At 47.3% G+C, this 53,382-nt stretch overlaps 1 protein-coding gene across 3 annotated transcripts; it reads left to right on the forward strand.

Moving 5' to 3' along the window:
* The first annotated feature begins 20,932 nt into the window (after positions 1 to 20,932).
* On the forward strand, positions 20,933 to 42,188 carry AK2 (adenylate kinase 2). Of its 3 annotated transcripts, XM_030870431.3 has the most exons (7): positions 20,933 to 21,086; positions 30,361 to 30,486; positions 32,281 to 32,391; positions 32,520 to 32,614; positions 37,737 to 37,809; positions 38,995 to 39,190; positions 41,275 to 42,188. In XM_030870431.3, the coding sequence occupies exons 1-7, from the start codon at positions 20,988 to 20,990 to the stop codon at positions 41,277 to 41,279; spliced, it is 705 nt and encodes a 234-aa protein (XP_030726291.1). In that variant the 5' UTR covers positions 20,933 to 20,987; the 3' UTR covers positions 41,280 to 42,188. The 3 variants fall into 3 exon arrangements, with proteins under 3 accessions (XP_030726291.1, XP_030726284.1, XP_030726301.1); XM_030870424.3 differs by lacking the exon at positions 41,275 to 42,188 and having other exon boundaries at positions 38,995 to 39,362; XM_030870441.2 differs by lacking the exons at positions 32,520 to 32,614; positions 41,275 to 42,188 and having other exon boundaries at positions 38,995 to 39,134.
* The last annotated feature ends 11,194 nt before the right edge of the window (positions 42,189 to 53,382 follow it).

Genomic DNA, 53,382 nt, shown 5'->3' on the forward strand with positions numbered 1-53,382 from the left:
GCAGAGTCCTCTATAGCATGGACACCAGACCTCCTGCCTTTGAAAGGCACAGTGTCACTTCCTCTGCATTCTACTGGTCAAAGTGGGTCACAGAGCTGTCCCAGATTCAATGTGGGATGAGACTACACAAGGCATGACTATTGGGAGGCACGGTTCATTGGGGGCATCTTTGGGGCCTAGCACCACAAAATCCAACCAATCTCTGTATAGCCATAGCCCCACTCTAAATTGTCATCATCTCTAGCCTGGAGGTCTGCAATAATTTTCTAAGGGATCCCCCTTCATTACTTTTACCTCCTGCCAATCTAGTCCCACACTGCCACCAGTGTTCTTATTAAAATGCAAACAATGTCAAACGCAAGTTAAGTCAATCCCCATTTTAAACTCTGCAATGGCTTCCCATGGCTCTTGGGAGAACATCCCAGATCCTTAACAAAACCTGTGAGACCCTCCATCAGGGACCAAGTTCCAGGTTCCTCACTCTACCTGCCACCACCATCTGGACCTTTCTGCAGCTCCTCAAACCTTCACTGCCCTTTCCTTTCCTGGGGTCTTTGCATTTGCCGGTCCCTCTTCCTGGAATGCTTTCCCTGCCTCTTCATCCGACCAACGGCTGCTCATCCTTCAGGTCTCTGCCTAAATGTCCATTCCTCAGAGAGGCTGACCCTAACACTTGGGATCAGTCAACACGTTTTTTGTTGCGAGTAAGAGAAAATCCAACTCAAACTGGCTCAAGCAAAAAGGGAATTTGTTGCCTCATGTAACTAAGCCACCAAGGGATAAAAGTTCAGACTCTGACTTTGCTTCAGGTCTCAGCTGGGCCTTCCATGGAGTTGGCTTCCTCCTCAGGCGGGCTCTCACCACATCCGCCAGCCCTGGACCCCGGGACTCTGTCTCCTTGGCCCTGTTGCTTGATGTGCACTTCTCTGATCGGCCGGACCTGCATCTCCAGCCAAGCTGGGAGATGGGATGAGTACGGAAGGAGAGTGGGGAAGGGGAAGTTCCTCAAAGGAAAAGTGGGTGTTGTTACCTGAAGAATGAGGAGGCATTCTAGGCAAGTAATAAACACCGATGCATTCCCTTTACAGCTCTTCCTCAACTTAGGATGTGTTACATTCCAATAAACCCATCATAAGTTGAAAATATCATAAGCTGAAAATGCATTTAATACACCCAACCCACCAAACATCATAGTTTAGCCCAGCCTACTTTAACATGCTCAGAACACTGACATTAGCCCACAGTTGGGCAAAACCATCTAACACAAGTGTTGAATACCTCATGCAATTTATTGAACACTGTACTGACAGTGAAAAACAGAATGATTGTGTGGGTACAGAATGGCTGTAAGTGTATGTATGGTTTACCCTGGGGACCACGTGGCTGACCTGGAGCTGCAGCTGCCACTGCCCAGCATCACAAGAGAGTATTGTACCGCACATTGAGAGCCTGGGAAAAGATCAAAATTCAAAGTACCGTTGCTACTGAATGTGTATCGCTTTCACACCACCGTAAAGTTGAAAAACTGTAAGTCGAACCATCATAAGCTGGGTTCCATCTGTATCTCCTTTGCCAGTGCCCTGAGTGTCTCCTTCACAAACCGGGCACCCTCTCATCTAAGGGTCTTGTTTGTTTGTTTGTTTGTTTGTTTGTTTGTTTTCTTGCTGTACACGGGCCTCTCACTGTTGTGGCCTCTCCCGTTGCGCAGCACAGGCTCCGGACGCGCAGGCTCAGCAGCCATGGCCCACGGGCCCAGCCGCTCCGCGGCATGTGGGATCTTCCTGGACCGGGGCACGAACCCACGTCCCCTGCATCAGCAGGCGGACTCTCAACCACTGCGCCACCAGGGAAGCCCTCATCTAAGGATCTTTGCACAAGCTGCTCCCTCTGCCTGGAATGCTTTTTTTTTCCTCTTTAAATAATATAAATCTTTTTAAAAAAATATTTTATTTTGGAATTTCATACAGAAAATTTCTAAAAATTGTATATCCTCTTCACCCAGATTCCCCAAATGTTAACATTTTAACACTGCTTTATCATTCTTTTTCTCTAAATACAACTATATTTACATATGTAAATACACACATACATATTATATATCTATTTCTATCTATCCATATAATTTATTTTCTTGGAACTGTCTTAAGTTGCAGACATGATTCCCCTTCACTCCAAATACATCAGGGTGTATTCCGCCTGGAACGCGTTTCCTCCCGATATCCAGATGGTCCACTCTGGGTGTGGCACACCCTCACCCCCTTCACGTTTTTGAAAGTTCAGATGAAGCCTTCTCAAGGAGGCCTCCCTGATCACCCTTTTAAAGATTTCACCCCACCCCCTCCACACACACTGTTGTCACTCTTGGTCCTCTTACCCCTCCTTACTTTTTCTTCTTTTACACACCTTTCACTTTCTAGAATATACTTTAGAATTTATATATTAAATCTGTGTACTTCAAGCTTCATAATGGCAAGGATCTCGTGTTCACTGAAATATCCCAAGCTCCTAAAACAGAACTTAGCCCAAAGCAGATAGTCGATAAATATTTATTGAATGAGTGAATGAGGCGACTCAGGGTCACAGCAAATGATGGCGCAGTGCTTTTCATCAGGTGCTGCCACGGGCCAGGCCCTGTTCTTGGAGCTTTTCTGTGATGTCCTCAGGGGCTGCCTAGGCTTTCAATGAGTCCATCTGTGATGCTGGTTAATGTAGACCCTAGCCACGGTGGGGATGACCCAAGACAAAATTATGACATCTCCATTTTGTTGTTGTTACCTTGGCTTCTCTTTTTCTCTCCTTCCCCCACCCCAAAGCTACCCTTTACCCCAATGTGCTTCCCCCATGTGGCAACCATTCCCCTCCTGTGTGGCAGGGACAGGGCAGTTTGGTGCAAAGAGCACTGGGCAGCGGGTTTCCCTGGTGGTGCAGTGGTTAAGAATCTGCCTGCCAATGCAGGGGACACGGGTTCAAGCCCTGGTCCGGGAAGATCCCACATGCCGCAGAGCGACTAAGCCTGTGCACCACAACTACTGAGCCTGTGCTCTAGGGCCTGTGTGCCACAACTACTGAGCCCACGTGCTACAACTACTGAAGCCCACGCGCCTAGAGCCCATGCTCCACAACAAGAGAAGCCACCTCAGTGAGAAGCCCGGGCACCGCAACGAAGACTAGCTCCCGCTCGCCACAACTAGAGAAAGCCTGAGGGCAGCAACAAAGACCCATCGCAGCCAAAATAAATAAATAAAATAAATTTATTTTTTTTAAAAAAAGAGCACTGGGCAGGAGCCCTTGGAAAAGTCACTTTCCTCTCTGGGTCTCCATTCCCTCCTCTGTGACTCCCATGACCTCTGAGACTCTTGGTGACTCAGATATCCTCCGCAGTCTCTTGACATCATTGCCCTGGGGAATCTGGGTTGAGATTGTGCCCTTTTGTCTGATGGAAGAATGTGCGGCTTGTTCTTACAGGCAATAGATGAGAAAAGTATTTTCAGGTCGGGGGCTGCTGCTTTCCCGCCTCCCAGTTTGGGAACTAGACAGATCTGGAGTTAAATCTAAAGCTGCCACACCCTAGTAGCTCTATGACCCTGACAATATGACGTTTTCTCCACTGTAAATAGGTTTAGTAATATCTTCTTCAGATGGTTGTTGGGAAGAGTAAGTTAAAAGATGCACACAAAATGCTTTGCACATCACCTGACACATAGGAAGTGTTCTAAAAATTGTAGCTGTTATTAGCTTCTGAGCCCCGAGTGGATTCCTGCAGGTAGGTGCACATCGGCGGGGTGGGGGGAGCATTTCTGGAGTCCTCTCTGCTCTGCATGTGTGGGCCTGGGCGCTGTGTGCAGCTGGCTCCTGCTGTGGGCATGGGTGGAGGCTGTGGCTATTTCGGAGACGCCAGTTCCTGACGTCTAGACAGAGCTCAGCCCTCTCATTTCCCCATCGTGGAGATGGAGCCCAGAAGTCTGAGTCACAGCAAGCACTTGAAGGTCTCTGGGAAAGCCATCTGGGTCAGGCGCCCTTAGAAGATGTTTTCCCCACGCTTAGTGTATCAAAATATCGTATTTGTCATTTACAGCTGCAAAACAAAAAACTCCCAAAACATAATGGTTTCAAACAACAAGCATTTATTATTTCACACAGCTTCTGAGGGTCAGGAATCAGGAGGCAGCCTAGCTAGGTGGCCTGGCTCAGGGTCTTTCATGAGTTTGTGGTCAGCCAAGGCTGCGGATATCTGAAGGCTTTAACCAAGGCTGAAAGATCCACTCACAGAGCCAGGAAGCTCTGGTTCCTTGCCTTGTGCATTTCTCCACAGGGAAGCTCAACACTTGGCAGATGAAGTGATTATAGGGACAGAGCCCCAAACAGAATCTTAGCATACTTTGTAATCTAATCTCAAAAGTGGCACGCCATCATTTCTGCCATATTCTATTCGCCACACAGACCAACCTGCTACAATGTGGCAGGTTGTGTGCATACCCAAGGTGGGGGTCACTGGGAGCTATTTTGAAGGCTGCTCCTCACAGGTATAATTTCCATATAATGAAACTCACAGGTCTTAGGTTTGATCAGTTTTAGCAATCGAATATTCTCATGAAACTCACACTCCTATCAAGGTGTAAAACATTTCCATCACCGCACACTGCCCCTCACCCTCATTCCTCGTCCTCAGAACATTCCTCAGAACAGCCATCGCCCCATGCCTCTTCCCAGTCGATCCCCCCTCCTCGCAAGCAACTGCTGATCTTATTTCTATCAACACATAATCCACAGTTGTGTCTGGTCTAGAACTTCATGACATGGAATCGGGCAGTCTGTACTCTGTGTCTGGCTTCTTGTGTTCCACATGATTGTGCGACGCATCCCTGTTGTGTGTATCAATATTTCGTTCCTTTTTATTGCTGAGTGAAGCACTCTCACCTCGGTATGAGTCTTACCCTTTTTCAGTGTGCCCTGCAAACTGTGTGGACAAAGAATGTCACCTGCCATTCCAATAAACAAAGGATGTTGTGGCCATCAAGCCATCGGCCACTACAACTGCCCCAACCACGTACCCTGAGGGGATTCAGGATGGAGAAAAGCAGGATCCTGGCCCTAGATAGCTAAGAGGCATATCACGAGGATGATGCCAATAAGCCCAGACTCTTGCCTCTTCCCATGCAGAGAAAAGTGTTAAATTCATTAACTTGAGATGTCTGGTTTTTCTTTAATTAACAGTAATCTTGGGACTTCCCTGGTGGTCCAGGGGCTAAGACTCCATGCTCCCAATGCAGCGTGCCGGGGTTCGATCCCCGGTCAGGTAACTAGATCCCGCATGCTGCAACTAAGACCCGGCACGGCCAAATAAATAAATAGATATTAAAAAAAAAAAAAAAAAGAATAGTAATCTTTTGACATTCTGACTACCTGGGTTTTTTTTTTTTCAAAACTCCTATATATCTTGTCTCCTCCCTTACCTCTTCAAAACAGTCCCTCAGGGCTGTCTGAGAGGCTGTCTCCTGTGCTTTAATCCTCAGTATGTCCACTGAATAAAACATAATTCTCAATTTTTAGGGTGTGCTTTGTTTTTCAGTTGACACCTGACATCTGCCAGTTAACTCTGCATGTTTCTCCTTCTACTGGACTCTGACCTGCCCAAGGACAGAAGCTGTATCTCATTTATCTTTGGGTCCCCAACATGAGCTCAGTGCCTGGCAGGCAGTAAGTGCGGGGAACTGTCACATCCGGGGACTTGGAAGTGGGGCATAATGGGAAGTAGGGGTCGGCAGGGAGCAAAGTGGCGGGGTAGGGCAGGCTGGACACTGGCGGGAGACCTGTTCACCGAGGCCAGAAATCACTCCAAGACCCAGAATCCACAGGCCCCATGAGCTCAGAAGGATCTCCACCCAGAGGTTCCAGGACAGAGAGGGGCTTCTTGTCCAACAAACACAGAGGGGTCTTAGGCCAGGGCTGTCACCTCTGGCCACTAAAAAGCTCACTGGCTGAGGACAGGCCCAAGAAGAAAGTAAAAGCCGATTCTCCTTCTCTCTTTTCCTCCCTTTTCATCCAAACAGTGCACCTGACAACTAGCCCCCACCCTCAGGCAGGGGTTTGAAGCCAAGTCTCTCTGAACACCTCCCGGCAACCCTTCCGTCTCACACTGCGCACACCTGCCTCATCCTTGGCAGGGCCCTGAGGAGACCAGGGCTAAGGCTCCAACACCCAGTAAGCTTTTTGGAATCCCAGGGTCCCTAGAGCAGGGACTTAGGGGTCAGGGTACTGAGTCCCTGCTCTACCACCCTCCAGCTACATGACCTTGGCCAGATGAATCCCTCCTCTGTAAAATGCGGTCATAGCTAGTAGGATGAGTGTGGGGTAGACTGAGGCAAAATGCTAAGTGCAGGGACTTCCCTGGTGGTCCAGGGGCTAAGACTCCATGCTCCCAATGCAGCAGGCCGGGGTTCGATCCCTGGTCAAGGAACTAGATCCCACATGACTCAAGTAAAAAAAAAAGATCCTGCATGCCGCAACTAAGACCCTGTGCAGCCAAATAAACAAATAAATGAATATTTTTTTAAAAAATGCTAATTGCAGTGGCTGGCAAAGAAAGGGTAGTGCAACTTGGTGGGACAAGGTGCCAGGTGGGACCTTCTCTGTTTATCCAGAAAGATAGAATTAACACCAGAATCCAGAGATGAGAACAAAAGGCTGGAAGTACTCCACCTTCCAAGCTCAGAGGATTGCTGGCTCCCCTCAGGGCTCGGTAGGAAGCGCCTTTTAAGCAGAGCCAGCACTATTCACAGGACACAGGCTGTGTCTCTCTCTCCCTGAGGGGCAGAGCAGGGATCGATGGATTGTTTCCTCTCCGGCTGCTATGTCCAACTATGGCCACCATAGTATCCGTTGTCCCACTTGGTCTTCTGCAGTGTAATCTGATCACTCCTCCATCAGGAGGGCCAGCCACATCCCCTCCCCTTGAATGTGGGCTGGTCTTGGTGACTCACTTGTAACAACAGAATGCAGCAGAAGGTGACCCATGTGACTTCTGAGACGAGGCCAAAAAGAACCTTGCAACTTCTTCCATAGTCTCTTGGAAAGCTCACTCTGTAGACTCTCCCTCCTGAGACATTCCCTCTCGGAGCCCAGCTACTTTGTTGTGAGAAGCCAAGCCATTTGGACAGACCACAGGTCGGCCCTCCAGGTGACAATGCCAGCTGAGCCTTCAAGTCATCCCAGCTCAGGCACCAGCCCGTGAATGAAGCAGCCTTCACGTGATTCCAGCCCACAGCTATTTGAGTCTTCCCAGCTAAGGGCCCAGACATCATGGAGCAATGTATTAGTTATCTATCACTGTATAACAAATTACCCCCAAAGTGTAACAGCTTAAAACAACAAACATTTATCATCTCACACAGTTTCTGACAGTTAGGAATCCGAGAGCAGCCCCTCTGGGCGGCTCTGACTCAGGGTCTCTCATGAAGTTGCAGTCAAGCGGTCTGCCTAGGACTGCAGTCATCTAAGTCTTTCTCTGGGGCTAGCCGGAGGCCTCAGTTCCTCTCCAGATGGGCCTCTCCATATATGAGTGTCGTCATAACGTGGCAGCTGGCTTCCCCCAGAGTGAGTGATCCAAAAGAGAGGCCGAGCCTCAGAGTGTTTTCAACACTATTACCAGGTTTCCCCAGGGAGAAAAGTGTGCCAAGTTCAAAGTAATTTCTGTTGGCCTTATTGGGATGTGCTGGGAAATGCTCTGTATTATAATTCATTGGGGGAAATAGTATGATTTTTACTTGAGATTTTTAAATCTGGGAAAAGGTCAATCAAAATTTTTTAAAAAGAGAGAGAAAGGGAGGGAGGGAGGGGAGGAGGGAGGGGAGGAGGGAGGGAGAGAGAGGGGGGAGGGAGAGAGGGAGAGAGGGAGAGAGGGAGAGAGGGAGAGAGGGAGAGACTTCCCTGGCGGTGACGCAGTGGTTAAGAATCTGCCTGCCAATGCGGGGGACACGGGTTCGAGCCCTGGTCCGGGAAGATTCCACATGCCGCGGAGCAACTAAGCCCATGTGGCACAACTATTGATCCTGAGCTCTAGAGCCGGCAAGCCACAGCTACTGAAGCCTGTGCACCTGGAGCCTGTGCTCCGCAACAAGAGAAGCCACCGCAATGAGAAGTCCGCGCACCGCAACGAAGAGTAGCCCCCGCTCGACGCAACTAGAGAAAGCCGGCGCACAGCAACGAAGACCCAACGCGGCTAAAAATAAAAAATAAATTTAATTAATTAATTTAAAAGAGAGAGAGGCAGAAACCACAGTATCTTTTATAACCTAGATTCCAAAGTGACATATATCACTTCTGCCATATGCTATTGGGCACACAGACCAACCTGATGCAAAGTGGGAGGGGACTACACAAGGGTCTGCGGACCCAGAGGCAGGGGTCATTGGGAATCATCTTGGAGGCTGCCTATAGCAAGCAGAGCCCAAGCATTTCCCCCCGCACCCCAGGTGCCCTGTTAAATTCCTGACCCACAGAATCCATGAGCATGATCAAGGGCTGATTGCTTATGCCGTGAAGTTTGGGGTGCTTTATTACACAGTGGTAGATAATGAGAACAGAGCCAAGGGAATTATTCATCCGTTTCGGAGTGCCACCAGAGGGCGTCTCACCGCTCATTCCCCGTAGTTGTCAGCTCAGCCCCGCACCTGCCGACCCGCCCTGGTGCTACCGAGATAAGGGAAAGGGCACTGGAGAGACAAGGCCAAGGAGGTGACCGGGTGGCAACTGGGCAAGAAGAGGAAGAAAGACTGATTCTGCGCATGTCCACGGGCCCCGGGATTGGGGCTGCAGAGGGTAGAAGCTCCGCGGGCAGCAGGCCGGCGGGGGCTACGAGGTGAGCCGTGAGGCGGGAGCCCGAGGCTGCCGGCAGAGAAAGCTGTTTGACACAGAGCCCTTTAGCAGCATGGCTTGGCTATAAGCAGTCACGGAGGGGTCAGCCAGGGCCAGCTGGGGGCACCAAAGGAAACAAGTCTTTTTTTCCTTCTTGTTCCTCCACCGGAGGGCAGGGAGGAAGAGAGAACACAGCACGCCCATCTCCTCTCCCGCCACCAGTCCTGCCTGCTGCGACTTTGAATCCAACAGAGATTGACCTTTGAAAAAGGAAAAACCAAGTTAATGCCCCCAAACAAGAGACTACACTAAAAACTAGGAAATTCCCTGGCGCTCCAGTGGTTAGGACTGCACGCTTCCACTGCAGGGGGCGCGGGTTCGATCCCTGGTTGGAGGACTGGGATCCCGCATGCCATGAGGGGCGGCCAAAAAAAAGAGGGAAAAAAGAGAGAGAGAGAGAAACTGCACTAAAAACTAAAAATGACTGAAAGTTTTGGAGCCAGCTGGAGACATCACGGTGGGGGGGCGGAGTGCCCATCAGGAAAGGGGGAGTGACAGATTACAACTGGTATGTTATTTTTTAAACTGTTTGATATTTACCTTTAAGTATTGATATTCCTCAAACTAGTTCCTGAAGCCATTATTATTACTGTTGTTCTTGACTCCTCCTATTTCACCTCATTCATTCACTCACTCATTCACTCCCCTTTCACCTCATATATTCATTCACTCATAAGCACTTACTGTGTGCCAGGCACTGTGCTAGGCACAGTACTATCTTAAGTACAGTAAATTAAAAGTATAGTCAGCTGGTCACCAGATCCTGTCCATTCAACTTCCAAATATCCCCTAGGCCTTTTTTGTCCACCTCCCACACCCCAGATGTCTGCCTTGGTTCAAGCCTCAGTAGCTACCATTTGGATTATACACTTGGCTCTGACCTCTTACCATCTAGTCCATTCTCCACCCATGAGACACCTTTCCAAATGGCAAATAGGATTAACACTCCCTGTTGAAGACAGCTAGTTTTTCCCCAGCATCCATCCTTCCTTTAGTAACAGAGCCTCTACATTTTAGATAAGCACATGTCTGTCCAGAATAAAAACTATGTTTCCCAGCACCCTGGCTGCCAGTGGTGGCCATGTGACTACATTCTGGATGGAGCAATGTGAATGACAGTGATGTGTGAAAGTTCTAGGTTATGCCTTTCAAGGGAAGGGGTGTGTCTTCCACAGCCCCTTTACTCTTCCCTGCTGGCTGAAATGCAGATGTGATGGTAGGAGCTGGAGCCGCCCTCTTGGACCACTAGAAGGAAGCTGTACATTAAAGGATGCCCGGGCAATGGGCGGGAAGGAGCCAGGGTCCATGAGGATTGTGGAGCCACCATGCCCACTCTGGCTTACCTACCCAGGTTTTTACATAAGTGACAAGCAAACTTCTATCTTGTTTAAGCCATTGTTATTTTGGAGTCTTTGTTATAGTAGCTGAGCCTGTTTCCTAACTAATAAACACTCCAACTCAAAACTCTTCCAGTATCTCCTACTATCTTCAGGCTAAGTCCAAGCAAGTGAACCCAGAACTCAGGACCCTTTGAGATTAAATAGTGCCTGTCAGACTAGCTTCTCACCTTATCTCTTGCCCCTCTCTAGTTTAAACTCTGTGTTTTAGTCATACCAAACTACTTGCACTTACCAAATGCACTAAGCTGATTCATGCTTCGAGGCCTTTGCTTAAACAGTTCCCTCTGCCTGGAACACCCTTCCTGCTTCTTCTTTGCTGCCTCCTTCCTGCTCATCCTTCAGGACTCAGTTCTGGAGTCATGTCCTTTGTAAAGTTATCCCAGAACCCCCATCCCCATCCCAGATTAGTTTATTCACCTCTACTAAATGCTTCCTTAGTACATTGTGTATATCTCTCATGTCTGGTAGACTATAAACTTCAGCAGGGCAGTGAGAATCCCTGCCTGGTCTACACTAAATGCCCAGTCCTTAGCATATCAGGAGAGCGCAATAAGTACGCATCAGATGAATGAATGACTAAATTAGCCAAGCCACCTCATTTATCACACTGTACTACCATCCTGTGCTCGCTCTCTTGTCTGTGTCCACCATCACCTGAGGCCCCTGACACAGGGACCACAGAGTTCTGACCGCCAGAAATAATAGGTGCTCAATAATTGTTGTTCTAGGAGTACTTCTCACCCAGTGCCCTCTGCTCTGTGTCATCATTTTCCAATAGAACTTCTGGCTAATTCCACAAGGGTTTCCTCACAGGCAGTGTCCAATGTGCAGCATTCCCCCCAAAGCATGTATTTGTTGCTGTTAACAACATAAGCCTTTTCTTGGGAGGCTTGCAGCGTTTATGGAAATTAGCATTTGGCCACAGTGACCTCAAAACACTGTGAGCTGAAAGGCTTTGCTTGTTTAGGTCTCTTGGGCTTAGCCAGTTCTTTAGATAACCACATCTCAGCATTGTGGTTTGGGTGGCAAAGGGACAGCAAGCATGCTGCAGAGATTGGGAAGTGGTGCCAGGTCAGGAGAGGTTATGGAGACCCAGAAGGGCACAGAAGAAGGGGTGCAGTCTGGCAGGTGGGAGATGTGTGTTTTGTACCAGTTGCTTATACCAGGTAGGCACATAACCAGCTCCTGCCTGAGCAGTCAGGAGGAGCCAGGAGGGAACCAGACTCCTGAGAATGGGAGATGGGAGCTTCTCACACCTAGAAGAACCCTCTTTCTGTGCAGCAACTGCAGCTTACATCTTAATGTGGAACTTTGGGAGTCCTGAGCTACCTGTACCTCTGTCTGGGAACATGCAAGTCGTCTCCTGCTTAGTGGACTCCAAACAGATATTTCCAGGGACTTCCCTGGCAGTCCAGTGGTTAAGACTTCACCTTCCAATGCAGGGGGTTCGGGTTCAATCCCTGGTCGGGGAGCTGGAATCCCACATGCCTCTCCGCCAAAAAAACCAAAAACAAAAAACGGAGGCAATATTGTAACAAATTCAGTAAAGACTTAAAACAAAAAACAGATGTTTCCATACCCAGGGCCATTAAAGAAAAGTTGACATTCTTTAGTTCTGCTGGTATTTTTCATTAATCATTTCACTCTCCTGATGGAACACCCCAGCCAGGCCAAAAGTTTGCATTCTAGAGCAGCTCCTCTGAGGGCAATATGGGAGAGAAACTGGAGGTTGTAGGAGGTCAGCCAGGGGGGTAGCTGCAATAATCCTGGTGAGAGGGGAAGGTGGCCTGAGCCAGGAGGTAGAAGGAGAGATGAAAGGAAGGAGACAGACACAAGAGGTGTTAAGGAGATAGGACAGATGCAACTTGCCGACCACTTGGATCTGGGGGAGGGGGAGGAGGGAAAGGAAGGAGTCAGGCCGACTTCCAGGACTGCTCTAGGAAAGACTTTGAAAATTTGGCACCAAAAGTAACTTGACAGCAAAATCTGACCTGAAAGACAGTCTGGTTTGAAGGATATGAGACTCTGTAATCTTTAGGCATCCCATACATTTTACTGAAGAAATATTAATGTATTTCATTACATGGGGCTGCCCCGGACCACACTAACAGTGTTACATCACGCACTGCTGTGCCCCGTGTCACCTTTGTCTAAAGTCCCAAAGAACTCCAAGTTCTGAATCACATCTGGTTTTAGATAAGGGACTGTGAGCCTGTTAAAATAGCAGTGGCGGCAGCTCACCACCACACTAGGCTCCTCTTAAGAGGGCATGCAGGGCTGTCCTTGTCCCCATTTGCTTTCCAGTCATCAGTCCACAGAGGTCCCTACTGCGAGCTCCTTGTAACCCCCTCAAGGCCTCTTCTAGTCCACTGGTCACCCATGCCCACCGCTCCCCAACCCACAATGGGCAACTACACATTCTGATGCCCTGCAGCACACTGGGTCAGGAGGGGGCCCATGAGGGTGTCTCAGGTCCCTGGTCTTGCCCTGAATTGGGGGCAGGGGTGGGACTCTGAGATCCTATGCTTTCTTTGCCCTCCTCTCACCCCACAATCCTGCCCCCAGAAAAGTGATAGATCCTCATCTGCTCTAGGATTTCCCGTACCTGTCTGGGAATCCTATCATTGCCACTCCCCACACCACCTACCCCCAGGGTCCCCCATATTTATGAAAATGCTTGGTCCTGGCAGTGGGGAACAGATTCTGTTTCTTCTGTTTTTCTTTTTCCTTAGGCCAGGACCTCAACTTTTAGCATCCTCAAATGACACTCTTTCTTTCATTCTTTGCCTTACCTAGTGTCATCCCCGGCATGAAGCATAAAGGTAGAAAAACCATAGTTGCAGAAAGAGATTGGTTGATACTAAAAATGACAGGCTGATAAAGAGCCTGCCTCTTTCTAGAAGACACCTTGCCTTCCACTTGGCTACTCCTCAGGTTATCAGCTCCCCACTGCCTCTGTCCTTTCCCTGCCCAGCCTCAAGGATGTGGAATCTCGACTCACACCTCCCCCACCTCAATCTACCCTCCACCCCAAACTCTAACTGAAACTGCTCCCTTGTTAAAGGCAATGGACAAACTCTCTGAGGCCAGTTCCAAGGAGCTTTTCTCAGTCCTCATTCTGACTCCTTCACGAGGCAGATTATATTATTGTTCATGAATAGTCACTGCTCCTTCTACTGGGGTCCTCCCAGTGGGAGAAGTATATTCCTGTCCTCATTGCCTGCAGTATGGCCATGAGACTTGCTTTGGCAAGTAGAATGTGAGTGCATGTGACCTGTGCCATTTCTGGGCAGAAGCTTTAAGACCCAACATCATTGTCCTTTTTTAGTGCTGGGCTGGTAAATGTTTAACAACAGGCTCTCTAAGGGGAAAAAATATTTGCCAATTTCTATAGTATAAATGCTCCCACTATGACTGATTTCAAGCTACTGATGTGACATCACTGAGCATGGACTTGGGAAGATATTCACGCTATCAGCTGTCACTAGTACAAGCCATCTCTAACACAGCTGTATACCTTTTGTCCCTCCCCTGAGAACAGCATTGTTCTCGATAGGGACTGCTCAGCCACCATCCCCGACGTATAACAAAACCACAGCTGACCTGCAACTGACATGTACCCTTTTCTGTAAGTTAATATTTTGGGGTTACTTGTCACTGCAGCATGACTGAGCTGAAGCTGACTAATGCACTCCCTGAAACTCTTTCTTTGGCTTTGGTAACACTCCTTCTTATCATTTCAATCAACAAACATTTATCAGTGCCCATGGCATATGGGAGACAATGTGGCATACGGTTAACAGTACAGGCTAGGGAGCCAGGCCACCTGAGTTTGTCGTCCAGCTCAGCTCTGCCATAGACTAGCCATGACTTGGGTAAATTACTTAACCTCTTAGTCCTTCCATTTCTTCATCTGAAGAATGGGACTAATATTAGCACCTACCTTATAAAGTTGTCATGAGGATTAAATTATTAAATATTTGCAAAGCACTTAGCACAGTGCCTGGCACAGGGTAATCAATCATTAAATGTTAGCTTGTATTATTACCCCTGGCCACGAGGCCCCACACTAGGAGCAAAATTTCCAGTCAGGGCACCCCTGCTCTCAGGGAGTTTATTTGCAGTCTGAGGCAGGAATCACAATAAAAGCAGAAAATTACAATAAATCATGACAAGTGCAAGAAAAGGAGGGTGTGCTCTGGGAGCCAGAGCATCAGGACAACTAACTCAGAGTGTGAGGCTGTGCCCAGGAAGACTTCACAGAGAAGGGGATAAGTAAACTGGGCTTTAAAGGAAAAGTAGGAGTTTTCCAGATGAAAAAACTTATGGTGGGTAGAATGAAATTTCAAGTTTTCCTCTTAACTCTCTAATCATTCCCCGATTCTTTTGCTGGCTACCTCTTTCCCCTTAAGTTCTGGGTCCCCTTATTTAGGCTTCATTCCCCTTCTCCTCTCTCTACCCTCTCCCGAGACAAATGCATCTGCTCCATGGTTTTGATGCAGGTAGTAATAGTTAAGGCACTGCGCTAAATACTTTATATCCATCAGCTAATTCAATACTCACCACGATCCTATGCGGCAGGTATGATCATCCTCACTCTGCAAAGAGAAACTGAGGCCCAGAGAGGTTAGGTAACTTGCCCAAGTCCCATATGGTGCCTTCAGCAGCAGGTACCAGAGTACCCAAATGAATGTGGTTTGAACACGAGGGATTTATCTCCCATCACAAGAAACTTAGAGGAAGGTGGTGCTACTAGATTGTTTAATTGAGCAGCTAGTAATGTCAGACTCTGGGTCAGCTTCTCTGAGTCTCTTGGTTCCTCCCTCATGGTCCCAGGATGGCTGTTAAACTAAGCATTGCATCCTCCCTCCACATCCAAAAGCAAGCAGGAAGGGATATGTTCCTCCTGGGCATCTCTCTTTTTACTGGAGAAGAAAACCTTCCATAGAAGCCCCTAGGAAAATTCCTGTGAGTCCCTTCCTCCCCACCCTCTTCTTTCTTCTCTTACCCTCTCAAGTTGTAGCTTCAGTCAGGCTGACCCTCTCTCAGCTCTGTACCAATCAGGGTTTTGGTGCCTAACCCAAACAGTGAAGGAATTGATTGAATAACATGGGGTGTTTATGAATTCTAAACGTGGATAGGAACCAAAAGCAGTTAGGCTAAGAACACAGGCAAAGACATGGCACAGGAAAAGCCTGGTTGGACGGCCACTACTGGCCATTGACCACCAGCTGCTGTGGGACTCTCCCCTCCCACCAAGAACAGGCTCTGCCACTTCCTCTCTCTCTCTCAAAGGCCAAAGTCCTGGGCAGGAACATCCCACTGCTCAGGCCTGGTCATGTGCTCATTCCCCAGTTGCCAGGGAGGCAAGCAAGGTTCCACACTTTCAGTTTCTGTAGGTGAGCCGTGGCTCTTTTCTCCCCAAGCCCTTTGCGGCATAGAATTTCCATGGCGTAAGAGAGGCGTTCTTCTGCTGAGTACCACAGTTCCCTCAAATTGCCATAGTCTCTCTTGCCTCCAGACTTTTGCACACACTGTTCCCTTTGTCTCCTCCCTCCTCTCTAGGCAGATCCTCCTCATTCTTGAGATTTCATCTCTCTTAGATGTCACGTCCCCTCAAATCCGGGCGAGGTGCCACTCCATTGTGCTCCTGCTGCAGCCCGTTCTTTCCCCAGCATAGCCTCCGTCACTGTACTGAAATTCACCATCTTGTCTTTTTCCCCCACTTGACTGCAAGTTCTGTGAGGGTAGATATCCTACCCTTCTCGTCCACCACTGGATCCCTAGCACGAAGCACAATACTGGGCACATAATATATGCTCACTAAGTGTATATTGCATCAACCAACTGAAGAATGAATGAGATGAATATTAATGGCACCAGCATCCCCCTATTCACCTGGCCCAACACTGGGACATTCTCATCCCCATCTGGTCTGGTGTCAAGTCGCATTAATTCTACCCCCATAGAATAGTCCAGTTCCTCATTACCTCTCTCCTGGACCTTTGCAATAGCTACCTGTGACTTGACAGCTGTCATGTCCAACAGTTCTTCCTTCTTTATTTTGGAAACTGTCATCATCTGCTTTGGGGGAATTACTTCTCCCTTCTTGAAGTCTTGAGGGGACCATCAGTCAAGGTACTCTCCACCTTTGCCAAGGGGCGAACATGAGACCCAAGCCAAGCCAGGACTTTCACTGTTGAATGGAATGGCACAGATGCAGAAAACAGTTGAGCTGAGTCATTCCAGTCATAGCATCCATGAGAAATTGTTTGTTTGGGGGTAGCCTCACCCAAGTTTAGAACCAAAAGAGAGATAGCTACAGAAGTAGGGCAGAGGGAGATCAGAATATCGCTTTATTACTGACAAAGTTGTTGGGGATGTCCCTTTCAGTCCGATTGACAAGCGGGTTTACTAATACTGAACCCCCAAATTAATCTTCTCCACCCAGTCTTAGGCAGTGCTGGAAAATTGTGGTCTTTCCTGTGAAGGCCAGACCCTGGGAAGCTTAGAACATTGAGGAAGAGAGCAAAAAACATGGTTCTTGTGGGAGGTGGATCTGAAAGAGAAAGAAGGAGGAAGAGCTGAGTTGAGCTCCATTCCTTCTCCCTAAACTTACCAATCAGATAAGTCACTCTTCCTCCTCCTCCTCTGGGGAGGATAGATGGATGAGGGGGTGCAGCAGGAAGCAAGAGTATTACTCTAAAAGGGGTCCCTCCACATGGAAAAAAGCTGGAGGAAGAAATAAACATTCCCCTCAGTATTGTGCCCTTGTTCCTGAAATCTATTGTAGATTACCCAAAGCAGCTCTGGCTCCTCTCATTCCTGGGGCTGGGAGTTGTACAGCTGTATCCTCCCAATTAACTTCTTTCTTGCTTAATGTAGCCAGAGTCTGTTTCTGTTGCTTGCACCCCAGGAACATGCATTCATTCCTATTGCTGCTGTTAACAAATTTGGTGGCTTAGAACAACACAAATGTATTATTTTCCGATTATGGAGGTCAGAAGTCCAAAATGGGTCTTATGGGGCTAAAATCAAGGTGTCGGCAGAAACTGTGCTCCTTCTGGAGGCTCTAGGGGAGACTGTTTCCTGCCTTTCCAGCTTCAGAGGCTGCCATAATTCCTTGACTTGTGGTCCCCAGCCAGCAATCACACCACTCTGACCTCTGCTTGTGTCATCACATCTTCTCTGGCTCTCTTGCCTCCCTTTTATCCTTATGAGGACCTTTGTGATTATATTGGGCCCATCCAGATAATCCAGGATAATCTTTCCATCTCAAAATCCTTAACTTAATCACATCTGCAAAGTCCGTTTTGCTGAGTATGGTAAAATGATCATAAATTCCAGGATTAGGATGTGAATGTCTTTGGGGAGCATTATTATTATTTTTGTGTGTGTGTGGTTCACGGGCCTCTCACTGCCGCAGCCTCTCCCGTTGCGGAGCATAGGCTGCGGACGCCCAGACTCAGCGGACATGGCTCACGGGCCCAGCCGCTCCGCAGCATGTGGGATCTTCCCGGACCGGGGCACGAACCCGTGTCCCCTGCATCGGCAGGAGGACTCTCAACCACTGCGCCACCAGGGAAGCCCTGGGGGGCATTATTTTGTCTACCACAAAACACTAACAGAAAGATTTCTTAGCTTGTCTTGCGTTCATTTCTTTCCTCTGCAGTCTGTCCTGCAAGTGATCTTTATAAAATGTGAATCTAGTCATGACGATCCTACCTAAGAAACTTCCTGATTCCCCAAAGCCCATTGAATAAACCCCATAACACACCCGACTCTTGCTCCAAACTTCCTCTCAGCCTGAAATGCTCCCCCACCCCAAAGCCAAATCCTCTGTAACCTTCAAGGTCCCTCTCACAGAAACCTCCATGATCCCTCTGGCTGGAAAGCAACTGCACCATGAGTCCCACATCTGCAGAAACTGTCTTGTCACCTGGCAGTACTGGGTACCAGCCAGTCAGACAGACCTAACTTTCTGTGCCTTTGTTTCCTCTATTTAAAAAATGTAGGGACTTCCCTCATGGTCCAGTGGTAAAGAATCCGCCTTACAATGCAGGGAATGCAGGTTTGATCCCTGGTCAGGGTACTAAGATCTCACATGCTGCGGGGCAACTAAGGCCACATGCCACAACTACTGAGCTCACGCATCTCAACTAGAGAAGAGAAAACCCACACGCCACAATTAGAGACAAGCCCGCACGCCGCAACGAAAATGTCCTGCATGCCACAGCTAAGACCCAACACAGCCAAAAATAAGTAAAATAAATAAATAATAATAAAGAACTCTTTTAAATTTTTTTAATTAAAAAATGCAGATAATAAAGTAGTTACCCCATTTATATTTTGTTGTGAGAATTAAATGAAACAATGCGTATAAAGTGCTGAGCACAGTGCTGGCACACAGTACCCAATAACAAGTAGATGATAGCAGTTATTATTAAAATTTAATAGTTGGGGGACTTCCCTGCTGGTCCAGTGGATAAGACTCTGTGCTCCCAATGCAGGGGGCCCAGGTTGGATCCCTGGTCAGGGAACTAGATCCCACATGCATGCCGCAACTAAAGATCCCGCACACCACAACGAAGATCCCGCATGCTGCAACTAAGACCTGGCGCAGCCAAGTAAATACATAAATAAGTAAATAAAATATATATTTTTTAAATTTAATAGTTGAGTGAATAAATGAATGGAGAACTCTCTCCTTTCCCTGGGCTATCAATATTCCCTTTATGATCCTTAGTATGGCCCCAAACTAGGACATTTAAAAAACTTGAATGAAGGGCTTTCCTGGTGGTGCAGTGGTTGAGAGTCCGCCTGCCGATGCAGGGGACACGGGTTCGTGCCCCGGTCTGGGAAGATCCCACATGCCGCGGAGCGGCTGGGCCCGTGAGCCATGGCCGCTGAGCCTGCGCATCCGGAGCCTGTGCTCCGCAATGGGAGAGGCCACAACAGTGAGAGGCCCGTGAACCCCCCCAAAAAAATTGAATGAATAAACCTGACGTTTTTTGTATTTCTGTGTAATCTTAGCTGCTTTGTCTCCCGGGGGCTCCATGCCTGGTCAGGATCACTGCCGGGAGTGATGGTAGAACGGAAAGGCTGTTCTTATTCCCTCTTGTCCGGTGCCTCGGGCACATGAAACCTTGATAAACTCTGGTCTTCTTGGACTGAGGTGAATTTGGGGCGCATAGAGGCTTCCACCAGAGAAAATATGCTTGCTCCCCACCCTCACACCCATGAATCTTGTGCTCTCTGGGGTACCAGCTTGCCATTCTCAGTGTTAATTGTGACTCTGCTAACTGTGTGACTTTGGGCTGGTCACTGCATATCTTCCTGAAAAATGGGCATAAAAATCCCTGCATCCTTTAAGGTCAGGAACCTTGTGGAAGTCCAGTGCGGGCATGAGGAATGAATGTTAACTTCTTTTGTCAGGTAAAATAGAAGAGACCAAGCTGAAAAGATAGAAAATTTATTTCCAGGATACAGAAAATGAGTTCCGGGACTTCCCCGGCGGTCCAGTAGTTAAGACTCCACACTTCCACTGCAGGGGTCATGGGTTTTGATCCCTGATCGGGGAATTAAGATCCTGCATGCCACGTGGCACGGCAGGAAAAAAAAAAAAAAGAGAGGAAATGAGTTGCAATAAGCCTGTGGGGAAACATAATTGTTTTATAATCACTCTCTGGACTAAAGGTCTTGCCAGGACCTCAGGGGTTGCTTCATGGGGGGTGTGGATGAAACTTTCACACACCAAATCTGTCCAAGAGAAGGTCATCTCTTTTGAGAAAAACTACCTTCTGTTTATTACAGAATTCATTATAGAATTTTTTGAAAATATAAATATGCATAAAGAAGGGGAGAAGCTCCTGTAATCACACTATACATAGATCATCACTTGTAACTATCAAACAAATTGGGATTTTGTTGCAACTGTAGTTTTGTAACCCATTTGGTGAACATTTTCCCATGCAATTAAATATTTTATGCATTGGGTGGGGGGGATTCCAGTATACAAATTTGTTGCAATTTATTTAACTAAGCTCTTATTGTTGAACATTTAGCATATTGCCTTTGTTTTTGTTTTTTTGTTTACTTGTTTTGGACTTTGGGGCTGTTATAAGTGCTTCAATTAGTATCTTTGTGAGACAGATCTTCACGTATATCGTAGATTATGTCCTTTGAATTCCTGGAAGTGGAATTGCTGGACCAAAGGATATTTGATACATATTTGCCAATTTGTCTTCTAAGACTGATTTCACCCATTTGTACTCCCACGGGCAATTTTATAGGACTTCACTGGGGTTGCCGGTGTCACTAACTGTCAAAAGCCAACCTAGAACTCCCAGCCGGGCCTCTAGGTTTGCTTCATGTTTTCCCGCCCACTCCGCATACCCGCCGCGCGCCCCACACCCGCGTCCGTGATGGCCCTCCCCTTCCTTACTCCGTTACCGATTCTGTCCAATCAAAAGCAGCCTTCCCCAGTATCGCTGAGTGGTTGGTAAGAGGAAGTTTCCGTCGCTCTCAGGGGTGGGCGGAGTGGGCTGACGGACGTGTCGACGGGCCAGTGTGAACGGCGAGCGGGGCGTGCGTGGCGTGCGTGGCGCGCTGGCCTGGAAGCGGTGGACTTGGGAGGACTGCCGGCTGGTTGAGCAGCGAGAGGTTTCGGCGGCCATGGCTCCCAACGTTCCCATGGCCGAACCGGCTAGAGAGTCTCCTGAAGGCATCCGGGCCGTGCTTCTGGGGCCGCCCGGAGCCGGCAAGGGTACCCAGGTGAGTTGCTGAGCCGGGCTTGTCGGCAGAGCCCGTGGGACTCCAAGGTCAGGGCTGCCAGAGGTCTGGGTCGCCCCTGAGCCGGGCCGCTGGCTGAAGCCTGGAGGGGTACCCTGGCTGGAGTCTGGGGTTCTAGCAGGTGTTTGGGGGAGGGTCCACATTGGAGATCGAGGGAGTCTGAGTTAGAGTTCTTGAGGGACCCAGGCTTGAGGTGCCGTGTTAGGTGATCCTAAGGACTGATTAGATCCCTTAAGGGTTTAGAAGCTGGGAAGATTTGAAGGGTAAGGTGCGCCCTGGGCTGAGGCATGTAGATTACACAACCCGAGTGGACGCAGGGACCCCAGATTGCCTGCGATTTGGTAGTGGGTTGTCGAGGGTTACGTTCCAGGCACTTGGGGTAGGGGGACGTTTCTGGTAATGACTAATGCCTGAAGGTGGAGTAGCGTCTCCCACTCATGGGGGAAAGCGGGAGCTGGCCTGTGCTGGTTAGGAGTACTGCTAAGAGAAATGAGGTATGACCTGCCTGAGACAGTTAAGTTGGGGGGATGGGAGAGAGTACCTCAATATTACAGGTGAGAAAACGGGCTCAGAGAGGTCAGGCGGCTTTCTCAGGTTAGCAAAATTGACTTCATGGAGCCTGGAACCTCAGGGCTCTGAGTGATTGGAGTCTGAAGTTACCTTCTGCTGACCATGGGGCCTCACTTGGCACCTGGGACATAATGGGCCCATAGATCAAGGTTGGGATTTATGATCTCACTTAGGATTTCGAAGCCCATAGGTTGGATTATCAATATCCTCCTCCTGCCTGGGGTCTGGCATTGCCCCCCCCTCAAGTTTTTGCTTGCTGTTAGCGCCTAAAGAGGGAATTCCTGAAAGTCTGATCTGCTAAGGGAATGGGGTTCTGGGTGCTGCTCTATGCCCCCTCTTCTGAGCCCTTGCAAAGATTGCAAAGTCCTGGCAGACAGATCATTTGTCTTACTCATTCTTGGGGCTCCTGTGACACCCAGCACATTATTTGATGAGGTTACTGGAAATGGATGAACACAGATTCATGTGGGTGATGAGGAGAAGGGGAGTCTTAGAGATTCAGTTCATTCCTGTGACTTTGCTTTTTGGCTGTGTCTACTAGGTGAAGAAAGACCACTTCCCCTTTTCTCTCTATAGCCAGAGCCGATTTGCCCTTGAGGGTCATTGTTACCCAACCCCCTTGTCCTCAGTAACATTGAATGCTCCTCTTTCCTGTTGCTACCACCCTCAGTTATTAGGTAACCTGCAGTTTAGGAATGTTTAATCCCAAACTCTACGGACTTTTGCGGAGTGACCGAGATAAACGAGGTAGCTCAAATGCATCAGTTGTTTTCTCTTAGTTCATATTGAAGTTAATAATTTCAGTAGTTGTGAAATGGACAACCCATCCCTGTGCTGAGACAAGGGCTTTATAGTTTAGCAAGCTTTGTAACTTCTGAGCCTCACTGCTCTCACCTGAAAAATGGGGCTAATACTTAACCTTACTCATTCAACATGTCATGAGCACCGAACATTGGAGACAGAGCAGTAAAGAAGACTGATAAGGTCCTTGCCCCCCTAGACCAAAAGTTAACAAGGATACTGGAAAATTATGTTATATATGTGTGTAAAGCACACCTAGCTGACAACCTGGCACATACTAGATGTTCACTAATTATTGACTCCCTATCTTAGTAACACATCCCCCCACCCCCCAACTCAGCTGTATTTCGGTGTAAAGGGTAATGTTTTCAGGAAGTTTTGAAGAAAATTATCCTATGAGCTGATTTATAAGGGTGTATGTATGATGGGAGTTGGTCAGAGAAGGCCTTGTAGAAGTCGAGGAGATGTGATTAGAGCTGGGACTTAAGGGTAAGATTTACACAAGTCACTTAACCTCTGTACACCTTTCTCTCCATAACTGGAACAATAGGAATACTGGTGGTTGTAGTTTTAATGGAGTTTTAAAGAACAGTGTTCCTAAATCAGAGGTTGCAAAGTGGCAGCCTGCAGCAGAATTTAGCCTGCAGACACACCCCAGCTTTTTATTATGAAGAGTTTGAATACACAAAAGAAGACAGGATTGTGTAATGAGCCCCCATGTACCCATTATCCAGCCCCAGCTACCATCAGCTGGTGGCCATTCCTTCCCCATCCACTCTCCCTTCACAGATTATTTTAGAGCAGCTCCCAGACATTATAACACTTCATTTGTAAATATTTCAGTGTGTATTTCTAAAAGACGAATTCTTTTTTGTAAACAAGCACACTATCCCCTAAAAACAATAATAACAGCAAATGTTTACATTTCCATTCATTTGTCTCACAAATATGATCATTTCAAGTCCCTTTTAATTTACAGGTTTCCCCCCCTTTTTTTTCCTTGCAGCTTTTTTGTGGAAGTTGTTTATTCTGGGAGTATCCCTCTTTCTGAGAATTTTTTTATTGTATCCCCATGCCATACTTAACATCTTCCTCTTTCTTTCCTGTAAAAAAAACAACCAGATCTGGGTTCAATTTTTGACCCAACTACATCACAGGTGGTGGTGTGCTGTCCATTAGGAGGCATACTGTGTCTGCTTATCTCTAGTGTTCAGTGCCCGGGTCCAGGAATTCACTGTGCGTGGCAAAATGGTGATGTTCTACTTATATCATTCCCTTTTCATTTATTAGCTGAAATATTTCTATAAAGAGAAACTTCTCACCTACTATTTGGTATGGTTTGTACAGTAAGGGTAGGTTAAGTGCTTGATTTATTCCTATAATTTGTCAGCTTTCAAAATAATAAGTTGACCACACAGTGGTTTCAGTTGTGAAATTTCACTTAAAAATCCAGAGCTCTCGTTTCTCTTGAGAAGTCAGATCTGGTGGTTCTGGGCCTCCATTCCAGCGTGGCAGGCAGTTGAGTGGGGATGCCACTTTGGGTGGTCCATGTGCTCTCCTGTCCCCTGCATAGCCCTCTTCGCTGCCTGTTGCTTTATTTGACCCACTTCATTTGTGTTGCCTGCCTGGTAAATGTTTGTGATCTTTGATGTAAAATCCTAACCTGGGTTAGTGCCTAGTGCCTGCTCAGTAATGTTTGTTTTCTTCCCACTAGTGCTTCCTTTTATACCTGCATAACTCAGTATTTTAGGTATTTAATGTTGGCATGACTGAAATAATCTGTTTCCTTTTACAACTTTTTATTTTTAACTAAAATAGTTAAACATTTTTAAACTACCTGCTTTTGCATCAACATAATAATGTCTAAAACACCTGGAACACTGGATTTGTTGTTTTGTTTAAATAACCTTACTTCCCTGTCTCCCTTTTAGGGTTAGATGTTCCTATGGTGTGGCCAAAACGGGTATGTTTTCTGTTTCCTCTGCCAGCCCCTTTCATAGTTTCTTCCATGTGTCCAGCTGACACCAGTTCTTCAAGGCCAGCACACTTAGGCCGTCAGCTGCCATCTTGCAGGTCAGGCTCTGTCAGTTATGTCAGTGCATTGACGCTCACAGTGCTAAAACAACTCTGTGAGACCCATGCTCTTACACCCCCTTTTACAGGTAGAGAAACTAAAGCTCAAAGAGCTTGTGCTCTAGGTTACAGGGCAAGTAATTGGCTGATCTTGCATCTGAATGACTTCAAAGCTCCTGCTCTTTCTGCTGCTATCTGCTGCCCTGGGTTAGATTTGTCTCTTGCCCTATGCATGTTTTGTTGGATAAGTTCCATGCTAGAGATGCAGGGCAGCCCTTGCCCTCAAGAGGGTTTAATATTGCAAAATAGTCACCCTTTGCTGGGTTACGTGACAGACCCTACCCCCCACAGCCAAAGATGTTACAGGTGTCATCTGATTTAATCCTGCAGCCCTAGGAGGAAGGTCCTGTTGTTATCTTTGCCTTTGCCTGGTAAACTGAGGCCCAGTGTGTATCTTGCCCCAGGACATACATAAAGTAGCAAAGATAGGATTTGAACTTGTGACTGATGCTTGAACAGCATTACCATCTTATCTTTGCTATCAGTCTAGGTGTAGGGGCGGAAATGAACATGCATGCAAGCAGTCCTTACTAGTGCAGAGTACCATATGGGAAGTGTGAGATGAATGACTGACAAATGCTAGGACAGTTCAGGGTTAGAAAAGAACTATAATTTGTTGAGAATCTTCCATTCTTCCTCCTACACACCCAGTGATGTTGGTACTAATATATCCAATTTATAGTGATTAAAGGATCTCTGGCCTGAGGTTACATGGTCAGTTAACAGGCAGAGCTGAAATTCAAACACAAGTTTCTGTGCTTTTAAAAAACTTTTTTTTTTTTTTTTTTTTTTTTGTGGTACGTGGGCATCTCACTGCTGCGGCCTTTCCCGTTGCGGGGCACAGGCTCTGGACGCGCAAGCCCAGCGGCCATGGCTCACGGGCCCAGCCGCTCCGCGGTATGTGGGATCTTCCCAGACCGGGGCACGAACCCACGTCCCCTGCCTCAGCAGGCGGACTCTCAACCACTGCGCCACCAGGGAAGCCCTAAAAAACTTTTTAATTGAAGTATAATATACATAGAGAAAGGTACAGATATCCTAGGTGGGCAGCTTGATGAATTTTCACATGTGAACACACTTGTGTAGCTTATACCCTTATGAAGAAACAGAACATTGCCAGCACTGTGAAGGCCTTGTGCTCCCTTCCACACATATACCCACACTTCCCCAAGGACAGCCACTAAGGCTCTGGCGGGGGGGTGGGGGTGTTAGTAAAGCCATGTGGTGTCATGGATAAGAGCTAGGGCTCGACAGTCTTGAGGCCAGTTGCCAGATCTGCTGTTACTAGCTTTGTGATCTTGGGCAACTTAGCCTCTGAATTTCATTTGTAAAATGCACATAAAAATAGTTACTACCTAACATATTTGTTATGTATTATACATATTAAATACTGTAAAACAATGCATGGAAAAATTGCTTGGCATCTTGCAAACACCCAGTTAACTGATGTTGATATGATTCCTTCTTGGAGAAAGAAAGGGTAGTTGGGGAGGGTTTTTGGTGGGAGAGATATGCTCAGAATTTGACTACAGAGGAGGGTAGAGCTTGGACCAGTAGGAGGAAGGGAGAGGGCATTCTTGCATAGAGAGGATCTTGAGCCGAGGTCCATGGAGAGGCTTATGTTATGTAATTGGAAAGCATATATGGAGCAGCTGTTTGCCGTTGTGCAGGGCATCCTGGTAGGGGACTTGTGGAGGCAAATTTGAGTAGATTGGGAGGTATAGGAAGTTGGTTGTGGACAACACTGAGTGCTGGACTAAGGTATGGGGACTTCTCCCCTGTTGCCCTGGGGGAACGTTGAGGCTTCTGAATGTATGTTTGTTGGGGGGTGGGTAGTATGTCCAGCAGTATTTTAGGAGATGATTGCAGCTGCATGTACAGAAGCATTGGAGGTGGAAGTGGGAAAGACAGCAGTAGAAAGATGATTTCGAGGTAAGAAAACAAGTGAGCTTGATTAAATCAAATCTTAAAGACTGACATTTTCCCTTTATTTCCCTAAATGCCAGGCACTATGCTGGATTCTTTTGCGTATATGATTTTGCCAAATCCCCATAACAGCTCTGAAAGTAGACATTGTTGTCTGTACAGTAAGTCCCCTACATACGAATGAGTTCCATTCCGAGAGCGCGTTGGTAAGTCAAATTTGTTTGTAAGTCCAACAAAGTTAGCCTAGGTACCCAACTAACACAATCAGCTATATAGTACTGTGCTGTAATAGGTTTATAATACTTTTCACACCAGTAATACATAAAAATAAAATAAAGAAGACATTTTTAATCATACAGTACAGTACCTTGAAAAGTACAGTGGTACAGTACAACAGCTGGCATACAGGGGCATAGGGTGAACAGGCAAGAAGCGTTACTGACTGGAGGAGGGAGAGGAGGTGGGAGATGGTAGAGCTGAAGGATCGTCAGCTATAGGAGATGGAGGGCGATCTGCAGTTTCACTCACGCCTGACGTCGATGGCACAGGTTCTGGTTCCTTGCTGGATTCAACTCTATCTACCCTCTTGAAAAAATGATCCAGTGATGTCTGGGTAGTACCTCTTTTTTTCTCGTCATAGATGGTACAGTACCTCTGGATTGCATTCTGAACGGCTGCTGCAATCTTCGTGTACCATTCTACTTTCAGGTGCTGTGCCTCAAAAACTAACCGTGCCTCCTCAAATAAAGAAAATCCCGTTGCCATTTCCTGCGTCGTGAATCTCTTCGGTTCTGCAGTTACTTCTTCCTCTTGTCTGTCTCCGTCCTTTCTCTGGGCCTCCAGTTCCTGGTGCTTCTTAGCAGTACCAGCTACATCACCGCTGCTTTTACACTTGTTTCAGGACACCCTGGGCTTGAAATAAAGACACTTTACTTCTGCACTCTATACAGTACTGTACGGTAAAGTACACAAAAGCGCAGCCACTTGTAGAGGAGGCACACACGTGACAATGTATGCCAGACACGTAAACTTACATGATTGGACATGTGAACGCACGTTTGCATCTTTGAAAGTTTGCAGCTTGAAGGTTCATATGTAGGGGACTTACTGTACTCTAGAGATGAAGAAACCAAGGCCTTAAGGCTATATATCTTGTTCAAGGTGACACAGTGAGTAAACTGTAAATCCCGGATCTGTACCACTGTAAAACCCAGTCTTACACCCCTGCCCCAGGGCTTCACAATCTGTGTGCGTCAGAATCCCACCATGCTACCCGAAAACCACTCAATCATACATTTCAAGGGCGGGCCTGGCTTTGTATTTTTAGCAAGTGCCCCAGGTGATTGTGATAATACACTGATGTTTGAGAACACTAACCTCACCATGCTGCCTCCCTAGTGGTTTTAGCCATTCTGAACCACACGCCCTTCCCAAACCACAGGTTTCTCCTACAGATGGGGGGCCTATTTCTTGGGCTCAACAGTAGCCCATGGCTAGTGAGACACATGTGTCTCAGGGCCTCAGCAGCAGCTGAGTGTGGTCCAGGGGTCAGCAGCACAGCCAGGCCTGGAAGCTTGTTTAAAATGCAGATGCTCAGGGCCCACCCTGTAGAATCAGAATCTGCATTTTAGCAGTACCCTCAGGTGGTTTGGAGTAGGAGAAGCATTCCTCTAAAAAAAGTATAAACGTGAAGTGTAAGGGGAATGAAATACAGCTATTTCATCAGGCTTCTTCTGTAGTTTGCAAGTAAAGAGTAATGCAAAAAAGAAAGACCTTGAAAGGAGGTCTTTTATTTACTGAATGCCTACGGTGTGTCTCATATTTATTTCATTTTATCCTCACAACAGCCCTATGGAGTAGACATTATCCCTATTTGACTGGTAAGGGAACTGAGATTCTGAGAAATTAAGTAACTAGCCAAAGGTCATAAAGCTATTGAGGGCAGCCAGGGGTCATGTGCAAATCTGTCTGACTCCAAATTTCATGCTCTTTGCAGCCCACCCCATTGACTTCCGTGCAGCCAGCAAGAAAAGAAGGAGTTAGTCTTCCGCCATGCCGCGTCTTCCCTCTGGGAGTGTGCTTCCACACAGCTGTAGAATCTAGTCACCTGAAATAGCACAGAAGAGTCCTATGGTTTAGAGTGGTAAAAATTGGAAGGTTAGGTGCTAACAGCTCTTCTCTGGTGTTTTGGTTACTCTTTCCCCTGGAACAAGCCTGACCTCCCAATTTTTCACCCAAGTTAATTTCAGCAACCAAGGAGAAAGATCGGCAGAAAAGCACAGCTCTCTGGGTTTGTGGCCACTGTGCCAGCCTGAAGGACCAGAAGATTTTCCATCACCAGAGCGTCCTGACCTTCACTGGTTTCCCAAGTGCGGTTTTAAATACCTCATCTGGGTTCCATTTTGCTATGAAGTCAGTTCTCTGAGCTGAATCAGTCCATGAGTCACAAACCAGCACTGTTGCCCTGAGCCCTATCTATTTAGCCTTTACCATGTGCACCTAAGAAAGCTCCCAATGAACTGGTTTGAGCAAGGTTCCCACCCTACTTCTTTTCCAAAACAATTGAACCAGAAAGCAAAGTGTTAAGCTCCTTGAACTGATTCTATTCCTCATGAATTCTGCATTCTTTTTTGCCACTACAAAACCAATGTCGGACTCTCCAGGGTCTCTTCTCTTCTAGTCTTCATTCTGTGGTATAGTCACCAAACTATGAACTCATAGAGGACAGAGTCTGTGTCTCCTATTCATCTGTTTCCCTGGTACCCAGCAAGGTTCTTAGAAGAGGCATCTTCGAAGTATTACTATTTTCTTTCTGTATGAATGAATATGGAATTAAGACAGGGATTACAGTAACAGCTGATGTTCACTGAGCACTTACAAAGTGCCTGGCCCTGCATATGTGGAATTCTATATAATCTCATGAACCCAGTGATATAGGTACTATTACCATCTCCATTATACCTAGAGGAAATTTAAAATTTAGAAAAGTGATATAATTCTTCTCACGTCACATAACCAGCCATTGGTGAACCTGGTGTCTGAAACCCAGGCGTTTGACTCTCAAGCCCATGCTCTTAGCCAAAAGGCTATACTGCTCCCTAAAGCTGCTAAGCACTTACTGTTTGCCAGGTGCTCTTCATGTATATATCTCGTCTGATCCTCACAGCTACCTTCTGAGACAGAGACTTTTTGCCTTCATTTTAGACAAATGAGAAAACTGAGCCTCTTGAGAGGTTAAGTGATTTGGCCCAGATAATGCAGGTACCCTAGAGACAGGGAAGGGAAGAACCGAGTCTGCCTGAGGGAGACTTCCGCGCCTGGCTCCAGCTGCCTCCCACACTGGTGACCACAGTACTTGACAGCCACACGTCCATCCCTCTGGCGAATATTCATTCAGCACGTTACATGCCAGGCATTGTGCCGGGTGCTTTATATACATGAACTCTTTTAAACTTCCGAGCAACCGTGTGAAGTGTTGGTACTGCTGTTTCTGTTTTTCCCATTTATAATGGGGAAACTGAGGCTTATGTGTCACTAGTGTGTCTAGTGGAAGTAGTGATAATAGCTGATATTTATGATGGCTTCCTGTGCTAGGTGCACTGTTTTAAGTACCTATGTATTATCTCATGTAATTCTTAACTACAACCCTATAGTCATATGTTAGAATATAATGTAAGGTACTTTTATCCCAGTTACAGGTAAGGAAATAGGCATTTGTCAGAGTTCACATAGCCAGTAAGTGGCAGGGCCAGGTTCACACCCAGGCAGTCTAACTCCAAGGCCTGCACTGTTAACCATATCTTGTTTTTTGTCTTCCCCTTCATAGGCACCCAAGTTGGCTGAAAACTTCTGTGTCTGCCATTTGGCTACTGGGGACATGCTGAGAGCCATGGTGGCTTCTGGCTCAGAGCTGGGAAAAAAGCTGAAGGCCACTATGGATGCCGGGAAACTGGTAGGTTTGGTGGTACCAGTGAATGTTGATATTCCTCAGAGTCTAGATCTGCCCTGCTTAATAGGGTGAGCACCAGCTACATGTAACTACTGAAATTAATTTTAATTTAATTTAATTTAAAATTAACTTCCTCAGTTTCACTTGCCACATTCCAAGTTGTTGCTAGCCCGCACAGATATAAAACATTTTAATCATTGTAGAAAGTTCTGTTGGACAGCCCTGTGCTGCGGGGTGTTTTAACAAACTGGCACATTATATGAACTTTTACAGTAGCAAGTTACTTGGTTCATTCTGAATTTATGACACTTATTTTATTCACGGTACTCTTGAAGTTCCTTTGTGCCGGCACATTTTGTAATATACCCAGCTTTTTTTGTTTGTTTGTTTGTTTTTTACTTTTTTTTTTTTTTTAAATACCCAGTTTTAAGACCAAGAATGAAACTGCCATCCCTAGGCCCTAACTCAAGGGTGATTCAAGAGAGGACTCAGGAAGTCTCAGAAGTGTTTTTAATCTACTTTTGTGATTCTGTTCTGTGTCTTTTAACAGAGGGGTTGCTTGGCAGTTGACAAAAGTAATCCTTCTTATTTGGTGAATATAATAGCATTTCCTCTTGTTTTTAGTCCAGTTGATCTGATTGGAGAAGTACAATTTATTACCTACTAAATGTTTTTTGATTAGTGCCAGAGCTTAATAGTAACTGAGTTATTCTGGGACTTGGCCTTGGGAAGAAGTCATTTTGTGCTTGGCTCTCTGGTCTTTACGTATCTTAGAATGTTGGTTGGGGCGGGTGCTGGGCCTCCCGTCAGGCTTTGAGATTCTGGACCTGGGGTAGCCCTGCCTGTGCGCCCAGCTGCCCCTTTACTTCTAGCTTTCCCTTCATGTTAATGAGGCCGTAAGTCAAGCCATAAAGCTAGATATTTTGGACTTTGGGTCTTGGTGGAAGATCCCATACTGAGAAAAAATTGGGTTGTGGCAATGAGATTACTTATCTCCAGCCTTCACTTAGTCGCAGAGCTTATACTTTGTCCCCAAGTTCACAGCTGGTCCCAGGAGATAAGAGCATTAGCTACCAAAATGGGCAGCCTTCACTCTAATACTGGCAGGGAACTTTTCTTGCAGTGAAAGCCCAGGAGGAAAATTGGTTTTTGGAAGCTAGGAAAGATCCTTGTTGGGGTTTTTAGAGGGGCTCAGAGGAGTGTTGGGCTGGCTTCTTGGTTCCTTGGTTCTGAACCAGTCTTGCCAAGGTCAGTGAACTTCTCTGTTGCTTCCTGTCTGAGACCGCCTGGGTTGCTTTACTGCTAGCCCAATCAGAATTGTGAAACAGGTAAAGTTGGTGCCTTTCTACAATTCTGGCCAACCCCCATTCTCTCCTAGAGCCCTCCTCAGGTGGTCTCTCAGCCATATGTCCTCACTTACGTCTTGAAGACAGCTGATTGCTGAGGAGCTGTTATCTGATTGCTAGGACTCTGACTAATGGCCAGAGGGGCCTTCAGGACCTAAGAAATGGGGGTCTCCTGGTGGGGTGATAGGCATTCCTGTTCCCTCACCCAGATTACTGGGACACAGGAGAATCTCAAGGGAAGAGAATGTGTATATGGCAACCACAGAAATAATCATGAAACTGAATCTTCCAAATGCAGCCACTCCATATTTGCTCTGATTTTTGCTTCTTTGGGGTCAAGAACCTGTTTAGTAATCAGGTTATACAGACATAAACTTATGACCCTGGAGTTGGGCTAATGCCACCTAGTTAATGGATTTAACCCCAAGATTGTTTTGTTCTTGACTTCCAGGTGAGCGATGAAATGGTCGTGGAGCTCATTGAGAAGAATTTGGAGACGCCTCCATGCAAAAATGGTTTTCTTTTAGATGGCTTCCCTCGGACTGTGAGGCAGGCAGAAATGGTGAGTGGCTTGGTTTTGTATGACCATTGCATGAAAGCAAATCCTGGCCCTCTATCTCTTTATTCCTTTGAGGGAAATGGGTCTTATCAAGCTCTGGTAGCTTAGGTGGGCCACACGCTTTTTTACAGCTTGATGACCTCATGGAGAAGAGGAAAGAGAAGCTTGATTCTGTGATTGAATTCAGCATCCCAGACTCTCTGCTGATCCGGAGAATCACAGGAAGGTATTTGTCCCCTGAAGGTCCCTTCTTTTCATGCTTCCTCAGAGCTTTGTCAGACGACAGGAACTGCTCCGGCCTAATCCCAGCCATGAAGCTTAGTGCCGTTTCCACATGGATTGACCTTATGTGGTGACATGGGATGGGGATATGGAAGGAAGAGCAAGGGATCTGAAGTCCAGCAGCAACTCAGTCCTGTCATCTTTTAACTCTGACCCTAGGCAAGTTTCTTAACCTCTCTAAGGCTGTTTCCTCATATGTAGAGAGGAAGTAATAGTACCTGCTTCGAGGACCCATTGTGCATGGTAGATAGCATGTTGTGCATATTTCAGAGCCTTGCTTACCTGGGTGCTTAAGAAGTACTAAATTCCTGGGCTTCCCTGGTGGCACAGTGGTTGAGAGTCCGCCTGCCAATGCAGGGGACACGGGTTCGTGCCCCAGTCTGGGAAGATCCCACATGCCGCGGAGTGGCTGAGCCCATGAGCCATGGCCGCTGAGCCTGCACGTCTGGAGCCTGTGCTCCGCAGTGGGAGAGGCCACAGCAGTGAGAGGCCCGCATACTGCAAAAAAGAAAAAAAGAAATACGAAATTTCTTACATCTGTATCTCCATTTTAGTGCTTTTTAAGTCCGATTTCAGTTGAAGTTGCCATACCTTGCTGTAGGCTTTTTATTATAAAAATAATAGGACCATCTATACAGTTTAGAAAATTGAGGAAAAACTTGCTCATGGTACAGCCAGCTTAGCGAATAACTCTATAATTTTTTTGCGTGTTTTGTTTTAAAGTGCTTATTTCACTATAGTAGTTAACGTTGAACACAGAAATGCTTCTGCTTCTGATGAGTTTGCTCCTAAAAAGTGCCACTGCTTTAGGCTACAGTTTCCTCAGCCCTCTTTCACTACCGCGCTACCATCTGCTTTATGCCTTCCAAAAATATGTGGGAAGCTCTCAACCACTAACAGACCCTCCCATTCTTGTCCTTATTATGGGCTATATAGCTTTTTTTTAATCCCTCAGTCACTTTTTAAAAATTTATTTATTTATTTGTTTTTATTTTTGGCTGTGTTGGGTCTTCGTTGCTGTGCGTGGGCTCTCTCTAGTTGTGGTGAGCGGGTGCTACTCTTCGTTGCGGTGTGCGGGCTTCTCATTGCGGTGGCTTCTCTTGTTGCAGAGCACGGGCTCTAGGCACGCGGGCTTCAGTAGTTGTAGCACTGGGACTCAGTAGTTGTGGCTCGTGGGCTCTAGAGCGCAGGCTCAGTAGTTGTGGCCCACGAGCTTAGTTGCTCCGCAGCATGTGGGATCTTCCCAGACCAGGGCTCGAACCCGTGTCCCCTGCATGGGCAGGCGGATTCTTAACCACTGCACCACCAGGGAAGCCCCCTTAGTCACTTTAATGGAGCCTCAGGAAGGTGGTCAGCCTACCATCCTGAACCAGACTTCCATGACCATTATTTTTAATTGCTGCATGATATTTCACAGTACATGAACCATCATTTACTTAATTGTTCCCCGATTGTTGTACATTTGTGTTCTTCCAGTTTTCCATTGTTAAATTCATGCTTTGGCCATCATAGGACATGTAAGTTTTTAAATTAAGGGGGCAGTGTTTTCTGATTATAAATGTTATTACTTTGATTTCCTAATGAGGTTGAACATTTTTCTCCATGTGTCTGCAGTCCATATCTTTAAGGAGAGAGGCAGCAGAGTAAGTGTTAGAGGTGTTCTCCTGGAAGGCTGTGTTAGATACAGTGGGATCCACCTTATATTAATTTTCTTTTCAAATGTCCAGGTTTCATGTTTCCAGCTATTGCATAGGCTTCTTCAGTGCAGGAATTTTGTTTCTTTGCTCTGGCACAGAGTAGGCAAGCAAAGTTGATGTAGTCCAAGAAGCAGTAGGGTTGACAAGAAGGGACATGACCAGGGCTGGGGTCCCGGACATTGCAAAGCAGATGTTAATAGTACTAGGTGACACGAGGGGCCTTTGATCTGATCAGCTCAGCTTCCTAAGTGCCTGCTTTGTGCAGGCACAGCTCTGGGAGCAGGGGACCAGTAGAGAATATAGAACAATATGCTGGTGCCCATGTCTGACCTCAGAGCGTCTACAATCCCTACGTGAAACCTGGGCTGTTTAGTGCAGTAGGGGTCCAGGAAGACAGCCTGGGGGCAGGGAGGGAAGTCTGGCTAGGACAGGTGTAAAGTCTGACTTGACCTTCCTGGATAGAGAGGATTTTGCTGAGGCTTTCCCATAAGGGAGTAGAGGCAAGAATGAGTATGCATTGAGGGAGAGGCTCTAGCTAAGGCTTCTGGCAAAATGTCTGTCCAGCGCTGGAGAAATGGCCTGGGAGGCTGGGTGGTAGAATGAGTGCGGTTGGGAAGGTGGAATGGGAGCCTGGCTGGGGACGGTCTGCCAAGGAAGAGACGGTAGACATGACTGAGTCAGGAATCATGGGATGTTCTTAAGCCACTAGGCGTTGTGGCAGATACAGCATTTTGAGAACATTAGCTTGGTCCTGGTATACAGGCTAAATTGAGGGAAATAAGAAACAGACAAGGACCCTACTTGGAGGAGCCTGATGTGATCCACCGGTGAAGTGATGGAGACTGGGGTTGGCTGGTGGGGCACTGAGAGTTTCTGAAGAACAAACTCCAGAATTGTAGAGGGCGAAAGAGGCAAGACTCGGTCTCTCGGTTTGGAAGTGAGTGGTGTAGTGTGGCCCTCTCCCTTACAGGGGAGGAAACAGAACAGGTCAGACTGTGTAAAGGTGTTTTTCCAAGCCCACTTGCGTATCAGTGGCAGAACTAGCACCAAAAACCTGCTTTCTGCCTCCTCATCCACTATGCTGATTATTGCAAGAAAAAGAGTCAGGAACTAGCCAGTTTAATATGGATCTTATTTAAATCTGACATGATAAGGACCCCACTGTAAATGTCTTCAGAATTGGCTCTGACCTCACTTCTATGGGTTATTATTTTATTTCTTGCCATAAGTACGGCTGGTGGGTTTTGATTTTAACCTATTCATTGTTGGCTTTCTGGTATCATTAGCCGAATGTCTTGTACCATCCCCATTTTGTGGATGAGAAGACAGGTGTCTGAAGTATCACACCCAAGGTAGCAGTGGCTGTAGCATCCCAGCCCGATCCCTCCACATCTTCACCTCCGCATCCAGACCAGGCTCAGTGGCTTGTAAAGCTGTTTTGGTTGGTACTTAAGACCAGTCCCATTTTAAGAACTTGGAGATTGGTTTCTTTTCCCTTCTAGGGAATGAATCTTGCCTTCTTCTTAAAATGATACTTGGAAGTGGGGAAGGAGCAGTGTTATATGTAACTGGAGGGCTGAGGGAACCTGGGAATGCGCAAGAGCTGATGTAGAGACATGGAGAGGAGAGAATTGTGTTTGTTGCAGCCTGGCTGCTGTGTGCCCTGTGCTTTCCAGAAGGTGAAGAAACAAGGTCCAGGGACTTCCCTGGTGGTCCAGTGGTTAAGACTCCACACTTCCACCGCAGGGGGCATGGGTTCAATGCTGGTTGGGGAGCTAAGATCCTGCATGCTGCACAGCGTGGCCAAAAAAATAGAAACTTCATGCCCCCAGCCCTCCCCAAAGGAAAGCTGTAGCTGAGCCCCGCAGCTTCTGCTCTTCCTCTCCTTGGGTCTCCTAGTGGGTGTCATTTCCCAGTGGATGCACCAGAGGAATCCCTCCAGCAACTCAAATAAAGGAGGGCCCAACCTCGTGTTACATGATTGCAGTCACAGGCCCACTCAGTGTAACTTACTCACTCTGCTATCAACTTGTCCCCCATGCTGTAAATGGACCACCTCATTCTATAAATGGACCACTTGGCCCCCCAAAATATGCTGTCATTAGAACACAGTATCACATTTTACAAACATGTGGCTTCGATAGTCTAACCCAGACTTTCCCAACTGATGTGCTGAGATATTGACCCCCTCAGCCACCAGAGCAAGCACGCTGAGTACTTTCTGTGTATGCCAAGAGGTGGAAAATGTTGGGAAGCTCTGGCCTAACAGACCTTCATGAGGAGAGTAGCCATCAGGTAAATAAGCAGACCTTGGTTGGCATAGAATTGGGAAGCCACGCGAAGCTGTGGGCACCAGCTGCCGAGCAGTGTTTGGCCTGCCTCCTTTCCTTCTTAGGTTTCGGGGCTCCTGTGGTGTGACCACTCCCAGTCAGGAGCGTGGGCTTGTTGCTTAAGGGGACACGGCAGAGATGCAGCTGCCAGCTACATATTCTGTGCCAAGTAAATGCTTCTTCTTGAGCTCTTTATTCTATGACTTAATATGTTGTTTTCCCTGATGCCTTGAATATTTCCCTCTGATGGCTGGGCTTTCTGTGTCTGTGTGGTCACAGAGCTGTTCAGCATTGTCTGCTGATGTCTGCATCCATAGCACATGTTTTTCCTATAGCACCTTTCTGGTTTTATAACCAAACTAGTTTAGAAAATAAGGTTAGTTTCTCTGTCCTCTGTCCCCCATGGCACTTTGTCCAAATCTCTTAAAGGATTACCAAATTTATTGTAGTTATTTATTTCCACATTTGTCTCCCCCTCTAAATTAATCACTGTTTGTGAGCAGGGATCGTGACTCGTTGCTCTGTAGCCCCTGAATTCAGCTTAAGGCCTGAATCGGAATGGTCTCACACAGTCGAATTAGGCTGTCATTATACCAGCCTCTTCAGCCAGACACGTATTTTAATGTTGGGTCAAAAGAGAAAACAGGGCTTCCCTGGTGGCACAGTGGTTGAGAGTCCGCCTGCCGATGCAGGAGATGCGGGTTCGTGCCCAGGTCCGGGAAGATCCCACATGCCGCGGAGCGGCTGGGCCCGTGAGCCATGGCCGCTGAGCCTGCGCGTCCGGAGCCTGTGCTCTGCAACGGGAGAGGCCATAACAGTGAGAGGCCCGCGTACCACAAAAAAAAAAAAGAGAGAGAAAAAAGAGAGAAAACATACTCCCTCTGGCCTATGCCCAGTTATTTTCCTAAGCAAGAGATTCCTATAACGAGGTTCTCTGCTGGATTAAAGTCCTTGCATCCAGCTTCTCTGTCTGTGCTTGTCATCTTGGAGACCCCTGGGGTTCCGGCAGCCTGATTCCTGTTCATTTGCTGTCTTTCAGACTGATTCACCCCGAGAGTGGCCGTTCCTACCACGAGGAGTTCAACCCCCCAAAGGAGCCCATGAAAGATGATGTATGTAAATTCAGGACGGGGAGTTTCCTTTTCTTTCCTTCCTCTCTCTTACTTCGCTTTTTTTTCTTTTTTCTTTCTTCCCTTTGTTCTTCCCATTTTCCCCTTATTCCTACCAATATTACGAACTTAACCATGAGAAATATTGCTGTCACGTAAATCACATGGGCTGTGGCTCATCTTTAGAGTGTCCCTCCAAGTGGTTTATTGCTTGACCTTGAGGTAGCCACCAGTGCCAGCCACTTCCCAGTGCCCAGTTTGTACCTGTCTTTTGTCCAGAGCAGCCCCTTCCTGGCATCATGGCAACCTAAATGGTGAACTAATCGGGAGAAGGCTGCTTGGAAGCCCCGGATTAGAGCCACGGTTGGAAGGACAGTACTGAAGAGATGTTTGTTGACCAGTCCTGCTTCAGAAGAATATCTTCTCTCTCTAGTGACTGTACTGTGCCCTACAGATTCAGAAGAGCTTGGCCAGGTTAACACTGCCAGGTTCCTATGACAGTCTTTAATTGTTTGCAGATGTAAAAGGGGGGTCTCACACTGTAATATTTGCCATAAATAGTTCACCTTGTCTGTTTTAGAACACGCAGGCAACAGTAAGAATTTCCTGGATTTACCTTTGTCATATGAGACAAGTTCATCAGGTCATACAGGTTCCAAAGCTATCTGGCAACTTAGTCACGTTTCACAGAGTTGGCAGTTCTGTCACTCAGTGTTCCCTGTCACTTGCCACTTTCAGAATGTTGAAGGCCGGCACCCCAGTGAAAACACTGAATACTTATGCAGCTAAGATCCTAATTGCTACCGCATCTGTGATTTTGATGTATTCTCCTGGTCTCAGGGGCCTCTGTCTTTCTTGTTTCTCACCCTAGAAGTGTTTGTCTTGGAAGCTGAACAGCCTGAGCACAAGCCATGAGAGAAAGACCTTGTCTGTCCCCCTGTCTCAGCCCTTTCCTCACAGTTGCTGTTTCAGGCTCCCTGATTTCTCTGGACCAAGTGGTCTGCTCTTGGGACCAACTTGCTGGGAATAGTGAAGTTCTTTATAGTTCTTTATTGGAGGGGGTCTAGACTGTCTTGTCTTTCCCTCTGACGGACTTTGGGATCAGACGGCCTCTCAGATCTGCATCCAGCATTGGATTAGGAGAACTTGCTGAGTCCTGGCCTTTCATTACCCTCTTCCTGTTCTCAGATCACCGGGGAACCCTTGGTCCGCCGATCAGATGATAATGAGAAGGCCTTGAAAATCCGCCTGGAGGCCTATCACACTCAGACTGCCCCGCTGGTGGAGTACTACAGTAAACGGGGGATCCACTCTGCCATCGATGCCTCCCAGACCCCTGACGTTGTGTTTGCAAGCATCCTAGCAGCCTTCTCCAAAGCCACATGTAAAGACTTGGTTATGTTTATATAATGTTGGGTCCAGAAAGGAGCTTCTTTCTTCTTCCTATCCCTGTTGAAGGAGTGGGCGGGAATGGCAGAGCAGGCAGAGGGAAGCTGCTTCAGGCCAGCAAGAGTATCGTTTGATGTACTGATTAAAAAAGCACTTGCTTCATGTATCTTTGGCGTGTGTGCAACTCTCATCTCATCTGTGTGTGTGGGCGTGTGTGCGTGTGCGCATGAGTGTGTTGGTATAAGTATGTGTACACTCTCCTACTTTCTAAGTTATAGGCAAGATTGCTTTACTAGCTGTTTATTTCTTTAGCCATACTCTAGGTTTTATTTTTTGACCAAAATAAACTAACTCAGGTATCTACCAGGCATTCCAGTTCCCTAGTATTTTTCCCATCTCCAACAGCTAATTAGAAGTCCTGGGTCACATGAAGTCAGGCAGGGCCACAGTTCCTAGTGGCAGACTGTTGGCCAGAAATTCCATTTGTTTTCTCACCCGTAATGAAAAGCCAAATGAGTCAGTGTGTGGAAAGGGATCATTAATTTTTTCCCCCTAAACAGGAAGGAAAAGGCGCTTACATTATAGATTCCAGAAATTAACTGGGAGAGGGTATCAGCATAGAAAGAGCCAGGCCAAGCTGGAATATTTCTGTGAACTGCACCATGGTTCTGTAAAGTAGGAATCATCCGGGACCTGTGTTGAATACTGAATTGTTGCCAAAGAATTAAACCAGGTGAAAGGTCCTTTTGAATTTAGACAGTCTTCTGAACATCCAGGCTGGGCATCTGAGGGCAGCCAGTCCACTTCCCCAAAGAGAGACCAGGGTAGGTTTGTTTTTATTTTTAATGTTCGCCTCTGTTTCCAAGTATGAACAAAACAGTGATTTGAGGATCATTTTGGGATCGTTTTGATTAGAATTTATTCAAACCCAGTCTCTCTGCAGGATGTGAAACCCAAATCAGATGTATCCCTTTTAAACTCAAACCAGCTCCCTTCCAGATCCAATCCTTCACCCCTTACGTCATGATGGTGGTGGCCAGTCTCCCCAAGAAAGGATCACCCCAAAAATAAGATCACCTATGGCAGTAACCAGCTTTTATTCTTAACCTCAGCTCCCAGCTATTAAACATTTCCTGAGGTCCGTGCTGTGCCTTTTGGTCTCTGGTTTGATTTGGGGCAAACAGATGAATTAATAGACTGCTGTGAGGGACCACAAAAACAGCAGCCTCTGGAAAAAAACCATGAAAAAAATCAGTGGCAGGTCCAATAAATAATGCCACCTGCCCAGTGTAATCTGCTGACTCAGTTTAGTGGACTATAAAGTGTCCAGTCCCCATCTGACGTGAGTTCTCCTGCTGTCTGTGGGCCCGCCAGAGGTTTTGTCCTCTGTCCACCTGGAAGCTGGCTATGGGTACAGCTTGCAAGTGGACAGAGTGGCCATCTCGTGCCCCTCTTTGTCTGCTTCAAGTGAGTGTCTGCTGACTCTGCTCTGCCTTGTTTCCCTGGCTGTAAACTAACTCCATCCATTCTCAGCGGAAACCCAATCTGGCATGGGGTGTTTCTGGGAAGCACATGACTTCTGGGAATGGACAAGGAAGGGCAGTGAAACCAAAACTGTCAGCTCTGTCTGTGGGTATCTGGGCTCCTTCTCTGGGTGAGGGTGACCTCGTGAATCTTGGAGTCGATTCCTCTTCGAGTAGGGACAGTTGCAGGCATTTGGCCTCAAAGGTGAGGTCCTTGAATGTTTGCTGATAGAGTGTGCGTGATCCTTACTCAGATATTTGTCATCCGTCTATATGCATTCACGTGTGCACACACGTGCGTGTGATTTTTGGGCTATCAGTGAAAACTGGAAGATCGTCGGGGTTGCATATGCCCTTTTGGGGGTAGGTACGATTCAATTTTTGCTTCGTTTAATTCCAGAACCTTAACCTCAGCAGGCATGAGAGCTTTCACCTGGCAGAGAAATGTCCGGTGTTTAATGCATTTGGTTGCCGGGGCGTGCATGCCAAGCTTCTCTGATATTTACTTGGTTTTTAAAAACCCATTTTGTTCTCTCTTGTTTCCTCTCTATTTCAGCCTAGTAACAGAAGGCCAGGCGAGACTGCACCACTGCTCATCACCCTGCGGCGTGATCCCTGCTCTTAGGTGCTGGGCAGAGGGGAGGGGTGGTCAGGGTAAGGATGGAGAGGGCGGAGTGGTGAGAGCTCAAGAGGAGAATGGGAAGAGCAGCAGTGCTGTAGTGAAGCAACTTCTTTTCCATGGAGTAGGAGCCTTAAGAAGTATAAGCAAAGGGAAAAATTGATTTTTTAGAACACTGATTGGAGGGTATAAATAGAAACAGGGAGATGCAGTATTATTTCTAAGGAATCACGTTGTCATTTACTCCAGACTGGTGACGATATTTTTTAAAGCCAGTGCCCTAAGACCTCAGCTTTTATCAGAACCTCATGCCAGCCCAGGAATGCCGGAAATCACACTGTTGTCCTGTCTGTCCTGTAGCTTGGGACAGGGCAGGAGTTGACTACTAACCCTGGTTCCCCATACCATGAGATCAAAAAGTCATCTCCCCATTTGAAAGAGATATAGAGTATGTTCATGGGGGTAGTGGCTCAGCAAATCAGGTTTACTGGAGTCATGAGGCAGGTGGAGCAGGCTGGTCTCACTCCCTTCCCAACTTACCACTGATGTACCAGCCCGCCGGCTCTCGTGGTTAAGCCCTCGACAGCCACCCAGCATATGCCACAGTCCCACACTCTTGCCTTCCTCCATCCATGTCGTGTGAAAGGACCCTTTTTAATAAATGAGCAAGTGTCCTAAGCGACCTTATCCAAAGATTGTCCTTTCCATCCTCAAATCCTGTGACTGGGATCACTCAACAACACTGTGATGTATTATTTTCAATGAGGTGCCTTTCTTAACTGTCCAAATGCTGCCTTGTTCAGCCCCTATATCAATAAAGTGTGTTAAATGTTTGTATCCCCTGTTGTGGCATTTTTTTAAGGGAATGTGGGCCAGTAAAATGACTGAATTCTGGATCTGACATTGAATTCTGGATCTTGTGGTCACTGGAAGTCGTGAGAAGGCAGGAAGGTCCAAGCGTATGTTCGTCAGAAGAGCCTGCACCCTCTTGACCTTCAGCTGATTTGCAGGATTTTCTTGAGCCCAAGGACAAGGCAGCTTGGTCTAGTGGAGACCAGAACTGTGCTTGGAGTTCAGGGGATGTACGACAAATCCCAGCCAATCATTTACTCTGCTCCTGTTTCCCATGTGAAAAAGAGACTGGTGATGCCACCTTCTCGGACTCATTGGCAATAAATGAAATTTACAAGAAGAAGCTTTTTGCTTGGTGCCTGGCACACAACAGACACTGGATAAATGCTAGTTGGAACCGAGGATACACAGAAAAAATATCTGCTTCTTGCCAGGCTAGATGATTATTGAGCAGACAGTTGTCCGCAGCCTAGAAAGCCAGTGCTTCTAATCCCTAAGCCAGATTCTTGGCTGCCTTTTCAGCTGCCTCTTTAATATTCTTGGTTGCTTTGTAAATCCATTTCTTCCCCTGCAAAAATGAGCTTAAATCATTTGTCCAAACTGAAGCTCTCATGCTGTTTGGAAGGGCTGCCTTTGCTAGTGAGGTTTCTGAAAAATGACAGCTGTCCTGAAAACAGAGGAAGCTGGGCTGGAAGCGCTGTCCTTCTCCAGGCAGGTGCTCTTGCCCTGGAGAGAGGCAGGGCTGTCCCTGGCATATGAAATCCTGCCCCCTCTTCCAACTCCTCCCTCTTCTGTTCCACCGCTTCCCCCACCTCTACAGAGTCATTTTCAGGTGTCAGCATGACTTATTTGTCCTGACCTTTTCATCCCCTGAGGTATTTAAATGCTCCATGAAAATTTTCTTCCCTTCCGTGATCATCGTGCAACAAATGGGGAAATCTTTGTCAGAGCAACCTGGGAGCATGCATAGTATGGTTGAAAAGGATAAATTGAAAGAAGACCGGGTGAGCTGTTATTCACTCACTTCTTTGGGCTTGGTTTCCTCATCTGGAAACCGAGATAGGCTGAGGTAAGAGTCGCCACCATGCAGGGAGGGCTGACACGCCAGCTACTGCGCAGTGGCCTCACACCTACAACCCCACAAAGCACCCTAGGCAGTTGGAGGTGTCTTCTCCTATCACACTCGAGGAAGCCTAGCCTCGGAATGGTGGTCACATTCCTGAGGGCACCATAAGAAGCCGAGTCAGAACTCAGTCTCTGACACCGGAGTCTCCCCTTGACCTTGTTGCTGAAGTGATCGAGTGACTTGGCACTGCTGCAGCGGAAAGGGCTCCTCCAGATGGGTTTTTTTTCGCGGACGCCCACACCCCCAGAGCTGATTTGGGGGAAATCATCGCCAGTCTGAGGACCCAAGGTGTGTGCTTGGGATTTTGTGTGCATGAAATGTCACAGACAGGACAGAGCAGGGTGAAGAGCAGCCTTGGTCCTCAGGAAGCCTCGCCAGCCTTTTCTCAGAAAGACAGCTGAATGAGTCAGAAGACAGATTTCAGCAGCAACTCCTCCACCACCAGCCCTCTGGCAAGTTACGGCACCTCATCAGTTGAATGGGAATGATCCCCACCCCTCAGATGTGCTGACAACACTGGTGACCAAGACATTCACGCGGGCCAGGATGCCCGGCACACAGCAGGTGCTCAGTGTATGCTGATGGGGTTCAGAGAGAAGATGTGTGTGTTGGCAAGAGCTGTTGTCTTCCTGACTCAGGAACCAGGCTAGGTTAAGGATTCTTTTTTTTTTTTTTTTTTTAATTTAGGTATACTTGATTTACATGTTGTGCCAGTCTCTGCTATACAGCAAAGTGACTCAGTTATACACATAGAGACATTCTTGTTTTATATCCTTTTCCATTATGGTTTATCCCAGGAGACTGGATATAGTTCCCTGTGCTCTACAGTAGGACCTTGTTGTTTATCCATTCTAAATGTAATAGCTTGCATCTACCAACCCCAAACTTGCAGTCCATCCCTCTCCCTCTCCCCCCTCCCCCTCCCCCTTGGCAACCACAAGTCTGTTCTCTATGTCTGCAAGTCTGTTTCTGTTTTGTAGATAGGTTTATTTGTGCCATTTTTTATTTTATTTTTATTTTTTATTTTTGCAGTACACGGGCCTCTCACTGTTGTGGCCTCTCCCATTGCGAGCACAGGCTCTGGACACGCAGGCTCAGCGGCCATGGCTCACGGGCCCAGCCACTCTATGGCATGTGGGATCCTCCCGGACTGGGGCACGACCCCATGTCCCCTGCATCGGCAGGCGGACTCCCAATCACTGCACCACCAGGGAAGCCCTCTTTATTTTTTTTAATTAATTTATTTACTTATTTATTTTTGGCTGTGTTGGGTCTTTGTTGCCGCATGCAGGCTTTCTTTAGTTGCAGCAAGCGGGGGCTACTCTTCCTTGTGGTGCGCAGGCTTCTCATTGCGGTGGCTTCTCTTGTTGCAGGGCCCGGGCTCTAGGCACCTGGGCTTCAGTAGTTGCGGCATGTGGGGTCAGTAGTTGTGGCTCACAGGCTCTAGAGCACAGGCTCAGTAGTTGTGGCCCATGGGCTTAGTTGCTCCACGGCATGTGGGATCTTCCTGGACCAGGGCTGGAACCCGTGTCCCCTGCATTGGCAGGCAGATTCTTAACCACTGCACCACCAGGGAAGTCCCCTGTGCCATATTTTAGGTTCCATGTATAAGCGATATGATATGGTATTTGTCTTTCTCTTTCTGACTTACTTCACTTAGTATGATAATCTCTGGTTGCATCCATGTTGCTGCAAATGGCATTATTTCATTCTTTTTTTATGGCTGAGTAGTATTCCATTGTACATATGTATACCACATCTTTATCCATTCATCTGTCGTTTGACATTTAGGTTGTAAGGATTCTTTTTTTTTTGCGGTACACGGGCCTCTCACTGTTGTGGCCTCTCCCATTGCAGAGCACAGGCTCCGGACGCACAGGCTCAGCGGCAAATGGCTCACGGGTCTAGCCGCTCCTCGGCATGTGGGATCTTCCCGGACCGGGGCACGAATCCGTGTCCCCTGCATCGGCAGGTGGACTCTCAACCACTGCGCCACCAGGGAAGCCCTGTAAGGATTCTTAACCTGAAAATCTCCTAGAAGTCTGTGGACCTCTGAAATTGTATGCAGAATTCTTGTTTTTGTATTTTCATAATTAGGTTCCACATACATTATCTTATTTATTCTTCTCAATAACCATGTGGAAGTAAGTACTATTATTATCTCCATCTTATGTCTATGCACTTTGAGGCTCATACACCTGTGAATGGCTGAGCCTGGTCCGTGGCTCCACACCTCAGCCTCCTGCCACCGCACCAATTGTTTTGACACTTTGCTGGGAGAAGGGAAAGATTCTCAAGGCACTCGTGCGATATGGAGCAGCCTGAATGAACAGAGCAGAATTCGAGTAGGTTTGCTCTGTCACAGTGAAGGGCCTGGGTCAGGAGTGCTGCCTCAGGGTAAGACCGTTTTCTGTGTCGTTTTTCTTTCTTGCTTCCTTGCTATGGGTGTGAAAGCACCAACGGACTGGATTTGCAAAGCTCGTAGAACCACCCCTGGTCCAGAAGGACGAGTTACTGTGGGAGAGAGGAGTCAGTTCCCCCCCACCCCGGTTCTGGAAAGGGTGGCAACAGGAGGCTCTGCCTCACGGTCGTCCCTCTCAGGCTGCAGCTTCATACGTCTAATGGCTTTGCGTTATTCATAACCCCAGAGGGAGTGCTGCGCTCCTGACATCTTGGGAATGTGGCAGCTCTGTGTTTAGAGTCATCCAGGGCAATGTGATGGTGAGCTGCTCTCACAGAATGGCCTCTTTCAGGTGCCCAGTCTGGATGAGCTGCCCCCAGCAGAGAGCAGAAGGGAGGAGAAAGACAAGGTGTCAGAGGGCAAGGGCTAGACAAGACTTAAGCTCCGATACTGTGCCGGTAACTCAGGCTGAATAGATCTGCACTTTGGGGGTAAAATCTCTGTAGAGCAAATTATTACATTGTACGGTGTCCCTTAAAGACTTTTGAGACAAGTCGCTCTTGAGTTTAGAGCTAGGAGATAATTTTGCTTCCTATTTAGCAGGTCTGCATTCTTCTACTAGGTAAGAAATGCTTCATTTTCTACTGTTTCCTTTCTGCCCTGGCTGTGAGGAAGCTCGCCTTATGTTCACTTGCTATGCTTTCCTCTGCCATGGTTTCTTAACAAAATTCTTACTCCACCTCATCCGAACTCCGCTGTTGTAATTTTAGTGTTTTTGTGCGCGGATGTGTGTTGTAAACTGCCTTGAGTCTATTTTGGAAAAGAAGTGGGGAGTGGAGAAAGGGCTAATTATGTGGCGTAGGAGGTCAGACTGCAGAGAAGAGGGTAGCTTTGTGGAGGAGGTGGATCAGGGTGGCTTGGTGGAGGGAGGATGGGCGTTCCAGGCAGAGGGCACGGCCCGAGGGAAGGTACAGAGACCACTGGTGCTCACTGGCAGCTTTTACCTAGTGAGTCCCTAGAATTCTTGGGAAATCTACAACTGGTTGGAAATAGTGTTTTTCAAACCAAGCATAGGGACCACAGAAGGGAAGTTTTTCAGCTCAAGAGTAGTGTCGAGGGACTTCCCTGGTGGTCCAGTGGCTAAGACTCCATTCTCCCAATGCAGGGGGCCTGGGTTCGATCCCTGGTCAGGGAACTAGATCCCACATGCCACAACTAAGAGTTGGCATGCCGCAACTAAAGATCCTGCACGCGGCAATGAAGATCCCGCATGCCGCAACTAAGACCCAGCGCAGCCAAATAAATAAATATTAAGAAGAAGAAGAAGAAGAATGTCGAGAACACAGAGAGCAGGAAACAAGGACATGTACACATAGGGTTGAGAGCCCACCGTAAGCTTAGCCCACATGCCGTCCTTCTTCCCTCTTCTCCCAAACTCTCCGCATTGGTGCTTTGACCATGAATTGGGTGATCCTTTTGCTGTGGGACTGAAGTGGAGGAAGTCCCTCAGTTTTACTGTCAGCTCAGTGTTCAGTCATGTGCCTAGTGGTGTGGACATGGGTTTGGGGATGACAAAGATGACCTGTAGTTAGATCTTGGCACTGACTGTAGCTCACTTGTGTACCTTGGGGAGACGCTTAATTGTGAAGCCTCAACGAACCCATCTATAAAATGAGGATCATAGCATCCATCTGTGGGTGGGCAGAGTCAATGTGAATTGAAAAATAGCGGCTGCCCAATAAATGACCCTTTTTTTCCTGCTTTCCCATGGCCGCTTGCTGAGGATAAAAGGACCTTACCGTAGCTACCAGGTGTTTCAGAATGTCTACTTCACCCGTTCCTATTCCCCACTGCTGCCTCCATCCCCCTTGGCTACTGCACCAAACCAGGACAGGCTGCTTTTCACTGCAGTGTTTGCTGAAACCACCTCTTGGGCTGGCCATACCTGTTCTTATTCTACAGACCACTCGATGGCTGCCTGCAGGAACTGCCCTTGAAGGCAAAATGAGAGGGAGTGCAAAAGAGCATGATGGGAGAGATCTGTGTGCTTCCAAGGCAGGGGCACCAGGGAGGTGCCGGACTGGGCTGAAAATTGCCCTAAAGGAATGAGAGCAGTACCTCAGCATCGTGGTTGGCACGATTAAACAGGTTCACGTATATCAGGGGCTTTAGAACATTGAGGGCCTGTGTGCTCAGTATCTGTTCCCTAGCTGGCTCTGGCTCAGCAGTTCCACTTTGTTAAACATCCTAAGGAAATGACTAAACATGTGCAGCGTTTGTATGACAGGGTAAGAATTGGAAACAACCTAAATTTCCAGCAACAGGGGGGATAGGCTATGATTCATTCATGGGATGAAATAGTATGCGATCGTGAAATCATTCCAAGACAGAAAAATTTCATGATAAACTATTGAGTGAATAAACAAAGGTTATTAAACAATAGAGAATGGGTCCATTTTTTTTAAGTAAACATTTTATTTAGGAATAATTTTAAATTTACAGAAAGGTTCCAACAATAGTACAGAACGTTTGTGCACACACTTCACCTAGCTTCCCGTAATGTTAACATCTTTTTTTTTTTTTTAATGTTACCATCTTACATAACTATGGCACATTTGTCAAAGCTAAGAGATTAACATTGGTACATTATTAGACTCTGACTTTATTTGGTTTTCACCAGTTCTTCCACTAGTGTTCTTTTTTTTTCTGTTTCAGGATCCAACCCAATATACCACATTGCATTTAGGTGTTTTTTGTTCTTAAGTTTATACACATAGAAAAAGCATCTGGAAGGTTATAGATGAAAATATTTTAACTGTGATCATAGCTGAGTGTTGGAACTAAGGAGTTTTTCTAAATTTTTTCTTGGGTCTTCTCATATTTCTGTGCTTAATGTATCGCATACTTAACAAAAACTAAAAATGCCTTCAGGCTGAGCTGGTGCCCTCTCCGATTACTCCTAGTATGGCTGTGCTGTGTTGTGATTATTTGTTCATTCGTCCTTCTCTTCAGACTGACCTCAAAAGGAGGGGTCGTGTCTGCTTCATCCCCCTTTCCCCATCTTGAAGCACGGGTGGAGGCACTGAATTACTGAATTCTGGTTGAATGAATGAGTAAAGTCAGAGAAGTTTATTGCTACCAGCTCTCACAACTAGTCTTAGCACTCTCAACTCAAGGAAATCCCAGGCTTATGTTTCTCCAGTTAAGTGACCCCTGGCAGAAGTACTGGACCTTTTTTTAAAGTTTGCAGTCCCAGAGTTGACTCTCGTGCCCATTACTGAATGAATCGCTGTGGCCAGGGGCATGGAATATACCAATCAGCCAGGCCTAGGTCAGTTGATCAGCCCTTTAGATGGTGTCCAAAGAAAAGTCAGAGTTCTACGATCCAAAGGAGTGGGGATGGATGCTAAGCAGGTTAAATACAACATCAGAGTCAGCTCCCAAAGCAGTCATTCAAATCCCTGATTCCTTCCACCAGACTATAAACTTGAGGGTAGGTCCACATCAGTACTGTTCATTGCTAAATCCCTAACAGCTAGCATAGCACTTGGTATGTAGCAGGGACCTAATCAATATGTAAGTGAATAAATACATCTCTCAGTAAACAAAATTGTTCAACTAGATGGTGTTTGAATCAGGATGATTGTAGTTGCAAATAACAGAAAACTGGCTTTAAAAAGGAAATTTGTTTCGTGCAACTGAAAATTCTAGTGGAGCGTGACGGGCATGATTTGATCAGGACTCTATTTCTCTGCTAGTCCCCTAGCTCTGTACTCTCAGTATCATCCTCAGGCTGGCTTCTCTCATGACAGCAAAATGGCTGCAGCACTTCCAGACCTCACATCTATGCTCTATACCATCTGGAGCCAGAGAGAGCATCTGTATCCCAGAATTTCCAGCAAGATTCACTGTGGACTGAATAAGGTAATCGGCCCACTTGTGAATCGGCCATTACGGGCAGGGGTTATTTATTGGCTTAGCTTAGATCGTGTGCCTTACCCTTAGAATGGGGGGCAGGAGGGAGTAGAATCAGCTTCCCTGAAACCATATGTATTCCCAGTGGGTATTGAGACTTTGGAGAAAGGGAAAGCAGTCTAGATCCTGGAGAGGTAACAAACAGGAATCTGACTCAATCGCTGAATTGTGTGGCATAGACAAGGGCTGCAGAAGTTAAGAGAGGGCAGTGAGTGAGGGTTGCAGCAACCAGAGAAGGGAGCCTTCACCGAGGAGGAGAAGAGACGGAACTAAACCCTGAGATGAACGATTTAGGCAATGGGGAGTAATGGGGTGGGTGAAGAGGAGGGAAGGACCTCCCATGAAGATGTGATGAGCTTTTCCATGTGCCAGACTTCATGCTAAATCCTCTGTAGGCATTATCTCAATTAATCCCCACAGCGACGTGCAAGGTTAGTGTCTTCATCATCTCCATTTTACAGATGAGAAGCTGAAGCCCAGAGGACACACAGTAAGCGTTGAAGTTGGGACTTGGACCCAGCTTGTCTGGCTCTGGAGCCGTGATACAAGTGAGTGAAAAGGACCAAGTCACCTGAGAACCCTGTGCACTAGTGGAGTGGCCTGACCTCAAAGGTAGTGAAGAGTGTAAAGCTAGGCTCCAGAGTCTCGTCTCCCAGCCTGTGTTCATGCTGTCTCCTCTACCTGGAATTCCTTCTCCACCTACCTTTTCAAATCCTACTTCTTCGTGGCCCAGTTCAAGGCCTGAGCCCCATAATATATGATAATGCCTAGCTGTGTGAATTGCATGAGACTGTCTTCCCACTAGCCTTCTGTGAGCTCCTCACAAAAACTGCACTTCATCTTCGTTTTGGGGAGGCTGGACACAGTGAACTGCCCTTTACAGTTGCCATGGTGACCTCCTCTGAGGGCTGGAGAGACATCATAGACACAGAATGATGGAGCTCTCGGATTTGCCTTATCTAATCCTCTCACTTTATAGGGAGAGAAACAGGCCAGAGAGGTTGGGACTTGCCCAAGGAAGCAGTTGAGTATAGAACCCAGGAGTCTGGGATTCCAAAATGATATGACTTGAAGAACATTGTTAGCTCTGGAGCCAGACTGAGCTCAAATCCCAGCTTCTCTGTGCCCAGGCTGTGTGACCTGGGCAGGTCACTTTACCTCTCTGAGCTTCATTTCTCTCAGCTGTGTAGTGGGGTTGTAATGGAGCCTACCTCCCAGGGCTGTTGTGAGAAATAAATTAGACAGCCCTAATAGAGTTTCCAGCACACAATGGCTCTGCAGGAACTGAGGGCTTTTGTTATAGGAGTTATGAGACATGGTGACACCAACCCCACCCAGCAGGGCCTTTGGAGTTCTTTCCTCTTCCACATCCTAGTCCACGCGTCTTCCCTTCAGAGCAGCTGAGAGACAAAAAGGAAGTTGCTCTAACTTTGGGGTGGGGGTGGGCCAGAGTCCCCCGCCTTGGGATGCTGGCTTGGGCTACTATGACTCCCTTGTAGGTCAGAGCCCTCCCCTGCCCCTTGCTGCCTCACTGGCCTGAGGCCACCAAAGCCAGGCCCTGAGCCTCCGCTGCTTTGGCCTCAGGCTGGCACAGGTGTGGGGAAGCTGCAGAGCTGGGCGGGCTTGGGCTGGAGCCGGACCAGAGTCGCAGCCTGCAGCAGCAGCAGTGTGGTCCCTCACATGCTGTGCTCCAGACCAGCAGGACAATAGGAATGACAGCACTGGGCAGACACCCAGAATGCGAGGTCCTTTGTCTCTGGGGTGGAGGTGCTCCCAGGGCCAGAGAGTACAATCCCAGGACTGGACCACCCCCGCTCCCATCCAAAAGACATACCAGGTAATCCCCTTTGAGAGTCCCCACCCAACCCCTGCTCCTGCGCATATGAGCCCCTGACCCCCCAGGTTCTGCTTCTCCCTGACTGGGGGATGGTAGGCAAGTCATTTCACTCCTGTGCGCTTCCTCCCCTGTACCACGGGGATAATGATGCCTTCTTCAGAATTAAATAGAATCCCATATGTGAGAGCGTCCCTTGATAGGTCTTCACACAGTGGATGCTCAATATACGTTTCTCTTCTCCTCTCTCAGCTGTGCCATTGCCAGGGCAGCAGGGATCAGAACCAAGGCATGGTTCCTTTGAAAGTTTGCCAAGTTCTGACCATGGCTGTCTGAAGTCATGCCTTCCGTCCCCACCGGATGGACTCCCAACACCTGGGCTTGGTCCTGGTTCTGCCCCTTACTAGGCAGCCTTTATGTATCATTCACATTTTATGAGCCTCAGTTTCCTCATCTGCAAAATAGACACATTCATTGATTCGACAAATTTACTCTTGTCTGTACTGGGCTCTGGGGACCAAGAAACAAAGATGAATGAGACTGCTTGCCTTCAAGGACCTCACAGTCTAGTAGGGGAGACAAATGTAAAATCAGAGACACATGGCGGGAGCAGTAAGAACACAGCAGGGAGCAACCAGCTTAGCTCAGGTGGATTGGGGAAGCCCTCAGAGGAGGGGACATCTGAGTCACACCTTGAAAGGTGAGTAGAAATTTGCCATGCAGCCACTGGGGACAGGTCTTGTGTCAAATGTGTTTTATTATTTGGGCTGCCTTTCCCTACTAGCTCCTACCTCAGCCCACCTTGCTCACAGGGGAAACAAAGAAATGCCCTAGAAACTCATCTCCAGGTCAAGAGTTCCTAGCACAAGGGGCAGGGGAGGCATATCACCTGCAGGGCAGAGTCTAGACTCACCAGCCTGCCACACAGAGGCCCGTGCACCTTCATCTTCCCCTTGTATTTCACGCTCTGGCACAACAGAACCACTTAGAGGTCCCTGAAATCAGCACCACCCTATTTCTCCTCTCTCTCCACACCCACCTGGCAACCTCCAGTTCATCTCCTGGAAACGTGATTGGGCCCAGAAGCCACCTAGGCACCTTTTTATTTATAAATACATGGACTCATCCTACCTCCCCAAATGACTGGGCCCTCTTCAAGGACAAAAAGTAGGTCTCAGTCTCCTCTGCTCCCCCAATGCCTAGCACGGGGATTGATCCAGAGCTGCATTTCTGGATGGATGGTTCAAAGTCACTTTTTCAGCAAACACTGGGCTCCTGCCTCTGGCCTGCTGGTGCTGAGCAAGGCATAGAGGATACAAGAAGCATAGGGTACAGTCCAGGGAGAAACACGTGTCAACAGGTAATTACAGTGTTAGGTGACATGGTGGGAACACAGATGAGAGCAACTGTAGGTTTCCCCAGCTATCCGAAAGCAGAGCATTCCACTGCAACCTTTCATAAGCTACAACGGCATAAGGTAAAGAAGCAATTACCTTAGGACACAAGGATGCACAGAATAAATCAACATAAAGCACAGATGCTCACAGACACAGTTCAAAGCTATGGCGGCTTGATGCTGAGATGCTGAGTGTAGTTCCCAGGGAAGGAGCTTGGCAGCGCCACTTCCACTGCTCTGCTCAGGATGCACGCTGCCTCTACAGCTGGATGCAAAACAAACGCTGGCAGTCTGTATATCTCCTTTGGAGAAATGTCTATTTAGGTCTTCTGCCCATTTTTGGATTGGGTTGTTTGTTTTTTTGTTATTAAGCTGCATGAGCTGCTTATAAATTTTGGAGATTAATCCTTTGTCAGTTGCTTCATTTGCAAATATTTTCTCGCATTCTGAGGGTTGTCTTT

Source organism: Globicephala melas, chromosome 1, assembly GCF_963455315.2.
Source record: "Globicephala melas chromosome 1, mGloMel1.2, whole genome shotgun sequence".
NCBI lineage: Eukaryota > Metazoa > Chordata > Mammalia > Artiodactyla > Delphinidae > Globicephala > Globicephala melas.

Coding starts and splice junctions, on each gene's coding strand:
- AK2 (XM_030870424.3), top strand. CDS start 20,988: ATGGCTCCCAACGTTCCCATGGCCGAACCGGCTAGAGAGTCTCCTGAA. Junction 30,487..32,280: donor CTATGGATGCCGGGAAACTG/GTAGGTTTGGTG, acceptor CTTGACTTCCAG/GTGAGCGATGAAATGGTCGT. Junction 32,615..37,736: donor ATCCGGAGAATCACAGGAAG/GTATTTGTCCCC, acceptor GCTGTCTTTCAG/ACTGATTCACCCCGAGAGTG.